We start from the raw sequence: 72,089 nt of genomic DNA, 5'->3' as shown, positions 1-72,089 counted from the left end.
TCATGGAAACAATCACCATGACTTTTAGAGTGCCAAAAAAATGCATTCTCCTCATGATTGGAGGGAGCTTGGAAGCATGTCTGCTCAGGTGAGCCACTTGGCTGATATGTGGATACCACAGCATCCTGACTCTCACGCACAGAAAGTGAATTGTGGGGATAAGATGAAGTGAGAGAAAGTATATTGTTGGCATGGGCTTAGCCGTGTCTAGGACCCCAAGCTCTCAGACACATGGAAATGGCGGTCTTCCTATGGTAGAAGAATGCATGATCATGAGTGAATGACAAATGTTAGCAAGCACACTTTTCTCCTCCTAGATGGCTGCATCTGAGACTGCTCCTGAAGACGTCCCACTAAGGCTAGCAAACACCTTCTTGTGCTATAAATCATGAACATGATGTATACACAGGCAGTCTAGTGGGTACCTCACTCAGAGGGAGCACAGCCCACCTGCTTGCAGATTTTATGTAAGTGTTTCTATCATTTCTTTATTCCCATGTTTCCCAGGTCAGGTTTCCAGGGCCATTCCACACAAAACAGGGTGGTGTAGAAATATCCATGTTAGAAGTGATTTTTTAAGCACCAATAGAAAAGGAGTGAAATAGCCAAGAAGTGTCTTGGCTATACTAGCCAACGTCTTCAACCAACATCAGCTCTGGACAATTTAGTAAAGGTTATGACACAGCACACAGAACCATTTTGGGATCTGGAAATCCAGGCTTGGGACCTGTGACAGCTATTGTTGATTGTCATTTTGAGGTGATCTAGAATGAGCTAGAACTCCAGCCTCCAGGCACACCTATGAGTAATTATCTTGATTAGGTTATTGGGGTGGAAGACACACCCTAAAAGTGGGTAGCAGATTCCCAGGGCTTGGATCTTAGACTGTATAACAAATAGAGTACAAACTTCCTACTTCCTGGCTGTGGTTATAATGTGACCAGCCTCCTCATGTTCCCAAACAGGATTTTCCTTCCAACATGGACAGGACCTCAAACTGTAAGCCAAAATAAACCTTTAGGCTTATTTATCTCTCTGAGGTTGCTTTTGTCAGAGTATTTTATCAAAGCAATAGGAAAAGTAAGTTAGAGATAGCATATTCAGCTAGAAAAATGACTCCACATAGCAGGACTGTGGTGGCACAAAACCAAGACAGAAACAAAAAATGAACTGACTCTTTGTCTTATGGTAACCCCATACTAAGGACACTCTTGCTGGTGAAAACTCAAGTAGCCACTGGCTGATGCTGACCACATGATAGTAGCAGTTGCAAGATCTGTGTTTTTCTATGAATACATTCCTACTTTTGTAACTGAGAAGAATCCAGCATATCAGCACTGCAGTGTCCAGGCTGCTACTGAGGGTTGAATCGACTCACCAGATGGAAAGATACTTGGTAAAACAAAGAGACAGAATTTCAAAATTGCATATTATATGGAAAGCTCTGTATTCCCCCAACAAAAGCAAGTTTTCAGAGGCATGGAAGCTGTAAGAATGTGAGGTTCACTCACCAAGTTTACTCCCCATGCCTGTCTACCTCCAGAAGTCCACCTAGGTTCTACTAATGCAAACTTCAAATTCATTTTAAGTAATTTAATAAGTTAGCTTTGGAAATTGTGCCACTCCAGGCTCCATTCTCAAAAGGTAGAATGCTAAGAAGATTCAAATGAATAAAGCCATTATAACTCAGGACAAGACCAATGCAGATCTCAGTAAAATCACTGTCTTGCTAGGTTTTCTTCAAGTGTTAAATCACTGCATAGGACCTGCAGTAGTTTTGATGGAACATGTTTTTTAATCTGGTAATGATGTTATTTGTTGTATGGAGCAGGGCTGCCAAGATTCTAGGCTGAAGATACTTGTCCCTGACTATCATACCATCACACATCATCGTTGATAAACATTGAAAATATTAATCAGCTTCCATCTGATCACAATTCTCCATTTAACCACAGCAACATCTCTGTTGTTTATGCCCTGGCTTCTTTCCTCCTGCATTCATTTTGCTCATTTAAAGTCTCCTTTCCCGGCCTCTTCATTCTAAACAGATCCTGACAAATGGTGAATGAATGGCAGGGATATATCCTATGATTCAAATGGCATGGATATTGAGTCATACATAATGGGAAAGAGTAGAAATATACCCAAAAGACAATGTTCTTTACCCTACTTCTGTGTTCAGTGTTCTCTCTCTCTCTCTCTCTCTCTCTCTCTCTCTCTCTCTCTCTCTCTCTCTCTCTCTCTCTGTGTGTGTGTGTGTGTATGTGTGTGTGTGTGTGTATGTGTGTGTGTGTGTGCATGCACATGCTCACATGCTCTCTGAATTCCACTGTGAGCCAGTGTCATCAGTGTGTGTGTGTGTGTGTGTGTGCATGCTCTGAATTTCACTGCAGAAAGAGGTCAAGGGGAATTGATGTAGATCCCATGGCACAGCTGAAGGGCAACAAGAGAAAAACCTTGATTAATGAGAAATTGCTACTTTATTAAGATGGTGCTGGGCAGATGACTTACCAGACTTATCAGATAGCATCACTTGCTGCACTTCCAGAGGACCTGGATTCAGATTTCAGATCCCAGCACTTACATCCAAGTTCCCAAAGGTCTGACATGCTCTTCTAGCTTCCTGGAGAAAAAAAAATGCAATACACACATGTGCACATGTGCTCGCATATGCGCACGTATACACACACACACAAACATTTCACACAGATAATGAAAATAAGAATAGCACTAGAGCAGGATAATTCCTAATTACATTATGAAAACTATCCTCACACACGCAGGTAAATGTCTCCTTATCTCTCCGCAAAGGAACTTCTCTTACTGCAAATGGACACTATGCTCTTTGGAACGAGATGTCCCCCTACGACTCATGCATTTTAACATTTGATCCATGGGTGGTGGCTACATGGGAAGGATTAGGTAGTGTGGACCTGCTAGAGGAAGTATGTCACTGGACACAGGCTTTGAGAATTTAAAAGACTTGTGCCATCCCCAGTGTACTCTCTCCTTCCTGTTTGTGATTTGATTTATCTGTTCTTGCCAAGCATGCCTTTAGCTTGTCATCATGGATTCTAACCCTCTGGAATTGTATGCCAAATTAAATGCTTTCTTTTGTAAGTTGCTTTAGTCATGATGTTTTATCACAGCAATAGAAAATTAATTAATATAGAGACCATTACAGAAAACTACAACTGGACACAATGCAGAGATCAATGGATAATGGACAGACAACTACCTAAGGCTCAGAGAACACCAAGGTAGTGAGAAGAGAAAGACCTTAAGACACAAATGACCAGACAGTCTGCTGTAAGATTGTGATTCCTAGAAACAGCTGCCTAACCAAGACATAAGCAATGACAATATCAATAGGCAGGTTAGCATGGAAAGGAAAAAAAAAAATCTCATAGGGCCCAACCCTAGACAAAGAACTACAAGCAACTAATGACTGCTGAGGCAGGGAGAATTAGCCTTTCCCATGGATGAACCCCCTAAATCGTTAGCCAAGACAAAGTGTTCAACACTGAAATCATATACACACTAATAGCAAAAACAGACTCAGAAGGTTGTATTTATATATTTGTACATATATGTGTGTATACATGCTTATATAATTATAATAAAATGACTTTTTTATCAATTTGAAAGGGAGTGGAGGAGAATGGGAGAGGTTGGAGGGAGGGAAGGGAAAGGCAGAATGGGTGTAACTACATTTTAATTAAAATATATTTAAAAATAAAATCTAAAAGGATGAAAATTAATTTAAAAATTTAACACATTTTACTAAATAAATTGATTCATGTGTAAATATTCTGCACGTTTATGCTTGGTGCCTAAGGAGGTCAGAAGAGGGCATGGATCACCTGGAACCAGAGTTAAAGTGGTTGTAAACTACTATGAGGATGATTAGAACTGAACCCGGATCCTCTGCAAGAGCAACCAGTTCTCCAAACAACTGAGTTACCTCTCTGGCCCCCTAAGACACTTTCCATGGACTGTGCCTGTCAGCAGAGGTAGGAAAAGATAAAGGTCTAGAGTGATGGAATGAGATGAGCAAGTGAAAGTAATAGGTAAGGACAGGAAGTGTGTTGAAGACTATACAGAAAAACTTTGCACTCAAGGAACTATGGAGACTAAAGTAATTATTAAGATATTTGAACTCTACATGTCAGCATCCGGTTATTCCAGAACCATCTGTTGAAGCTGCTTTCTTTTCTCCATTGTATAATTTTAGCTTCTTTGTCAAAAAATCAGGTGTTCATATGTGTGTGGATTAATATCAGGGTCTTCAATTAGACATGTAAAAGATTGCTGATAGATCTATATCTATTCTTATGCACAAAACTTAAGTCCAAATGGCTCAAAGGCCTCAATATAAATCAAGCCACAATGAAACTCTTAGAAGAAAAAGTGGGAAATACCCTTGAATAAATTGGTACAGGAGACTGCTTCCTGAGCATAACACCAGTAGTACAGACACTGAAATTGACAATTAATAAATGGGACTTCCTCAAACTGAGAAGTTTCTGTAAAGCAAAAGACACAGTCAACAAAACACAAGAAAAAATGGCAGCCCACAGAATGGAAAAAAAGATCTTCACCAACCCTACCTCTAATAGAGGGCTAATCTCCAAAATATACAGAGAACTAAGAAGCTAGTCTCTAAAACACCAAATAATTCAATTGAAAAGTGGGATACAGAACTAAATAGAGGATTCTCAATAGAGGAATCTAAAATGGCTGAAAGACACTTAAAGTGCTCAACATATTTGGCCATCAGGGAAATGCAAATCAAAACAACTCTGAGATACCACTTACACCATCAAAAGGGCTAAAATAAAAAACACCAATGACAGTTTACCTGGAGAGGATATAGAGAAAGAGGAATACTCCTCCCCTGCTGGGGGGAGTGCAAACTTGCACAGTCACTTTGGAAATCAATATGACTATTCCTCAGTAAAATGGGAATTCCACTCTTAGACATAACCCCAAAAGATGACCAAGGACATCTGTTCAACTATTTTCACAGCAGCATTATTTGTAGTAGCCAGAACCTGGAAACAACCTAGGTATACCTCAACTGAAGCATAGATAAAGAAAATGTGGTACATTTATACAATGGAGTGCTACTCTGCAGAAAAAATCAATGGAATCTTGAAATTCACAGGCAAATGGATGGAGCTACAAGAACCATCCTAAGTGAGGTAACCCAGTCACATAAAGACAAACATGGTATGTACTCACTCATATATGGATATTAGACATAGAGCCAAGGGTTACCAGCCTACAATACACACCTCCAGAGAAGATAGGAAATAAAGAGGCCCCTAAGAGAGACATACATAGTCCCCCCCCCAGAAAAGGGGAAAGGGACAAGACTTCTGATCAAATTGGTAGCATAGGGGAAGGGAAGAGTGAGTTAGGGGAAGTGGAGGGGAGAGATGGACCTGATGGAGCAGGAAGATTGAGTCAGGGAAAGAATAGAGGAGAGCAAGAAAAGAGATACCTTAACAGAGGGAACCATTATAGACTTAAAGAGACATCTGGCACTAGAGAAATATCCAGGGACCCTCAAGGATGACCTCAACTAAATATCTAAGCAATAGTGGAGAGACTACCTTAAATACCCTTCCCCAATAATGAGAGTACCTTAAATGTTATCCAGCAGCTGATGGAAGCAGAAGCAGAGATACACGATTAAACACTGAGTTGAACTCCTGGAATCCAGTTGTAGAGAGTGAGGATTGATGAGCAAAGGGGTCAAGACCAGGCTGGAGAAACCCACAGAAAGAGCTGACTTGAGCAAGTGAGAGCTCATGGACTCCAGTCTGACAACTGAAGAACCAACATAAAACTGAACCAGACTCCCTCAAAGTGGATGTCTGTTGGGAGGCCAGGGCACTCTGTGGGGCCTCTGGCAGTTGAACTGTTATTTATTTAGGATTTTGAGAGCCCATTCTCTATGGAGGCACATTCTGTCAGGCTAGATACATGGAGGAATGTCTAGCCCTTGCCTCAAATGATGTGACAGTCTTTAATGATCTCCCATGGAAGGCCTCACCCTCCCTGGGGAAGTGGATAGGGGTGGGATGGGAGTTTGATGGGAGGTGTGGGAGAAAGGGAGGGACAGGGAACTGGGTTTGGTATGGTAAAAAAGATTATTTTAATTTGAATTCTAAAAAATGAATAAAAATTATAAAAAGATATTTGACCTCTTTTTAGATGTAAAGGTAAGCCCATATAAAATATATATGAAATGTAATTTATTTTTGATCATTTCCAGACTCTTTATCATTCTCTCACTGTGTACCCTTATCAGAGGAACACTGTTGTGGACACAAGAACAAGACTCTGGGCCCATATGATCTCCATGTAACTAATTCTTTGTCACATTTTGGAAGTAGGGACATGTTCTCTATGAAGATAGGTGCATTGTATGTGTTTGATCTGGGGAAATCTTTTGGAAGGGCATACTGTTTCAAAATAGGTAATAGTGTTATCATTGAACAGTAAGACAGCAGCAGCAGCAGCAGCTGGGGTCATCTATGGACAGTTGCCAATGGCCACACTGTATGGGTATGACTGACAAGTGTTGTCTCCTTGGACTTTGACTGGTTGTCTTAACTTTTCAAGAGGAAAACACATTTTAGCATGATTTTGGAAGAGAACTACTGTTTTGTATTTCCAATTCCAAAATAATTAACGATTCCACTAACCTCATATTATAAATTGTAGATGGTGGATCAGGACATTGATTATGACTATTTTATTAATTGGTCTTGGGAAGCTCTCTCACCTCTGGGCTTCTATTTCATTCAAAATTTTATACAAAGAGGTATTTGGCTTAGATTTATCCAACAAAACTGAATGGAATATAAAATTCAGATCAGGGTATAATTCTGAGGACACTATGCCCTGTCCAACGCTTGGCAGTAAGTCTCCAGTGGCATCAAGACTGCCTCTGCTTTTATTTGCCAAATTTGATTTGGCTATATCAAATGGTCAGAGGGAACATTTTCAAGTCACTGGTGAAATGAAACACAAGAGAGGAGACAATGTAGTTATTTATTTCATTGATGAATTTGTTCACTTTAAAATATTACCAACTTTCTAAAATCTTCTTTCATCTTCTAGGGAATTAAAATATCTACTCCCATGAACTGATGACAAAATAGTTTTGTTGTTGCCATTTGTTAATTTTAAAACAATTTTCTGAGCAAAACAGAAGTGCTAGCAGGCTTACACCTTAAGATGTGGTACTTTGATTTGTTTTTATTGAAGTATCTGTACACAGAGAAGAGAACAGAGCTTAAGTTTTACAGCTCAAAGGTATTCTCTTTGCTTTTTAGGAGGAGTCACCAGTTTGCAATGCAGAAAACACTCTGTGTCCCTTCTCTTTCAAGTCACAGCCATTCCTTCACAGGTGGCCACTGCTCTTTGTGGCTTCTAAAAGGCCCTCAGCATAGGAGGTTTTATGTGTTACAGGACATTGTGTCAGTACCATGTTACAGTAGCCACACATTTACTTATTTTGAGCAGTCAAATGCACTGAGAGTCCTCACTGCTGAGGAGTTTCCAGGTGTTATTATGCAATAGTGTTTTTCTGCATAGATACACCCATCTTATTTACGGATTCTTCAGCTCCTGGCTATTTCAGTCTGTTACAAAAGAAAGCTGCTGTGAACATGTATATGTGTCTTTGTGTAGACCTGTTTTACTTTTTCTCTGTACACACAGAAGTGGGAGTGCTGGCTTGTAGGGTATGTGAGGGCTTAACTTGATAACAAACTGTCAGATATTTGCAGAGTAGCAGTATGTTTCCGCAGACTTGGCAGCATCCTGTGAAGTTCCTGTTCTCCAATATTCTTTCTAGCTGTTAATATTGCTAGTGTTTCCTTTTGAGCTATTCTCATTGGTATGATATAATATTTCATTATAGTTTAATTTATGTTTCCCTAATAACTAGTGATGCTACCATTTCTCATGTAATTGGCAATGAATATCCTTTATCAAGTATCTGTTTGAATGTGTATCTTCTGCTACTGATCTCTCTGAATTTCTTCAATGTCTATATTCTTGTTATTATATGGTCAGAATATTGTTAACATTTTACTTGATTTGATTCATGTGTTATTAAAATTTGTTTAGCCTAGCATGGGCATAGTGGGTTACATCTATAACCCTGCACTGGGAGGTTGAGGCAGGAGGACCTGGAATGTGTTCCAGGCTAGCCTGACCTATATACATGAGACCCTGTCTGAAAAACAAAAAGCAACTGTTTTATTTAATTTCCTGGTATTTGGAGAATTTTCAGCTTTGGTAACCATGGTATATAATTTTTATTTATTGCTTATTATTGGTAAATAATTTGTTTCTGGTTGTGTCAGTGAGGAGGCTCTGTGTTACTTTAGCCTATTGATATTCATTGAAACCCACTTTTTCATTTGTTTGTTTACTACCCAGAAGTAATTTGTATTAGTAAATAATCAGTGTCCATTTGAAGATTGTGTTTTCCTGTTAAGTGGAGTTTCTGTAAGCATCAAATGTTAGAGTTGATAAAGCTAAATCAATCTTTAGCTTTAGTGGATTTTTCCTACATGTTTCATAATTCTATATATTTATGCTATGTTACTAGATTGCTTCATTATGAATGTTTCTACTGTACTGAAATAAATTCAAGATCATTGATGTTTAGCTAATCTGTTTATATGTGAGGAAAATAAAATTTCTACTTCAGATAGTATGATTTTTATAAGTATAAGGTTTACTTCTTTGCTTTCCTATATCTTCTGTATTAATTACTTTTATATTCCTGAAATAAACAGCATGCTCGAGGCAACGTTAAAAGAAAGCATTTAATTGGGCTAGGAGTTCCTGCGGGTTAGAGTCCATAATGGCATGGCTGAGAGCTTACATTTCAAACTGCAAGCAGGAGGCACTGTTAGAAAAAAAATCTTATAATACCTCAAAGCCTACCCCTGTGACACATCCCTAACTCTTCCCAAATAGTTCCACCAACAGGCAGGCTATCAAGTGCTCAAGTTTATGAGGGCCATTTTCATTCAAACCATCACATTCCATCTCTGACCACCATGAGATTGTGGCTGTTTCATAATGTAAAACACATTTACTCTGACTTCAAAGGGCCCCAGAGTCTTTCACAGCCTTAACACTTTTAAAATCCAATGGAAGTCTTTTCTGAGACTCAAGGCAATCTCTTAATTCCAATATCCTGAAGATCAAAAAGCAAAGTAAATACTTCCAACATACAATGCAACAGAATATACATCGCCATTCCAAAAGAGAGGGATAGAGATATAGTGAGGAAATCCCGAACAAAAGAAAGATCAAAATCCAGCAAGGCAAACTCCATATCTTATAGGTCCATAGCCAGTGTCAAAGGGTTTTGATGGCTTTGCAGCTTGCAAAATACTTTTCTCTTTTGGACAGTTCCAGGGGGTTGAAGCCCGTGATCATGATATACAGGGTGACAGCGGAATAGCTGAGAGCTCACATCTGTCTGCAAGCAGGAAGCAGAGAGAGAACCCAAGAATCACATGCGTCCTTTGAAACATTAAAGCCCAGCCTGGGTGATACAGCTCCTCCGAGGCCACGCCTCTTAATCCTTCCCAAAACAGTTGTGCTACATAGAGACCAAGTGCTAAAACCTTTGAGACGATGGAACCAATCTTGTTCAAACCAATGTATCTTCCACTTATGTTTTCCATAAATCCTTCCCAAATCCCAACACTTTCAATTTTATCTTCTCAGAAACTTTGAGCTTTTTATAACAGCACATTTTCCCCTAAAAATGGATTCTAGTCCTTTTTTTTTTTTTTTTTTTTATCACATCTGGTAATTATTTCTTGCGTTGAGGTGTTAAGATACCTACAGTGCTATGAGTTTGTTTGCTTCCTTTGAAATGAAGTCTTGTTCTACCAGTCATTTACCTTCCTACAGCTCACTGTTCATTTTAAGTTTTAGCCTAATGCTATCGAATAGGTCTTAAAATTACCTTTTGCTAGACTGTGACCTTTCCAACATCCCAGAGGACACCTGAGTAATTTTCAAGGTGCTTAGTTCTTCACTCTGCCTTGATGAGAAATTCTAGCATTAACAAATACTAGACTGTCTGGCTTACATGTACCTTTAGTTGCTCTCCACTGGCTTGGGGTAGTTTATTCACAGGCACATACAGTTTAGTATTGAGCCAAAGATCTGAAAGTACCTTTCTGTCTCTTTCTAGGCTTCTCTCTGCACAGCTCCTTCCTCTCTGGAGCCCTGCCCAGCAAATTTCCTACTGCCTTCAATTATGATATCTGCTTCCAAAGCTGAGCACTTTGCTCGTGATCTGCCTCCCCGTACCTTGATTTGGAAAGTGCTTCCAGGCAGAAAGCTGGAATAATTACAGGGTTCACCTCATTTGTTTCCCTTTTCTCAGGGATCAAAGTACTGTGTTGCCTATTGCACTGAGTCTGCAAACATTTGCTTCAATTATTTTTTGCACTTTTATAACTTTTTAAGTCAAGGAGGAGGGTTCATGCTCAGCTGCTCTGCCACTGAGATAAACAGACCCCTCCCACCCCCATCTTTCTGAGGGTTTCAAGGGAAATGAGTATTTTTAAAGTCTGGAACAAGTGTTTTCATGGCTTCTTGTCGTATTGGCTGCTGTGGAACTTTAAGTATTGTAATATCTGTCAACCATACTAAGCATCTCTTGTGTGCCTAGTATTGTAAGGTAAAAAGGCAATAACAGAGCCATGAACTGAGGAAGCTCTTACAATACAGTGTGAAACACCTAACATAATTAGAATTATTGTTAAAAAGCATATTTGAAGGCATGATTAATTTTGGGATAAAGTATCAAGGAAACATGATTTTCTGCTTGCACAAATTTACTCAGCTGAGCACATATTTATGGGTTCATATTTGCTTCTCCCATTACCCTCTAATCTAATGAAAAGGAGTGAAAATTGTTTGCCTTTTCCTCGCTTGAGAGCAGGTAAGGAAGTTCCACCTTAATATAAAGGCCAGATATTTTTGTATTACTTTGACTTCATCATTCTGCATGCTTATATTTTCTCATGTTCTTTCCAGAGAGCTCATAGCTAAAAACACTTTGAGCATGACAGTCTCAGGACACAGAAGAAGGTCTTATGCTAGTATTATTGAAGGACAATTAAAATACTGTACCACTCATACTTCTGAAATCTACATTCCAGAAGGACTTTCTTATTTTGCATATTTACAGATTGTTTAACCACCATTACTATCTAATATTAAAACATGTTTGTGACTCTAAATACATCCTTTTATATGTAAGTAGTCACTCTCAATCTTACTATTCTACCATTTCCCAGAAATCACTAACCTTTCTGTATTGTATGTGTATGCCCCATCAGTACACATCATTAAGAGTGAAATCCATGTCTAGGTAGGGACATGCCCTTGTGATCTCTCTTAAGGTTTTATTCAGTGGAATAGTTCAGAAACACAGCTAGGGGACTATGCCTAAGGAGGCAGACTCACACATTTATTTCCCAGAATTCCCACCACCTATTACAGTCCCTGAAAGTGTCATGTTGTTTGGCTGGGTCTGACTTATGGTTTTGCTGTACCTATACCTATGTTTCACTACTGTCTTTTACTTTCAGTTTATGGCCAGACTCAGAGTATATTTTTCAGTTCCTAACGATCCTTGTTCTCTCTCTCTGAAGTTCCCCTCCCTCCATGTAGCTGACCAGCATGTGGACTTATGGTCTCCATTCTCCTGGGAAAATCTATGATATTTAGAGATTTTGTGCCAAACACCTTAAATTGTGTGTTTCAATTTATATAAACATGTACATCAATTTTTTGTTCATTATTCATAATAACCAGAGTGCTGTAGTAGACCCATAAATGATTTATTTTATCATAAAGTATTTTTCTTTGACTGTAGTTGCAATGTTTTCATTGGGTGCTTTTTTTGCATAACACGAGTTTACTTATTTTCCAATTTACTTCTGTCTTTGAATCTAGTCTTTTATTCACAACATGTACTTTTATTATGGTTTTGTAATCTATCGTACTACCTTTCCAATTTGATTGAAATATTTGAATCATTTACATGTAATATAACTACTAAGTAGGAGTGTTTATGACAAACATTTTTACTATTTTTCATTTGCCTTGTTTATCTTATTTATTACTTTTTAATTATTTTTAATTATTTTTAATTCTCCATGATTTGTATCCTCTGTGTTGAACAAATATGTAGTATTCCATTTTAATTTCTTTCTGTGTATTTTAAAATCTATTTCTTAATTGTTACTTTAAGGACTGCAATTAATGTCTCAACATTAACAAATATATATTAATATTAACTTAAAATGCTACATAAAAAATTGTGCATAGGCATTCTCTTCTTCTTTATCTCCTTGTGCAATTGTCATACAAATTATATCGTTTATATACCAACAGTTTTATAACATAGAATTAAAAACAAAAACTCCTCTATATATTTTCCTACACACACACACACACACACACACACACACACACACACACACACATTTACAATTACTACTTGTTAGAAGTTTTAATTGTCCAACTGTAATGTATCTAGATGAGTTTCTGCTTCCTGTTTTATATTCAGCTTCTTGGACATTTAAATTAAAGTGGTTTAAAATCAAATTTTGAAAAATTTAGTCATTATATCCTCATTTACTCTTTCCCTTTCTTTCCTGGATGCTTAATGTGTATATATTGCTATATTCAATGATGGACCATACTTCTCCAAGACTGGTTTTTTTTCCTTAATTATTTGTCTCTCTTTTAATGTGTAATCACAATAAACCTGTCTACAAATTTCCTGATTCTCTTTGTGCTGACTGAAATATTCTGTTGATCAACCTCAAAAACTTTTTATGTTTTTATTTTATTCATTGTGTTCTTTAAACTCCATGATTTTTATTTAGATCTTTTTATAATTTTCTTATTTATACAAATATTCTGTATTCAGTGAAGTGTTTTTTCATCCATTGAATTCCTTAAATATGATTTCCTAAGTATGTATGTAACAATTTCTTTAATTTTCTAAGTTCAACATCTCTGTTTTTCAAGGATAGAACCTACAGATTATTTTGCCTTTGATGCATGAGCCATAATTTCCAATTTTCTTTTATGTCTTATATTATTGTTTAAATCTATAAGTCAAATGTTTCTTTAAAATGTGCCATTTCTATACATCTGAACTCCTACTACCACTTATTTTTGGTATAACTTTTGAAAATTACAGTTCTTTATGATATGCGTCACCAGTGAAGTCAATGTTCAGTTAGTTGAGTGGTCAGCTTGTGACTGGACACAGTTTTCCTTAACTCATAAAAACTCAGTAGTATTCTAGGGGAGGAAAAATGTATTTCATTTTTCACCATTCATTTGTTTCTATATCTGCTTTAAATATCTAATCTGTGTGTAACCTCAAGTTCAACCAGAAATAATTGATCAGGCTCATCTGGGACTTCTGCTAAATATGTATATGGATCTATTCATGTCTATAGCCTATAATTGCTTTCAACAAACACATTGGGGGCTTTGCCAGTGAGCAAATCAGTTGGAAACAGGCCCTGTGTAGAATTTCTAGAAAGTCAAATAATGAGATTATTCTGAGGATATCTCTTTTGTGAAAGCACCAATTCTATGCTGCCCTCTCCATTGGCTATTAGCTTGTACATTATCACTGGTAACATGGCCAACAGTCTTCTGATTTCAGGTTATCACAGACATGGGAAGAGGGTGTGACTTTAGGACTTGCTAAGTCATCTCAAACCTTGCTATTCTTACTCAGATTTAGCTGGGTTTCTTTTTTTCTTGAATGCATACTGCTAGTTTTGCTGCAAGCTTTTCTGCATGAGTTCTGAAAAACAATGACTATTTTTTAACATTTTTCCCAAGAATCTGCACAGTGTTTTATGAAGGAATGTACCCTACCATTCAGGAAATGCTTTCTAATGTTTTGTGCAGAATTAATTTTAGCATACAAACTCAAGTGATTTTATTTTATTATTATTTATGTGTTTACATGTGCATATTGTGCATATGTGTAGGACATGCATGGAGTTCTCTAGTCAGAGATGCACAGACTGTTCAGTGGCCAGAGGTATTCAGAGATGCACTAGAATTCTCACAATTCAGCTCATACTGTTCCTAATGTAGTTCTGTGGCTATGCTGAAGCATTAAACATGTTCTACCTTACTTTTGATGCCTCAAGAAGTTCTGGCTATCCTCAAGTAATTTTGAGGCACAAGATCTCTATAAGATGCATTCACCAGCATGTAAGAAGAAGCATGTTTTCTCAGGTCCCTGTGATTCCACCCCAAATGTTCTTATTCCCCTCAAGGATTATAGCTCAGGGGAGTTGCCATAACTGATTCTCCTTGTGTTTATCCATTTTTTCATGTACCCCTGGAGTCCTCTTAATCTCCTTTAAAGCCTGAAATTTTAAAGCAAACTAGAAAACAAACAAAGGAACTAAAACAATGGAGACAGATTTCTTCTTCCTTGAGATAAACACTCTCTGCTTACACTCTTGAGCAGAGAGCTGACTAAGAAGAGAGTATATTTGAGAGGGAAAAAAACATGTTCAAATTTCCAACTTGTCAACTAGACAAGCTTCCTCTGGTTTCTGTCTTTACTTAAGTTAAAAGCATGTGTCACACCATGACCAAATTGATTTGATCTGGTCATGATGAAAAAAAGACTGATGATAGGAAATATGTTTCTCTTATTGGTTGATGAATAAAACTCTGTGGCCAATAGGGAAGCAAGATAGGTGGGTCTATGTGATGTGGAGGATTCTGGGAAATGTAGGCAGAGAGCAGTCATCATGTGATTTCCAGGAAGAGAGGATACAAGTGAGGTGTTCTCCAGGTAAGAAAAGACCATGTAGAAATTCTTAGGTTAGTAGCTATGGGTTAATAATTAAGACAGAGCTAGTCAATAAGCTAGCCAGAGGCCAACAGTTTCATAATTAAAAAAGTGTCTGTGTGATCATTTGGGGCTGACATGGCAGTGGGCCCAGACTGCTGAGAAAGAATGCTTGTAATTATCCCTAGTATACGAATGGACTTTGGGAGCCCATCCCACATAGAGGGATACTCTCTCAGCATAGACACATGGGGGGAGGGCCTAGGCTCTGCTTCAAATGATATGACAGACTTTGAAGACTTCCCATGGAAGGCATCACCCTCCCTGGGGAATAGAAATGGAATGGGATGGCAGTTTGTGGGGAGAACAGGGGAGGACAGAAGGGTACAAGAATTGGATTTGACAATTAAAACAAGCTTGTTTCAAATTTAAATTAAAAAAATTAAAAATTAAAAAAAGGAATGCTCTTAACAGACTTGTGTCCATGCAGATAGCAGGATGTTCCTGACTGTGGGAATGCAATCTGTTCTGAGTAAGGTGATGGCCTCTGTGGCTGTTTTTATCTGTGATGGTACTGGTATGACTATAGAAGGGACAATGAGTGCCTCACCAGCCCAAAATGACAACTTTTTAGTCTACAGTACTATAGAGCCCTTGTTAGAGTTTGGATCTCCAATGTCTCCCAAATGCTTGTGAATTGAAGGCTTTGTCACTTCCTTATGACATTGGTGGAAGGTGATGGAACCTTTGGATGTTATTGAGTGGTAGCTAGATCATTCTGTGATTCTGTCTCAGAACAGAGATGTGACAGTAGGAAATTTATGAGTGTTTTCTTGACTTTGAACTTCAAAATCCTTGAGGAAACAGAAATGACTGGATATAGACCATCAAACAAGTAGTAACTTAGGAAATAAGGAGCGAAACTCCCCCTTTCCTAAAAAGTCTGACTTCTGGGGACTAAGTTGAGTATTGGGGAAGCATATTTGATAAGTGCCAAATTAAGCAGAGTCACATACTATGTTCCCTGGTCAAACTCTGGGACCCCTAGATCTCTGTCATATGAAAACATAGGAACTTATTTTCTTTCCATTGAGAAGGGTTGCCAAAAGGAAGATAAAGCTACCAAGTAGGAATGCCTATATGCTAGAAAGCAAGAAGTTTCACTTCTGGAGTTTTCCACATCTGGTGGAAAACTGAAATACTGAAATATCAGAGCAGCCACCAGAGTAGAAGAGACTTCTAGACAGAAGGCTGAAACCTGTGTTGAATGACCACAAACACCAAATGAGGGAAGAGTGCCAATATTGGAAATTGTGCATGTATTTTATCTGTAACTAGGTAGCCCTAAACTCCTCCTCCACACAATCAGACCACAGCACTAATTATGTCTCAGAAATTCCAATAGCATGGAGTTTCCACCTGTACCATCCTGACAAATAAAACCTCAGAATAATAAATGCATATATAATCTTTTAAAGCTATTGTTGTAAAGTAACTACTCATCATGTGTTATCACCATCACATATTAATATATAAAATCATAGTATTCATTGTGATTTTTTTTTAGCACACATTGTGTATTAATCACGTCTCTACATTCTTCTATCCTCACTGTTACCCAGATACCCTTCCCATTCGCAAACAATTCCTCTTCTACTTAAGGTCAACTCAGTTTTAAGTTTCATTACATGAGAGAGAAAATGTGACACTTACCTATCTTTAGAAAAATATGATGCCCTCTAATCCCATCAGCTTTGCTGCAAATAACAGGATTTTATCTTCCTGTGGATGAATAATACTCTATTGTGTGTGTGTGTGTGTGTGTGTGTGTGTGTGTGTGTATTATAAATATATTTTTTGCTTTTATCTGTTGACAAACATCTAGTAAGTTTTTATATCTCAGGTAGTGTTAGTAATATTTTTATAGCCACGGGGCTGTGCATAGTTCTGTTTCACACTGACTTCGTTTCTTTTGGATTATAACCCATGGATGGATCATATGGCACTTCTATTTCAAGGAAGCTTGAAGCTTCATAATTTTTCCATAAAGGCTGTCCTAATTTACATTTCTACTTATAGTGCACAAACATTCCTTTTCCTGCAAATTTGGCTTTTTAATTTTTGGGTTTTCCTTTTACCGCATCTGTTAATTTTATAACACACACACACACACACACACACTTTATTTATCCTGAATAAGAATTCTATGTTGGATAAGTAGCTTGCTAATATTTTTCTCCCACTCTGTAGATTGCCTCTTCCTTTGTTAGTTTTAGTTGTCATAATAATATTTATCAAGTCTTTGTTTTGTTTCCTATCCAGGACATCATTGCCTATACCAATAATCTTAAAGGATTTTCCTCTAGAATAAAGCCTTTGGCCCTTTTGAACTCAATTTTATTTATAGTGAAAAATAGGAGTCAAATTTCAATCTTCTATATGTGGCTATCTAGTTTTCAAGTGTTTTTCCTAAAGAGACTAATTTCTGTGGTATATTTGGTATATTTTGGCTGCTATATTCAGAACCTAATGTGTGTGTGTGTGTGTGTGTGTGTGTGTGTGTGTGTGCATGTGTGTGTGTGTGTACCTTATACTGCTGTGTCAAACACTGTGCCAAAAAAGCAACTTCAGAGAAGAAAGAGTTTACTCTACTTATAACTCCCAAGTTACAAGGCATCACTGAAAGAGGTCGGGAACCATGGAGCAATGCTACTTGCTGGCTATTCTCTGACTCTTTCACTTATAGGCTAGAAGCTAACTAGTCTTCTTACATATCTCAGGACCACTTGCTTAGGGATGGTACCACCTACAGAAGTCTGGGAATCAAGATAATCTCTCACAGACATGCCCCTAGATTACTCTGATCTAGGAAGTTCCTTAATCTAGACTTTCTTCTCATATGACTCTAGGCTAAATTGACAAATAAAGCTAACTAGGACAACATGTGTCTTCTGGAGCCCTTAATCTGTCCCCCTGTTCAATGTGTCTATTCTTATGTTAATGCCATACTGATTGTTTGATTGTTTTGTTATGGTTCTATGCTGTGTAATAAAATCATATAATAAGACTATTCCTGTTTTGATGTGTTTTCTTTTTCTCAAGAATTGTTTTTTTTTTTTTTTTTTTTTTTTTAACTTTTGAAGCTTCTATGTGAATTTTAGGAACTTTTTTCTTCTTCTGGGAATTTGGTGGAGATTGCATTGGAGGTGCAAATGATACTGATAGCGTGGACACTTTAGACACATTAAATCTATCAATACATTCACATAGAGACCTTACAAACTTAGAGTCCCTGATTTCCTTCACCAGTACCTTCTAATTTTCACTGCAGGAAAGTTAAGCCCATTTTATATATTTTTGAGAACATTAATTATTATCTGTATATGAAGAATATGCTATCAGCCTAACTTTCCCATGGAGAACCACAAAGCCAAAAACTATTAAATAGAGTTATTTGGAAGCAATAAATGTGTCCAGGACTAAAGCATTGTCACTGTGGAAGGAGAAAGCCCAAAGGGGGCACACAGACACTGCTCTCCCTTTAGATTTCAAGTGACAGAAAGCATAGAGAATGTAACTAGAGACTTCAGTGCCCAAGGCACACAAGCAGTAAGACCCTACTTGCAGCTCAACCAAAGCAGCTGGCTCCATACAGGGAAAACCACATGCACAAGCGTCAAATGCTAGCATCTCACATTGTTCACTCCCTAAGTCTAGGCCAATTAACAAACTGAAAATGACAAGAGTTGGGGAAGTCAGATATTAGATATATGCTTCACAAAGCTACAGACAGTTGTATGGTCATTTCAGTAACCCAATGCTAAGATATTGGTCTTCCACTTCAGAGCCCTGAAGAGGGGCCAGAGCAACCCTTCTAAAGAACAAAAATTCCCTCAAGACAATCTGTGATTTCAAAGACATCTAGCCATACACCAACAAATGCCAAAGGAAACATGTGTTTGGAGGACAATTATATAAGGACCTCTGTGACTTTCTTTGAACCTTTATTAGTGAATAAAAATAACTAGGCATGAAATGATCAAATATTTAAAAACTAAAACAGTAAAGGTAAAAATTGAATAGAGACAGAAATGATTCAAATGTTACAATTTAAGCTTAAGGATTTTATCCAAAAAATTGAAGGATACATTTTTAAAACATATTGGGAGATGGATTTCTAAAATAATAAAGTATAAATCATACTGTTTAGAATTTTGATAATGAAATAAATAAGTAATTAACTATGGGCTGGATATAACAGCCGAAGAAAGGCAAATACTCAGATGAGGTAAGGCATGGGGGCTATAAAAATTATGCAGAACATTCCTGATATAAACAATAGAAAACATTCATCACATGTCAAAGTTACAGGTAAAAATCAAGCAACAGAAACAAATAAAAATATTACTTAAGTGTACTGCAAATTTATAGAAACATATACCTAGTACATCATAGTGAAACTCTTTACAATTAAGAAAAAGTAGATGGCTGTAAAGATGGCTCAGAGATTAAGAGCATTGGCTACTCTTTTAGAGGATCCAAGTTCAATTCTCAGCACCCACATGGTTGCTCACAACTATCTATAATGAGATCTGCCCTCTTCTGGTGAGGCAGACATACATGCAGGCAGAACACTGTATATATAATAAATAAATGGAAGGAAAGAAGAAAGGAAAGAAGAGAGGAAGGGAGGGTATCGTGGTTAAATAAGGATCAGGAGCGGTTAAATAAGGATCAGGATAAACAAATAGGCCGAATAGATGTTTATTCAGGGAGAAATAACTTACAACTTAGACAGATGAACACCAGGAAATTCCACCCGATGCTCTCCTGTCCGAGTCCTGGCAGCAAGAGAGCTTTTCTGGGCTCTTCCTCTGACCTCCTTCCACAGGTCACTTCCACCCATGGCTCCACCCCCCAATGGGCGTGGTCAGTGCCACAGAAGGACTATCTCACTACAGGAGGGAGGAAGGAAGAATAAAAGGAAGGAAGGAAGAAGGAAGGAAGGAAGGAAAGAAGAGTGGGAGTTTTTAAGAGACAGAGACCTACACTGTTGTTTATAGACAACTACCATCAAAGGAACAGTAAGAAAATTTACAGCAGGCTTCTGAAGAGACAAAGTAAATCAGAACAACGGGATGCAATCTGCAGGGGCTGAAAGGAAAGTGTAGCACATTTCTAAGTCTACTGTGTCAGTCCGGATTCTCCAGAGGATCCCTTCTCAGAATCCCAAAGAAGTAGGTTCCAGTGACAGTAAAGGAATGGACTTGCTAATGAGAGAGACAGAAAGCAGTCAAAGAGCAAACATTTCCTTCATCCATTTCCTTTATATAGACTGCTACCAAAAGGGGTGGCCCAAATTTGAGGTGAATCTTCCCACCTCAAAAGATCGGGATAAAAAGTGGGTCTTCCCACTTCAAATGATTTAATCAAGAAAAAGTCCTTCACAGGTGTGACCAGCTGCCTGAGTTTTAGTTAACCCTAGAAGTAGTCAAGTTGACCACAAAGAATAGTCACTGCATGTATCAAATGTTTCTTTTAAATATCAATAAACTGACATGTTTTTAGATAATCAGAAACAGGAAGAAGCCATTAATCATTGAGCTATAGCAAAAGGACTGCTAACACTTACAGGTTCTGGGAAGATAGTCGTGGGGAAATGTATGCAGACCTGAGAAAAAATGATGGGATACAAAATAGTAGAGGTGTGGATAAGCATACAGAAATAATAAACAAACAATACCTTAAGATACTCTTAAGGAGATTAGATTTAGTACACATGTGTTTTAGATGAATAGAAATAAGTTAACCCTTAAATTGTGAAGAAATTGGGACGATGCCATATTTTTTTCTTGCTTGTTGTTGTTTTATTCCAGAAAGATTCAAAGCTAACATCAACTCTTCTCATGTCAGCCTTACTAAGATTTTGGTTATGTGCTACCATTTCTGACTAAAAATATTAATTTCTAGTAAATAATTATCAAGCATTCGTATTATAATATCTAGAAATAATATTAAAGATAGATTAGAGAGTTAGTTGATGTTTCAGCACACATGCTGCTCTTTGAGAGATCTCTAATTCGACTCCTAGCTCCTATATGAGGTGGCTCACAAGAGATTGGTACTCCAGCCCCAAGTGATTGATTAATTGTCCAGTCTCCATAGGCACCCAACACAAAGCTTTCACTCTGCCTCCCACTCTCTCTCTCTCTCTCTCGAATTCATGCATAAGTGAACATACACATACATATATACTATACTCATACACACATTAATGTTTAAACTTTAAAATAGTAGTAACAGGGTATTTAAATTGAAATGTAATAAAAAATGGGTGAAATACTAAAGCAGGTTGTTGAGGAAAAAGGAAGTTGAGAAATATGAGAAAGTAATATGAATTACTTTTGATCTGGCAAGTTAATCCTCACTAGAAATATATGCAATGGAAAAACTACGCAGAAGAAGTTTTCTTAATTGTAAAAGAGAAACTTTTTCCATGTATCATTGTTCCACTGGTCCAATGTCTCTCCAGCCACTGTGTCCCACAACTATTATAAAACAAACATTTGAATACTTAAATATTATTTATAATTGTTTGGCCAATGACTTAGGCATCTTACTGGTTATCTCTCTCTTAATTATTAGCCCATTTCTATAAATCTCTGCATCAGCATGTGCCTTGTATTAGCAGTGATGACCTGGTCCCTTGACTCCCTGGCAGCTACATGGCCTTTCTCATTTTGTCTCCCTTATCCCTAGCTAAATTCTGCTTGTTTATTGGCCAAAACAGCTTTTATTCATCAACCAATAAAAGAAACTCATAGTCACATCATACAGAGGACATCTCCCATCATCTCCCTTTTTCTGTCTAAATAAAAAGGAAAGATTTAACTTTAACATAGTAAAATTATATGTAGCAAAATAGTTATAAAGAAAAATTATAACCTTAATATTTAGTCAATTTACATTTGGCAAAATTTTAAAAAGTACTCTCTCATTTATCCTATCTTTGTGAATTAAAGTTTTATATCTAATTCATTTTTATTATAACTAAGGAAACAACTATAACACTGTCAACTCCATCAAAGACAACAGAAGGATATAATATAAACTCTAGAATTGACAGAGACATCTCACTGTCTGGACAGTCACCCAAAGTTCCTTTGTAATGTTGTGGCATCCATCTTCAGCCCACACACCCACAGTATCCAGATGTTTTAATGAAGCAGGAAATCTGAAGATTTGTTTTGTCTTATACTGGTGAAGTTTGTTAGTTGTGTGTGTGTCCTATAGAATGTCTGACAGTTTCTTCTGTGAAGCAGGAACCCTAAAGGACTATCCCGTATCTTGGAAAGTTTAGTAGTTACTTCTTTGTGGATTCTGTACATCTGGTTTACACAGCATACAGTCAAGCAGTCCAGACAAGAGAAGATTTTTTTGTTTTGTTTTTGTTTGTCTATTTTGTCCAAATGGCTTATCCCTGCCATACTGAAGTCAAACTCCATAAGGAGTTTCTTTGATGTCCAATATCCTCATCTGATATATTTGGTGCTACCAAGAGCAGACATGTCTGATTGTCATGAAAACCCCTAACTTAACAAACCATTTTCATTGCCATATTCTGTAAGTCTTTGAAAGATTTTTAAGAATTCCTATTCATCTGAAATATATCTCTGTATATCTAGAAAATCTAACTAAAATAACTGTTCTGACTATTAGAGGTGACTATCTATAATCTGTATTTCTTAACTATACACTACATTTTTAAATGAGTTGTATAAACATAATACTTAAAAAAGAGTGGGAATATACACATAACAAAATTAACCTCAAATTTCTATCAATAAACCAAAATCCATACACCAAGGCAAAGTATTCATTTCTATATCATAATCCCCTTTTTCCTTTAGAGAGAGATTGACTGTGATCATCAACTATTTATAATCAACCCAATTTAAATGAAAACAAACATTTATAAACAATATTTGGGAATCTGGGTATAGATCTCTAGACTACTTCCTGCTGTTTGGGGGCACTGTGAATCCCTTGGGGATCCTGAGAAAACCCTGAACCATGGCCAAATCCTGGTTGTAGTGGTATGTGAGGCTGCATAGTCTCAGGGGATGTTGGATGTTGAATCATTTGGGCCATTGCTTCAGGGAACCTTGCTTGATCAAACCATGGGCTGGAAGGAATCCACAGGTTCCCATCCTCTGCTGAAGCAAAAGCAGAACCTCTTTTCCAAAAGAACATATCCTTAGACTCAAATTTTGAAGTCGGCATAACTTTAAAAATATATATATATTGGTTTAGTTTAACAGCCTTTAGAATCAAATGTCTCTCTGCAGTCAAAAAATTTAAAGAGCATTTTTAAAATGGTAAACAACCTGGTCACTGCAGCCCTGGATGTTGACACTGCCTCTTCAGCATGGAGGAGGTATGTTTCCCGCCAGCTCTGGGAAGCAGAGTGCAGCACTCTGCCCATATACCTTTTTTTTTTTGTATTCATAAAAGCTAAATCTCCCATGTAGTGCACATTCTGTGGCCTGAAAATGTGTGTGATGGTGGGAATCTGCTATGCTCTGCTCAAGCCTGAATGCCATGGTGTCAATCTACCATCTCCTACAGGGGCTGCACATCTTATCACCACCAGCAAATAGAGCCTATATGAAAATTTGTGGCTACTAAGAAGTTGTTTTTTAGGCTTTATGTAGAAATTCTTGCAAAATACCTAGTGTCAATTATAAAAGGGAGACTTTCCCCATTTATCTAGATACCACTGGACCAGTTTCTCTCCACCCACAGGGTCCCTGCAGCTGCTGTGAAATAACCACTCAGAGATTTACTATCTATTTATAATGGTTTAGCCAATTACTTAGACTTCTTATCTGCTATCTCTCTCTTAATTATTAACACATTGCCGTTCATCTGTGTATCATTGTGTAGCCTTGGCTTACTGCTGACATCTCTCCTTCTGTCTTCCTTCTTTCTCCCTGCCTCTTTGTTTGGAATTCCCACCTAGATAAATGGCTGAAACAGTTTTATTCATCAACCAATAAGAGAAACACATACAGCATACAGAGGACATCCCCATCACTTAATAATAAACAATAACTTAAAATGAAAATATTTAAACATTCCTCAGTAAAGATTGGGATGAAGAAACATCATACATATTCAACCAGTAAATGAATTCACCATCATTACATCATAAAAGATTATTTACTACAGGAAACTTAGCATGGCACTACTACCACAAAAGCCCAACATAGATGGTGTTTTATAGGAAAGAAAGTTATGGGGACAAGGTCAGGGAAGTTTCCCTGGTATTAATCTGAGAGAGAGGTGGTCTCATGTATATATCTCCTGGACATATCTCTTTGTCAAAAGATTTTCCATTGTACATTTAAGATTTACATATTTCTCTCTAGATCTGTTCCAAGGATAATACTTTAAAAGAACAGATTAAAGAACTTTCAATAAGTATTTCATAATTGAGCAAGAATTGGTGGATGAAATATAAGACTCATTCCTTGAGTACCTTACTACAAATCTAGGAAGATTCAACATATAAAATTCCCAAACAAATAAGAGATCTGGTAAGTTTAGTGAAGCAGTGAATTGTGTTGAATGGGCTATAATAATGCAACTTTATGAAAATAGAATAGTGAATATCAAAGAAATGAGGAACCACAGGGAGTTGGTGGGGATTCAAATGGAGAATGTCCCTGAATGTCTTTAACTTAACCTGTGGGATTTAAATCTGAGCATAGTCATCCCCTGGGTGAAATTACTTTGTTTAATTGTCTACAATGGAAAGTTCCTGAATGGCTTCATGTAAATTTCCTCTTAGTATACAAAGCAGAGTTGATAGGTTCAGGAAATCAAAATAGACCCTGAATTTATGCTGATTGTGTGAGTATTGACTGGGAAAATAGTCCTTGACATCCTAGTCACAGTAACATAGCTCTGTCCTCCTTGGATATCACAAATTGTACTTACTTCATGTTGAGGCAGTAAAGGCTGGGAAGACATGTTGCAAATGGCTCATTAAAGCAGATTTGAAGGCTCCTTTCTACTTATTTGTTTTCGAACTGCATTGGCTGAAGGAGTTAATTTCGCCTAACCCTTTGCACACCAGATGGGCCTGTACCTTCCAAGGACTCCACTTCTTTAAAAGCACAATTGTTGTTCAGTTCCTCTCAGGTGCAGATTCATTAGCTCTTCACTGGCTTCCCTTGTTTGCTGACTACTTGTGGAAAAAGCCATTTACCCTGGTGAATGTCAAGGTTAGTGCAAACTGTCCTTGTCATCAGTCTCTCTGGCAGAAGGTCAGGGATAAGCTTTCCTTAAATGGGCAGCATCAAACAAAGCAGAGATGGACTTAACTCACCAAAAGGAAGAAAGGAGGCCTGTGTAGAAGTTGATAAACATCCCTGTGGGCTTTGAGCACAGATTAACTCCTTCCTTGCCACTCTGAGAAAGTGCTTGTTCTGAAAGATGCTTTTCAATGTCTGGATTTTCTGGGTGTAAGAGACTTGTGTATAAAGCAGTGAGCCATGTCAACATCTATGCCTGTTGCTACATCACCATGTTCTTGTATGTCTCTCTCCTGTCATCGTAGCTGTTTAAGCAAGTACTATATCTTTCTAAGGGTCCACTTTAGAAACCAACTCCTTTATCCTAGATCTATCCTAGTCTACTCCAACCCCCAGTTTATACCTAAAGAGAAGTCTTGAACCAACTAGGATCTGAAGTAGTCATACTTGATTTTCATGAAATAATCAATCTAGCACAGTGGCAGTTTGGGCAGCCTCACCCAGTCCCAACTTGATCCAGCTAGAGTGCTGTTTACACATGTCAAGCACTAGCCAAACACTAATGTTTATGGAAATTTCACTTTTGTTTCAAGTTCTACTGTCCATTGTGATAATGAGGGAGACCAGTCTTGAGACACTTGAGAGATCAATCATCCTTCATGTCCTATGTGAAGTAGTCAAAAAAAAGGTGTTTGTCAAACAAGATGGTTTTCCTTTTGAATTCCTTAGAATGAACAATTGTTTCCAGGTGACCTTAAAATGTGAGGCACAGAAATATAAAGTATACTTCAGATGTTGTTAAACTGAACTCAATGTATATTTATAAATCTATATATCATGTATTTGTATTTGTTATATAGCACATATTTTCTATTCCAATACATCAGTTCTCAAATTGAATTATGGAAACATTGGTTTCCATGCCAAAAACTTTGCATAAGTCATAGCCAGGCAGCCAGCAGAGCAGTTCAACTTGGTCATGTAAATTTCAATCACATAACTCAGATATGAAGCATGTATTTCTAAACTATTGTATTAACTTTAAATAATTTTTATTAATGCATGTGTGCCTACGTGCCTGTGCCTACATGATTGTATGTCTCTACCCTCTCTCTCTTTCTCTCTCTCTCTCTCTCTCTCTCTCTCTCTCTCTCTGTGTGTGTGTGTGTGTGTGTGTGTGTGTGTGTGTTGTATGAGGTAAGATGAGTTAAAAGACAACTTTCAGGACCCTCTTACTGTTGAATCCAAGAATCCAACTGGGTGGCAGGCAAATGCTTTAAGCTGCTGAACCACACCAGCTCAGTGTAAACATTCTAATTCAGTTTTTTACTACCCATGATCCACCTGTCATTTTAACATGTGAAAGCCCGTATTATTCTTTGACAAAGTTCCAGAGAGCTCACTGTGATCTATTTCTTTCAATACACCCTTTTCTGTGTTCCCTCTAAGTAGATGCCCTCAGGGGTTTCTGGGAAGTTTTGTTTATTTCATTCAGAGGTATCTTCAGGGCTGGTGATCAAATCACTGAAATGTCACTTCTGATGTAATTTTAGTGATGTAAATCCTTTTCCAGCATAATAAGTCCCGTTTTGTACCCTTAAATTCAAAAATCACAAGAAATATTTCCTGCTACATTTGTCCTGGATGGCTCATTGATGGGCCTTGCTCAGGTACTTATTATGCCATTTGCATTTTGTCTCCTGTATATAATTGTATTTGTTTTCCTGTGGCTCTTCCAAACCTTTTTCTAGAACTAATCCCATGTATTTTCCTTCTAGTACCTCTAGAATTTGTTCACCATCAGAAACATTCTTCCTTATCTCTTTCCCTTTTCCCTCCCTCTGGCAAAGAGACAAATATATATATAATTACACAACAGTTGACTCTTGAAAGGATAAAATTAACCTGGAAGAAAAAAGGATTTAGAATGATTGCAGTAGTGTCTACACTGAGTATCTATAAGAATGGAGTTTCAGTCACCCAGTGACATGAGAAACTGCAGAAATAAAAATGCCATGATTTCTTCCAGGAGGGGTCATCAAAATCTGTCAAGTCATTTGGAGTAGGGATAAGGCCTTCCCTCCTGCCTCTAGGTTAAGGGACTATCCATCCATGGGGAACCATGGGGAATGTGCTCCCAAAGTCCTTTTATGCACCAGTGGGGAAGATGGGAGGGGGTGGGAGGGAGGGAGGGAGAGGGAACTGGGATCAAAATGTAAAATAAGAAAAATAAGTACATTTTTAAAATGCTGTGATTTTAAGTAATTTTAGTAGAATATTTTGTTGTAATTATTGTGTTTTATAATTAACTATCATTAATTTCTTATTGTCCTGAATTTATAAATCAAATTAACAAATGAATCTATCTATAGGAAAATGCACTTACTATCTATAGAGGTTGGTACTATTCACTGCCTCTGACACCTGTTAAGGCCTTGGTTCATATCCCTTGTGGATAAATAGGAACAGCTAAATTCTCTTGTATGACATGTTCTAGAAATGGCCTTTGATGTTTTTATTGAAAACAGACTACCTGTCTTATGTAATCAATAAGGAAAGACTTGGTTTGGGTTTTAGTTTTCATCATTTTCATTGTTTGTTCTGTTTTTAGGTCAGCCCCTTGACCCCAGCCTCTGACATGAGCTTCACATTCCACCTCCCAAAGTCTCAGTAGTTGCTCGAGTTAATACAAGGTATCCATCTTACTTTCTTAAATAATCCTAAATATTTGGAAACACAAACCAACATCTCTATACCCTTCCTCCGTGTCCCCTTATCTTCTAGAATACCATGTTTTCCTGTCTCTGTCCCCACAACCACCAGTCACTCATGGGGACAGCATGAGACTCAGAAACAGACATCTGCTCTCAGTTGCTAAGTGGCCTCCACACACCAAACTCCTTTACATTCATGCCACAGACTTTACTTTCATACTCTGTCCAGACCCAAGCTCTCTGAACTTTATTGTGTGTAATGACTAAAGCTTCCTCCTGGCTGCTGAACAGATCTAACTACCTTAAGACTTCCTTTGAAGTTTTAACAAATGTAAGTGACATTATAATAAACTCAAACTATCACTGTAATCTTGGGCTGCTGAGCTTTTCTTAAGGAATCTGCTACTCCTCCTCCTTTACCAAGAATACTCTATTTAAAACCACACAGAACACAGAAGCCTTGCCATGGAAATCTCTTGGTTTTGGTAATCCTAGAAAATACATGCTGAACTTAGCTTGCCCAACACACACCAAGGACAAGATGATTCCTTCACTGAGTGCATTGTACCTTTTTCTCTAGTGTAGCCTTAATATGGAAAAGCTTCAAGGGGGAGGCAGCTCTGACATCCTTGGCTGAGTGTCAGGGCTGTTCCTCCCTGGCCCTCTCCATTATCCAAAATACCTTATATGCAGGTCAGGAGAGGAGAGGCTAGTGTGGAACCTGCACCTGCAAAAAGGAAGAGATCAATGCTCATCATCCAAAACTACAGAGTTACTAGTGCACAACCCTAGCTCAAGCTTCCTGGGGTCCAGAGGGGAGTCCATGACAAAAGACAGACACTTGGAACAAAAAGTCAATACTTTATCCAAGTAGCCAGAGAATAAGGAAAGTGGTGAATGAGGAGGATGAGCACTGCTACGTTGGTCCCCAATTCTACAAAAATTATTAGTTTCCCACCTTGCTATTAGCAGATGATATTTCTGAGCGTGAACTACATAATCTTTGATGTTCCAACCATTCTAAAATACCACATTCATCTTGAAGGAGTACCTAGCCACAAATGGGATTCTGTTAGGCAACTGTTTACTCTTCAGTACTGGTCATTATTATTGTTTTTTTTTTCCATTCAACGCCTTTTAGTGCTGATACTTCTGGTGGGATTTTCATAATTTAACAAAGCTGTAGAATTGAATGAATTCTTACTTGAAAAAAGACTCTTCAGGAGGTTCTAGTAAGAAATACATATGCATGCCCTGTTACATGTGTCTGTGGTTAAAATATTACCACCAGAAATGTACAAGCAAACAATGTACAAATGTAACTTGGTTTTGTAGGGTGAAGTGATATGTGCTAGAAACACTGGTGTTTGCTCACACCCTTCTTCATAGGCCTAAGCACTATAATTGAATAAGTTAAGTGCCCTCTTGCCTTCATTCTACACATTTACATGAGATACATGTTCCCATGAATACTTAACATATTAAAGGTTATTTACTTTATCATAAATAATGTTTAATATTGTGTCATATTTTTCATTTAACTCTTCTGAAGTATTTCCTAATGCTTGGAAATTTCCTCCATGTCTACCTATTTTGACTTTATGTAGTTTCCAATGACAAAGATTAACTTAATTCACATAAATATTTGACTGTTGAAAGATGTTATCATATTTAGCATTGTTGTTTTCAATTATGCCACAGTGAGTATATTCTTACCTGTTTCTTGAACTGCTCTGTCAAGATTTCTCAATGATAAATGCTGAAAATTAGAAATTTAGTCACTCATCAATGGAAATTTTGATATTTATAGTAACAAGCAAATTTTCCTTTGAAATTCCTTTGTGCTCACTAACAGCGTTTCTGAGTCTCACCTTCCTCGCCCTATACTGACTGTTGTTTTAGTATCAGTCTCGGGCCTTCTTGTTTGCCTGTGTACTATCTTCATCCGATTTGGGAATCAAGGTGAAGAATTGAACTCTTCCTTAAAAAAGACTCTCCAGGGGGTGCTGGTAAGGGACACACATGCATGCTCTGCTACAGATGTCTGTGGTTGGAATATGATCACCGGAAATGTACACACAAACAATGCACAAACGAAGCTTGGTTTTGTAGTGAAGTGGTATGTACTAGAAACACTGAATCAGAAGTGTCACTTTGCATGTATAAGATGTGGAGAACACAAACTTGAAAATGTTTCCTTTAATAATTTTATAGACTCTGGAATACATTTATGGTGTAGTGTTTCCTTGAATATTAGAAAATTAATTGATTAACTCTGGAGGCATTTTATACACTGAGATTTTAGAAGCATACAAAGTAGACAGAACAGTTTATAGCTGAATGACCATCAAGATGAAGCTCTGTATGACCCAATCCATATTTAGAGCAGACATAAGGAGATCCTCAAAATGGCCAACTTTCAGGTCTCCATCTGAAGACGACCCCCTTTCTCCTCTACAAGTACATTGGTGTCCTTATTTGGATACTAACTGTTCCTGTTTTTAAAACATAATGTTAACTCATAGAGCACAAATTTCCATTCGTTGCCACTTATTTTGCTTAGCATTATGTTTGTGAATCCATCCATGTTTCAGCAGATAGCAATAATATACATTTCAGTTGTATAATGTCTCGTTACACAGATTTATTGCTTAGGAATTTGGGTATCACTTATTAATTGACATAATCTGATTTTAGCTGCTATGAAGCATACTTCCTTTGAAATTCATTGATTTGACTGCATTGTTTAGAGTTCAATATACTAGCAATAGAGTAGGACAGCAGTGATCCATTCTCATGCACTGTTTTTAGTACTGAGTGTTGAACACAGAACCTTATGCGTAGTAGAGAACGACTATATCTCTAGTCTCAGCTTTTTCCTGCCAGTCTTTGTCATTTTAACTAAATTGAAGACTTCATTCTGTTATCTCACAGTAATTTCAATTTGCCTTTTTCTTTCAGTGCCCTTCATGTGTTCATTAGTCACTCGGTATCCTGTCTTTGAAGAACCTTTTGTTGTAAGTGTAGGATAGAGGTCAACAAGCCCCCATGGATATGTCCAGGTGACAAAGAAATTTTCATAAAAAGATGAGTTATTACTGCTTCCCAAAGAAAACTGTCACAAAATGGCCTCCATGAACTTGTGTCAGTTTCTTAAAATGCTGTATGTACTAATGTGTTTTTCAGAAATGCACCTTAGTTCCTATAACTTCCATCTGTCTAGTACCTAATCAAACAAATTTCTGTAACTCTCCCTTGCGGTTCTGGCCCAGTTATTTTCCATACCACTTTAAAAAGTCCTTGCCAATATCCAGGACCATTATTTGGGGAATTTGTTTGAGAGTGTGCTGACTAGAAGTATCATGAAATTGTAAACATTCACATTCTTGAGTCTTTCAATACATGAACATATTCCTTCCTTTATTTAAAAGTTTTATTTTTTCTTAATATTATGGATTTCTGTGTAGATACCATATACATCAAGTTATTTTATTCTATTGTAATATTTTATTCTGCTGCATTTATTTACCCCCTAAATTGTGAAGGCTAATAGAAAAATAATCTATTATGCATCACTGTTATTCAACCAGTTGCATACAAAGTATTGTTGTTGTTGCTTCCTAATGATTTATTGGGGGGGGATCAACCAAAATTGATCAGGGACCTTACTGTAAACTTTGAAACTATGGCACTACAGAGGAAAATATAAGAGAAAGATTTAAACTATAGACATAGCCAAGGATTTCTGTATATGACTCCATCATTTCTGGATATGAGAAGAAAGTTGAGTCATGGGATACACAAAATTCAAAAGTTTTTACAAGGCAAAGGAAACAACAGGATGGAGCCAGACTATATAAACTGAGAGAAAACTCTTTCTTAGCTATTCATCTGACAGAGGATAAATACTAAACTATGTAGTGAATTAAAGTTTAAACAATAAAAGAACAAATAATCCAATCAATGGCCGAATGAATTCAGAATATGGAAGAAGATAGTGAAGCAGTAATTTTTTTCAACATCTTTAGCCATTAGATATAACTACATAGAAATTCCCTCTGGCCACAGTCAGATTGGCTATCATCAAGAAAACGAAAGAACAAATATTGGGGAGGGAAGGATGAGGGGTGAGAGAGTTCTTCTATACTGTTGGTGGGGATGTACATTGGTCCAGACTATAGAAATCAATACAGAATGTCCTTACAGCTCTAAAAGTAACACTACATGAACTAGCTCTACCATTCTTAGATTCCTGAAAGAATTTTAGGCAGAGTACAGTAGAGACCCTACCATGTCACCTGTACTGTAACACTGCTCACAATGGTCAATTTGCAGAGACATCCTTGATGCCCATTAGTGGATGAAAATAAAGAAAACTGACACATATACAAGATGAAGAATTATTAGTCATTAGGAAGAATGAAGCCATGTATCTTACAGAAAGAGGTGCAGGAAATGAATCATCCAGTTTAGAGAAACAAAACAGAACCACGTATCTCATGTTATCCCTCCTAAGAGAACTCTAAAAATTGTGTAAGCAGGGTTATCACTGGGAAATCAAAAAGGAACTGACAAGGAACTGTGGTGATATCTTGCTTATACAAATAAAGCCTGTCTGAGGGTCAGAGAATTAAGCTTGCCACTAGCTAGCTGTAGAGGTCTGGAAGTCTGTACAGACAGACAGGAAGTGAGGTAGCTCCTGTTATAAGCAGGGAAAAACTGGAAATTGCTTTCATCTGCTGAGACGCTAAGGAAGTAAGGTGTGCTGTGGCTTGCTCCTTCTCTTTGATCTCTCAGCATTTTCCTCTATATCTGACATGGAATTATTTTTTATTACTTAGACCAAATAAGAATTCCATTTATCAGAAAGGGATGGGAACCAAGTGTAGTGCTGTGGGTAAATATAACCACTGTACCTTACATATATGTATAACAATGTCACAAGGAAAACCATGTTTTCATACAATTCTTCAATTCAAAACAGAAATTATTTTAGATTTTATTATACAATCCAATCTTTGTTAATGAGACTCTTCCCTTTTTCATTTATTTCTGTGTTTGTTTCTTTAAAAGTCTTACTTTGCTGTTAACAAACAGTTCCAGCATGATGGAAGGCAGCATTGCCAGAACGTAGCATCCTCAGATTATTCCCAGTGCTGGGTACCACTCAGCATCTCACCATTGAGCTTGATAATGGCTTCAGGTTCGTGTGTGTGTGTGTGTGTGTGTGTGTGTGTGTGTGTGTGTGTGTGTGCGTGTGTGTGTGTGTATGTATACTTATATTTTATCTTATTCCTAGCTTTTTAAGATGTTTTATTCAGTGCTTATTCTAAGTATACTTACCAAGTGTTTCCAAGATTCCTTTTTCTTCATTTAGTGAAAATTAAATTTTTGTTTTCTTATCTCTGTTGATGTGGTGATTGTATTCATTTTCAACATTAAGTAAGTTTCAAATTATTGGAATGAGACCAAATTTGTCACAAAAGTTAACATTTTTACCAAACACTCTGTTTATTGTATTTTTATTTGCTCAGAAGGTTTGAATGTGTGTTATGAAGGATACTTACCCAAATATTTCCTATTTGTGCTTCACTGTGATCTTTGGTACACAGATTGAATTTGGGAGTATCTCCCATTTTTATTTTGTATTCTATAGAATATGTAAGACAGTCATTTTCTCTCAGAAGAGGATTAGACCTCATTTAAGATGCTGACCATGGGGGTATTTTTGTAAGAAAGTCCTTTCCTCTGCCCTTTGTTTTTTTTTTTGTTGTTGTTGTTTTGTTTTTGTTTTTTTTTTTGTTTGTTTTGTTTTGTTTTTGTTTTTTTGATTTTTTTGTTTGTTTTGTTTTGTTTTCAATTTTCAATTCTTAATTTCTGTTTGGTTCAGGGAGGTCTTCTTAAGAATCGTTTCACCACAAGGTGTATATTTTCAAACGTCTGGTTTAGTTAATCTGAATACAACACTATTTCTGGTAAGACCTTTAGCAGTATTTGTATTCATTCTTGGCTTCGGCTGCTTGTTCTCTCTTCTCATCAGTTGTGTTGGTGAAAATTTCATTTGTTGATTTCACTAAACATTCCCAGTAAACATTAACAGTGAATTATGTTGCAAATCTGTTTTCTACTGTTTCATTTGTGCTGTATTTATATTTATTCTTCCCTCTGCTTTCCATGGGTTTCCCTGGGTTCTTCTACTTTTGATTTCTTTAGATTGATGCCCACATCATTTCCATCTTTATCTTATATATTCAACTAACTCTGTAATTATCCCTCTTGATGTCTTCAGCTGCAATCTGCATGTCCTGGTATTTTTGCTATCATTCATTTCAAAGAAATTTCTAATTTCCTCTATAATTTTTTTTGCTTCAAAAATCTATTTAGAATATACTTCTTCATATCCAAACATATGGGAATTTCCTAGTTATCTTTTGTTTTTGTTTTCTAGCTTAATTTGCTCTGTGGTCAGAGAACATACTCAGCATGACTACAGCCCTTTAAAATGTGTTTAGACTTTCTATATGAATCAGCACATGATCTATTTTGGTGACTGTTTCATGTGTGCTTCATACAAATTCATACTCTGCAGATGTTGGACACATATTCTAGATCAATCATGTCTTGCTTGTTAATTGTGTTTTCAAATGGTCCACACTCTGCTGTTTCATTCTCTACTTTGCTTTATTAGTTAATGCAGGACATACGTTAAAGTATACTACTATGTTTATAGATATTGTCTCAATTTCTTTAGTTATTTTTGCTTTATATATTTGAGGTTGTATTTGGATGACTATAGAAATTTAAATTATGTTTCTCCTGCCTAGTGAGTAGAACCTTTTGCAATTGTGAAATCCACTCTTTAACCACTTTGAGTGTTTTTTTTTTTTTTGCCTGCAGGTTTTTGTCTGATAATGATATAGTTATACAACTTAGCCTGCTTTGGTTTTGTATTTTCTATTCCTTTGCTTTATATCTTACTCTCCTATTTAAAATCTGTTTTAGCCTGACAGTTTCATCTGGGGACATTTATTATAGTTACATATTAATGTGATAATTAATTCAATTTAATTTTAAATACAAAATCATCATTTTCTATAACATTGCTTTACTTCTTTTCAAATTTGTCTGTTTTGTTCTGATTTTTTTTTTTTTTTTTGATCAACTGAAGTATTTGTTTTTGTTTTTTAGCTATTTTGTTTCTTCATTTTATTCCCTTGGCTGTTACATTTTATAATTTTATTTTACTAGTTATTCTTTATATTAGAATATACATTTTGACTCAAATAAAACTAACAAAAGATGATATTTTTCACCTTTCCCCAACATTTCAAGGACTTGAAAACTCTTTAAGTCCACTTATCATTCCCACATCTGGCAAGCTTCTGTTGTATTTTAATTGTGTGAGTCTTGTCTGCTTATGGGTAAAACCGCAAAATATGTTATTCATTTTATTTATTTTTACAGTCAATATTTATTTAGATTCACCCATATGTTTAACTTTCAAAACTCAATTAGTTTCTTTCTACAAACAATAGTCCATTTCATATTTCCTAAAGAATATCCTTCAAGTTTTCCTTTAATGATCTACTCTTATAAATGCAGACTTTTGCTTTCTTCTGAGCATGTTTTCATTTCAGAAGGGCATTTCCACAATGATAAGCATAGAGTTAACTTTCTTATCCTTTATCTCTTTGATAATAACACCCCTTGCCCTTGCTTCTATGGGGAATCTACAGATGGTTTGTGACTCCTTTGAAAGCTATTGGTCTTGCTCACTGAATGCATACAGTATCTTCTTTGTCATTGGCTCTTGGGAGTCTCAACATAATAGACATCAGTTTCTGTTTATGACTTTGTTTGTGACTCAGAGGATTCATTTGTCATTTACATTTGTAATTTTGTGCCTCCACTCTTCACCTTTGTGTTGGTTGTGATCTGTGTGGCAGGCCTTCTCATTTGGCTAGGTCTTTTGTTATTTCTTTCCATGTGTTCTACTGTGATACACTTATGACTTCTTGGACTTAGTGGCTAACATACTAATTCCAGCTCTACTTTAGGGCAGGTTTACCAGTGGCAACTCTTGGAATTCTTGTGTAATTGAGAATATCCAAATCTCGCTTTTGTCTTGAAATAACATTGGCTTTTAAGAATAACATCAGTGGAAGTAGCAGAATAAAAACTTCCACAAAAACAAAACAAAACAAAATAAACAAAAACAAAAACAAAACAGGACACAAAAAACAAACAAAAATATTCCTACAAACAAATAAAACCCAGCTAAATAATGGTAATAACTCTGTGGTCTCTTATCTTAAATCTTATTTTCCATTGCTACATTTTCTCTATATAGTTTTAAAACAAAAGGCTCACTATCAAGGAAGATTAAAAACAAATGTAGCAAGCCTATAGCCAAGGGTGAAAATGGGGAAGATTCTTGTCCCATGACCACAGAGTAGTCATTGCAGAATGGTCTGGAAGATCCCTGGAGACCTCTTCTTGCATGGCACTTGCTCACGAGCTGAGGCTCAGAGTGCACCCTCTAAAAGCAACCTTTCCTTTGTGGCAGTTGCTAACAACTATGTAACATTGGAGCTGACAACCCGCAGCCCACGGTTGAGGTAACACATTCTTGTGTTCTACCATCTGCCCAGAATCCACTGGAACTATGTCTCAGAGCCTTTGAAAGGGGTACCTGTTATTTCTAAAGTATACTCATATCACATGCCACTATAAACACTTCTAATCTATGCTTCCTTTAGTGACAAGGTTTGTATGAGTGTCCGGAATTCAGGAAGTATTGAGTCTCGCAGGGTCAGGGAAAGAGTCAGTGTTAATGTTGTATTGGAAGGATAAACCCATTCAGCAAAGGCTGAAATAAGAAAAGTGAACCCAGGACATCTCAGATGCTTCCTTATTTGACATGACTTCCTTACTCTGGCATTTCTTGAAGGGAGGAGGTTTAGTGGTGAGGCTTATGCTGTGGGGGGATGCAGACAAAGGCCTGAAAGTGAGGTTGGGTCTCTGGATTTGCAACAAAGCTAATCACCGCATCAAATATTACAGTGACTGTGTTTACAAGGGGAAATGAGGGGGAATGGAAACCAGGAATCTTCCTCTAATTCTCTGGCACTTCTGTATTGCCAAGAGCCCTTGCAAAGACACATGCAACCTTTCACAGACCAGGGTCAGTTGGAACTCACGTGAAGACTGGTGACCACTAGGGTTTCTCTCTTCAATCTTAGCCAAGTGGTGTTCATTTTAATAACAAGTTAAATGCATTATGAGAACTGTGCAATTCTATTAGGATATTGTTATCCCATGTAAATGCTATTAGTTCCACAAATGAACTACTCTATGTGAAACTGCTTAGAAAACTATAAAGCCATTTACAAATGGAAGAAAAATTATAATGTGCAAGAGAGAATAGCATTGCACTAAACTGGAGCTATAAAATGCTAAAACACCCACGGATGCAGCTACAGTCTGCACTGCATCTTTTTGTGTGTGAAAATGTGAAGGAAAACAAAATGTTTTTTTCATTTCTATGACTAATATTCTTCTACAACTAAATGTGTAATTTTCTGTTTCTGCTGTGTGTTCTCATCTAACTGGACATATTTTATATCCCTTCTGTCTCCTTAGAAGTGCCACTTTGTGGAGGGAGGAGGTGGGGTTTTGCAAGAAGTTTTAAAATATGCTGTTAATGAATGAATGGACAATTAATTACTTGCTAAATACATTAACACAAGTCAGGGTCTGAATTTGACTTAGAATTAATTTAGGACATATGTGCACATCCTTGCTGATATTTGCAATGTGCAGGGTGTGCAGAATTGCATTTTGTGTGTGTGTGTGTGTGAGAAAGTTTTATTCCTGGGCATAGGGGAGAAAACCCATCCAACTTTCCAAACCACATTACTCCAAAAAGCTATCATAGCAAGGATATGTCTTCTCATATACTGATGGCATTCTTTCTCCTATGTCCTCTCCATGCTCTTGCACCCTGCTTTCACACAATGTAGTCTCTGTGTATAGTTGGGATGGACAATAAACAAAATACCCAGTGAAAAACAGCAGCAAAAAATCAGCTATCATTCAATTGATCACAATAGAGATTATTCCCCAGACTCCATTGTGTCTCCAAATATGCTCTTATTTTTAATTAATTACTTTTGTTTATTTACTGATACTCATTTTATCCTTGACTCCTTTTCTTCCTACTAGAAAATAAAGCCTACCAGGATTCTGTTCTCTTGCTGTAAAAGCAGGGTTTCCATTTTAGTTCATAGGAGAGCACTGTTGTAAACCGCCTATTCAGGGTTTTTGTTTCCCCAGGCTCTACCTACAGATGTTTTGAATATGTATCCATCTTCTCCAGTGGTAAATAGCCAGCTTTTTCTCATTAGAATTCACAGTTGTGGATAAGAATAACATTTTTCTAGACTTTTTTTTTTTCAAACTTAGGTCTTTAATGATGGCATTGCTGAAACAATATGGCTGACTTCTATACCCAAGGGGAGGAGAGACAGGCTATCCTTTTACATGGTAGGCAACTGAGCTCTTTCAAAGCCTAAAGCTCCCTCTTAGAATGTTTAATCAGACTTATAGGCAAAACATAAAAACACCAGGGCATTTTCTATACCCAACAACTCATAGTTCTTCAGCTCAAATTTGGGAACACCAACAGGTTTTCTCTTGGTGCCCTTCTTCATATTCTTCAACCCAGATGATTTATTGACCTTGGGAAACAGCTCATTTCTTTTGCCTTGTCCTTTATTCTTCCAATCTCCACTATCCACGCAGCAACAAAGGCTCCATATGGCTATCCTACTGGTCTCTGATGCCTTACATTCACAAAATCTCTTCCCATCCTTCCTCTTTAAGTAATATGAAAACAAATATGCTTAAATTTTATACTTTTATATCATTCATACCATCTTCTAATTACAAAGGGTCACTTGCATCCTGTTTTCTTGGGGGGCCTGCTCAGTGACCAAAATACTGAGATGTCACTAGCTGATAATGACTTAATATTTCACCTGCCAGAGAACATTTACATTTTTATGGAGGCCGTATATCCAGAATCTGGGGTATTTTAGCTCCCTTTTCTCATACCATGTACACACACACACACACACACACACACACGATGGATCCTACCTTTGGGATAATTGTGTGTCTATCACCAACGGGCTGTCTCTCCTGTGGTGACTATGTGCTTTTTTTCTTTCATAAGTGACCTTCTCTTTTTTTTTTTGTCCTACTGTTGCTCATTTTCCTTGCTCTGTCATTGCCTTTACTAGGACCTATAATTGTATTAACCCAGTAATTTTAGATTCTCCTAAAGAATACATAAAATGTTCAATCCCTACCACATAGCCCCAGAAATAGTTCTTGAAACAGAAAAGATATTTCCAAAGTTATTCCAGAGAAGGTCTATCAAATGTCACCTTAGTGCTACTGGTCATTTTGTGGGCTTCAATTGAATGAGATACCCATAATTTATGCTTTTACTGGACCAAAGACAAGACAGGATGTGAAATGACAAGAATGGGGCTTATGAAAAATGTAATCCAAGTAATTATGTTTACACATATTGATGAACAAAATAAGCAGAGCCTGGAAAACTAAAATGGTGCCTGTATGAAATGCTGAAAGGTTTAACAGACTTCAGAAATATTAAAGGAAATTCAGCACAGGCAGACATGGAGACTCAGGTACTGCTGTTGAGTTGGAGAAACTCATCAGCCAAGAGCAGGAGTTACTCAGGATCCCAAGACAATATAGAATTAATGGATCCAAATTACAAGTGTATTTCATTTGAAGGCAGACTTTTTAACAAGCAGTTCTATACAGCAATGAATGAGCAGCTTTCCAAAGTCATTACTAGTCATGAAAGGAGTCTAAGTGGCCATTCAATTACTAGGGCCTTCTGGGGGTCAGGGGGTTCCTGTACTTCCAGGCTAGAAAGTCACTATCTCCTCAAACACTTCAACTCTGCCATTCTGGAACCATCTGTGCTAGATTAACTAAGTGTCCTACACAAGCAACATCAGGGTTTCTCGTAAGATCTAGGAGCATGAACTAGAGGCAAATAACAGCAGAAAAGAGCCCAGAAAATAGCCCTTGCACCTGCTACCTGTGGGCAGTATTAGTCTTCTGATCACCTTCAGCCTGTTGGCTACTCACCTGCCCATCCATTCTCTAAATGAAGTGCCCATGCCTGGCAATTGAGTTCAAGTCAACAAGCACAGACGCTGTGCCACCATCAATCATAAGCCCCTTCCTCCCCGAGCTCTTCAATGGGAGGAGTAATTGGTTAATTGCCAGGGTTGTTAACAAGAATTGAGAATTCTAGGGAATTGGCTAGCAATGCTGATCAGCTGCAATATGGTTAGAACAAATGTCCTACTAAAGGGACAAAAATTTAGAATTATATACACCTAGTCAAAACAAATGGTCCCACAGTCCTTCAATACCATTACAATACAATACACGGTACATACTGGGTCAATGTTCACCATTCAAAAGGCCTAGAACACACACACACACACACACACACACACACACACAAAGAGAGAGAGAGAGAGAGAGAGAGAGAGAGACAGAGAGAGACAGAGAGAGAAAGAAGAAGAAATAAAGAAGGAAGGGAAGGAGGGAAAGAGAGGGAAGGGAGGAAGGATGTTAGGGAGGATGGAAGTATGAAAGAGAGAGAGGAAAGAAAGCAAGCAGGAGGCAAGGGAGGAAGGAAGGGATAAGTCTTCCTTAACCCCTTTTACTGAATCTTCAGTTAGCAGGGTCCGAAAAACTTTCTACATTCTACCTCTTACAGAGGATTCCTCTCCATGTATAACCTATTCTGAACACCCAATTTTCTTTTCTTTTTACTTTTTATAAAACAGCCATTTCTCTCCTTGTCTTGATTTGTTCTGTCAAATGGCGAAGCAAACTTCTCATAAAGAGTGAGGTAAATTACAATATACCACTATCTATAAAAGCTTCACCCCAAAAATACTTCCTCCTGGGAGTTTGGGAATCTCTTTACAAATGCAGATGTGGCACCCAACCCAAGCTGGATTAACTCCTGAGCCTTGCTGAGCATCCTTTAGCTGATACAGATGTTTCAACTAACTGTTAACCAGATACAGCCTCCTGTGTGTGCACAGTTAGTTTACATTTTTTTCAGAGCTTTTCTTCATTCTCATATTATTATGAAATGTGTAGAAAGAGAGTTATGGTGATTTATAAATTGCAAGATGAAAAAGTTGTGACAAGTGACTGGTTCTCTGATCCAGGAATATGAAGTTTTCAATGCTATATAATCATGAAATTCTTCCGATTTGTTCTTAGAACTTGCAAATGAGTAATTAGACTGAACTCTATGTGTTCAAAGAGGTGTGTTGGCACATGTACATGTATGTATCCATTTATGTGTTTGTACTTTAGAGGAATTTGGGAGCATGAGGCTTGAAGCAATTTGGAGCCACTCTGTTGTATTTCTGTAGAGTTGAATAGCAACACGTCCAGAGGAAATCAAACTCATTTCGTTAGTAGGTTTGCCATATTGGTAGATTTTGTTCTTTAGGTGGTCAGAGGTTGAAGGTGTATCATACTGACTTAACTATATGAAGTTATCGCCTGACTTATTAATGAAGATCAGTAAGGTATCATTGAAGAGAACTGTAAAGAGATTGAAACTTATATGGACTGGCTTTGTCACTTTCCCATGGATTACCTGGGCCACTTGAGGCTTATCTTGCCTCCAGCGCCTCATCTGCTTACTGAGGAGAAAATCAGAAAATACAGTGGATGCCTAAGAGTCAGCAGTACATGCAGGCAATGGTGCCTTTCCTCACAAAAAGAAATGTCTTGATGGGGACTTGGTGAGGAAGTGTTTAATGGAAGGCAGAGTTCCTGGGACTGGAGCCAGAGCAACAATAATGCTAGGCAATACCTCATGAGAAAGCACTTGCAGGCTCAGTGAAAATGTAAGTCTTAAGTTATCTGATGATATGTTGAACTTGATGTAAATTTGTCCAGAAAGATCTTGGCAAAATGGACTCATGACTGGAGAATTGTTTCTGGCATTGGATTTGGGCTGTTAGAAATGGACATAAATAAAGGATCATCAGAGAAGGAAACACTAACTTCAGGATGAAGTTTAGCTTTACAGTGGTTTCAGTAAACCTATGATTAAGCACTTTGCAGGCATGCATGGGTATAGAAGCCAGAACTCTACCTGTGGTGTCCACCTCAAAAGCCATCCATTTGGGGTTTTGACAGAATGTCTCTGATCAGCTTGCTAAGTAGGATAGGCTAGCTGTCCAGTGAGAGCCAGCAATCTACTTGTCTCTGCCTCCAAAGTGTTGCTTAGTAGCACAAGTGTGTGCTACTAAAACAAGTTTTCCTCTCACAGCGGAAGGGGTTCAAGCCCAGGGGCTTAATCGGCAAACAGGCTACCAACTGAGCCATTTCCAGACTCAATCTTTACATTTCCCATCCCAAATGTGACTATTTGTATTGGCAACATGTTCCTTTCCCAACCCTAATGTGGCAAGCTGGAGTGGCAACGCTTGGGAAGGGGATGCCTGGAAGACGCTGCCAACCAAGCTGTAGCTCAGGCACTTTGCTATGACCTGGCTTTCACAGTTGAAAGTTGCAAAAGCACCTTGAAACTCTGACTAAGCCAGCACCACTGTGGGAACTGCTCTTAGAGAGACACCTGTAGTCTCGCTGGGTAAGGGCCAGGACCCAGAAGCAGCAGACAGAATCTTGTGTTGACTTCGCAGCGTTTCAATCACACTTTGTTGAGTTTTGGTTCTCAGTTCTCGCCCTGTAAGTAAAGAACAGAGTTTGTTCCCAGTGCTCAGCGACTTGGCCTCCCACATGGAAACAGAATCACAAAGACATGTGTGTGCATGCATATAGACGTGTGCTTTTATTTCAGACTCAAGAGAAAGAAAAAACTTCCCCAGATTTTTCAATTCCTATAAGGATTGTAGTTTACTATTTCTGGATTTGGATCATTGCGTTCCCTGGATTATTAAACATAGCAAAAAGCCATCTGCAATGAATCGGGCTTGCTCCTCTAATTGAGTCATGCTGTGAAGTCCCTTTACTGTTTCTCTCACTCCATTGCTGCATATTTTCTCAAGAATGATAGAAAATACATTTTTACTACTAATGCCACCTGCAGGTTGAAGGGAAACAGTTGCAAAATTCTTGGGACCTTGAATTCTTACAGCACAATGTTAGAGCACTCTCCAAAATATGCCCAAGCCTTGCCAATCAGCTGAAAAGGAGTCTCATGGCCTTAACAGTGTTCTTTATAAAACTATGCCTTTCCTATTTCTACTGCAGCCAGTCTGCTCCCCACTCGATGCTCAAGCCAACAGATACTTGCAGTTAAGAACATGTAAGAAGTTGTTTCTTAGGAAGTAATTGCTTTAGACTACTCCATACAACAGCATCCAGCTCCCATTGTCACAGGTAAAAGTGGGCTGAGTGTTATCCTCAATCAATTACTTTCCACATGAATTATTTCCTAGGTCAATCAATCACTCCTTGCAAGTGCTGCTACTTGGGTTCACTGTGCTAAATGAATTAGTACACGTTGTGCCAACTCCATGTCTTTATTTTCTCTGCTAGGTAAGGTTTCTTAAGGAGACATATTGTTTTCCACTCTAATTAGCTTCTTATTATGACTGACATCATCGTTACTGCATTATGATTATTAGTCATAGTAGATAAACTTTGCTATCAGTTCATTATAAATTATGCTCCAGCTTCTAGTCACACAGATGTTATATTCCCAATTATCTGAGCAGCACAAATCTAAGAAGTGAAGGACATGTCCATCAACAGTTTTTGAGTATTCTCACTGGCTGATACTATCAAACAGGACAGCAGCTTCTATCCTGCCACCACCAGATGACACAAACTCCCAGTGTGTACAGCATTTCTGACACAATGACACATAGAGCACAATGATACAGTGCTTTGGGACTGGGAAATAGTGAGAAAATTTTGAGCAACCTCTAGCAACTGCATTACCCATTTTGATTCTTAATGAAATTACATCCAAGAAGCAAGATGAAGGAATAGAAAAAGCTGCCTAGTACACCTGGCAGGCTACCTTAAAATAGATCATCTGATTCTCAATAAGGAACCACACTTTTCCCTAGGAACAATCATGAAGGGACATAGAAGAAAGGAGAAATGGCTAAGACCATTTCATCCCTCTTTGGAGGGCTTGAATGATGTTTAGAAGACCCTCCTCCTCAGTGCTAAGGGGTGCAGGACACATGTGTATAATGATGTCTGTTTTTCCTTTTCCTTGGCTGAACTTACAAAAGGATCATTGTCCTTAACCTCAGGCAGACAACAATGTAAAAAGGCGTTCCTGAAAGTTAAAGCATTGTACCTGGCTACAAAATGTTTATAAATGCATGTTATTTTATATTTTGCTTCATATCCCCAAATTTAAGCAAAATGCCACAATAGTCTCATTTAATCCCTGGGTCTTATCGGAAAAAAAAGGTGTGCTGCTGATATCACCAGGCACAAGACAGGACTCAACAGAGTTCAAAGCTCACCAGTGCCTTCATATTGTGTGTCCTTAGTGAACAATCACCCTTCCAGATGGCAACAGGACTGACATTTGGAACTAGACTGTTCTTTGCTGAGAACACAGGGAATTGTCCCTTTGTAAGATGGTGACAATGTCCTTGTTTAGATGCCAGTAGCATTCTCAGAGTGAGACCAACCAAATAGTATCATAAAGATCTTTTGTGGGTAGGGGTAGTGTTCAAACTGTTCCAAGTACAGAATCTTTGGGCAAAGTGGCAGCTCTTAAGTATAGAGCACACACAATTAATCTTTATAGCGCAGTCCAGCATACGGAAGGAAAGGGTGAATGGTCAACAAAGTTTGGCTGCAATTATGCACTAGAGAAAATGTGACTAACCCTAGGTTAAAAAGAATTTTTTTCTACATCTGAAAGGGGCAAATGATACTATTCAGCCATTCTAACCATTTTTTATAGAAAGATCAATATAAAAAAAAAAGAACTAGTCCTGTTTATATCTAAATTATAAGACCACTGTGCTGAATGCTTAGAAACAGTCACCTCTATGAAGACAGAGCCATCGGTGCTAGATAGAAGGGGGAAAAGCTCACGAATGACCCAATTGTGGGGGAAAATAAGAAAAATATCTTCGCCAGGTGCAAAATTATTAGTTGCAGTTCCCATCCATTCTTTGGATGGTCATGTGAGTAGACAGACAGGCTGTTCAGGATTTATGGAAAGAATACACATTTTTAAAGTAAGAAGCTGTTACAAATGAACCACATGAGGGGGTCTGCAGATGCAGGCACCCCTGGAACTTCTCGGGGGCAGCGTGGTAGCAGCAGTACCTATGGGCCGGATGTAGCTTGTGGATCAAAGGGCATCACATTCACCGAGGTCATTGTCCCCTGAGAAACCAAACTCTCATTATGTGCCTAGTGCAATCTCTTCTCCTGAAGGCAGTCTGCAGATTTCTCTTTCAAAATATAGGCAGCTACTTCCTTCTCTCCACAAAAGCTCTTATCAGTTTTGAATGACAGAGATCTATTTTGAGATGAACACATTGAACAAAACCTTCATCCGTGTGTGCGTGTGTCTGTGTGTGTGTTTTTTATTTCCCAACATGGCGGTTTCAGCTTATGCCCGCTATCTGCATAAGTCTTTTGTGTATTGCTAATGGAGTGCTGGAATTGTAGCAGCCCTGAGCAGCGAATACATGTGAGCAACAATATGCTGAGAGACCCCTCGGTGGAATCTAATCTGTTCCAGCTCATGCACTCCTCAGAAACTATTTAACTTTCATTAAACTGTGTTTGATATCAGCTAAATAGGATGCATACGGCTCCAATATAGCTCATATGGTCGCATTCATTGGATCACAGCAGTGCTTTTTTCTTATATTTCCCCCAACTTGTGTCAGTACCCAGTACCCAGTATAGCTGGGTAAATAGGAGACCTTTGAAGATGTAGTTAGTACTCAGATTTCTTTATTCTTTTGTGCTGGTTTCTTAGTGGTGAAACAGTGATTCATGTATGTCTCAGACAGCCTCCATTAATTTCATGTAATGTAGCTTTTATCTCGTAGCTGGGACAACTATCTCCAGCATCCTGTCGCTCTGCCATTCCCTGCTCTGTCCTCGGTCCCCTTTACATTTCCCCCACGCTCTCCATTGCTCTTCATTTTTAGTCTCTGCCTTTCTTTTTTTTTTTTTTTTCTCTTTCATTTTTCCCTTTGTAATTTTATAGCAATACAAGAAATAAATAAACAGGTTCAAATGAGTGGAGAGGCAGGGGAAACAAAAACAGTGGTGAAAGATTTCTAATCTGGTTAAGCCTTTATTCCAGAAAGGAGGAGACAAGCTACAGGGATGAAAACATTTGTCCAGACAGGGGAAGAGTTTTGTGCCCCCCTTACACACACACACACACACACACACACACACACACACACACACACAGTCTATTCAAAAGACGCTAATTTGGTTATGAATGCATCACAGTAGGAGAATGCAGTTTCTCAGTTTCTGGGGAGGAAAGGGCCAGGGGATTTGGGCTGTCAAAAAGTTTAATGCTAAACACACACAAACACACACACACACACACACACACACACACACACACACACACAGGCACACATGGTGAGAAAGACTGGGCATGTTACCAAGATGTTATCAACAAAGTAAACAATATTGTTTACTGCCAAAACTCCTGTTCTTCTTACTATTAAAAGAGTGCAAACAATTTCACCTTTAGAAATATTAATGGGGATATGGATGAGATTGCACTGTGTCCTTCTCACTGAATTTTTTTTCAATTATGCTTTATTAAATCCCAAGGAATAATCGCCATTTTTTAGAACACTTAAGAGGAACGACATGGGGTCCTTTGGAGCAGAGAACCCAATTATTTAGGATATTATTTTGTGAACCTTTTTCATTTTATTAGTATACCAGAGGGTTTTCACATCTCAAGGAGAATCCAGCTATTATTGCTTTTTCAGAAGAAATGTCTCACTGGGGCAATTAATTCTATACATTAACACCAGTCACCATTGTGCTGTATATTATTAAAATTATAAAGGGGAAAAGCCACATTTTATCATTCAGCTCAGAAAGAGGTCATTTATATATGTGTGGATTAGAGAATAAACCTTGCTACGAATAGCCCTCACTAGGTGGAACGTTGCAAAATCCTGAGCCAAGATAGCTGTGGTAACTCCATAAACGCTAATATTGACAGACAAGGAAAACTGCGCTAAGAAAGGTGAGCCCACAGACAAGCTAGGTGTTTGCCTCCCTGTCTCTGCCACTCTTGAGGGATGTGAGCCATTTAACTTTGTTGATGAGCACATGTAATTAAGACTGTGTGCCTTAATGTTTGATGCTGCAACCCGAAAGGGTGACTTTAAAAAAATTATTTAGACAGGCATATTGACATTTTAGTATATATTATTAATCTTATTAATAGTATTAACAAAGGCTAATTGAAAATGCATCATCTATAATTATATTAGTCTTCATTTTAGTACATTTTTGTCAAAGTAAACTAGAAAGGAGTAATTAATGTGCCACTGTTATTTACCCCTGTTTGTATTAAAGCTGCTGTTACACAATGTTCAAGATGAATATAGCCTGATTTCTCTGAATGCCGTGGAGCAAGCTTTCAGAAGCAGGAAAATAAGCAGCTGTGTTTTCTTGTACCAGGAACCTAAAAATAAAAACCCACTCCAGGTCTGCACGCTAGGTGTGTGATTGACAAAGAGGTTCCCAGCTCCTGTCCCCTCTGCATGCTACACTGCTGGCTGCAGCAGCTTCTCTGGTGGTGGTGGCCCCGAGAGCTAGGACAGACAGTATCTGTTTAACAGGTGAATACAGAAAGATGCAGCCCTGCCCATTGGATTTAGGGGTGAATGTGACTGACTCCATGGGAATGTGACAGAGGAAATTTATATTTACAAGGGATAAATTCCAGGCTGGATATGAACGTTTACAATCCATGGCTCTGTATGTTCTTCGAAAGATAAAACTATCACAATGACCCAAGGAGCATTGCCCTTAGGAAACTACAATATTGTAATCCCTTTCCCCAACTACCCTTGTGTCCCTAACAAGAAAAAGAGAGAGGCAGACAGACAGATAGACACACACCCACACACATACAGATACAAATACATATGCATGCACACACACACACACAGACAGAGAGAGAGAGAGAGAGGGAGAGAGAGAGAGAGAGAGAGAGAGAGAGAGAGAGAGTCAAAACACATACGAAGATTCATTATGGGAGGGTGGGGGAAATCCAGAAAGCAAGCAAGCAACAGAGACTTAAGTTAATGTGGAATTAATCACTTTAAAGTTTCTCCCCTGGCTTTTATGACTCTGTCTTTCTGAGGTCAGCCATTTCCTGAGGCAGGCAGGGAGAGCACAGCACAGGGGTGTGAAATGGAGGCATGCAGGGATGGCGATGAATGGCACATCTTTTAATCAGGTGGAGCCAAGACAGCAATGGCTGGGATTCCAAAGCCTGGCTCTGGGTGTTCTCCTGAGCTCTAATAAAAATTGTGGCATATTGGTTGCATTGGCTGCCAAGAGCTATGTCCGTGCCCTCTCTGCAGTGGGCAGCCACAAACATGGAGCTAGGAGCTCTCAGGGGGGGCCGTGTGTGCTGTTCCTACATGGCTAACATATGTATCGACACCTGAAAGCTACAGCCTGCCACGTCTCCAGGACCCGGCTCGCCTACCTTTGCTCCTTGGTCACCAAGGGTTAATTTTCTAATGGCTGCCTTGCTGCTGAAGCTGGCCAAGTTTTTCATCGCCTGCAGAGCACCACAAGCTGTGATTTGGAGCCAGAAAACACCATTAATTTTCTAAATAGGAAGGATCACATATGTAAACTGTCTGGTTCTGTAACGAGTCGGGCAGGTAGAAGATGGAGGAGGAGGAAGGGAATTTTTTCCAGACACATAGGCCAAATAGCCCAAGCCAATGGGCATGGTACTGCACAAGACTTTGGGATGGGGGGGGGGGGAAGAGAATGAGGGAAGAAATTCCCTCTCTCATCTTTAATTCTGTTTCAGCATTTCTACAAAAGTTCAGACTGGTAATTTGTTGGGTAGTATTAGAAGTTTCCACATTAGATTTCACAAGAAACTTATTTATAAATGGAAGAATGGATTAAGCAAAGGACCCCAGCTCAGAAGTCACATAGGCTAAGTACAAAACAGCTCTGGTTAGCAATTTTAGATCCACTGATGGAAATGACTTAGACAGCTAATAACTTAGATGTTATAGACACCCCCCATGAAAGGCATATCTGAAGGGTTTGCAAATAGAATGTTTAAAATACACAAAATATAAATCTACTGCCAAAACAGGTGAAATCCTCCATTTAGGATGTATTAAGTATTCATGTCTACAATCATGCATGTACATATGCTTCTTGTCAAATAGAAGCAGGGTTAGAAGGGGCATACCAGAGAGGGTGTTAAGATGCCTTCCTGGGTTTTGCGGAATGTTTTATCTCATATAAATATCTCTTTCTAGAGCAACCATTTCTGTCATCTGAAATTCTAGAACACTCTCTTAATCTCCCAGAGTATGCATAGAGGAGGCAATTTCCCAGCCTGAATTCAGTCTAGGAACTTCTTTAATGTTCTTGATTCTGTTTCCATTTTACAACTAGAAGGAGGCTTCTCACTTCAGACCCTAGAAAAAATACCACCAAGATAGCGGTGTTTCCGTGCGCCAGCCTATCCCCTACGGAAAACTAAAGCAAAGCAAACAAAGAGTAAAGTGGGCTTCTGGACTCCAAAAGTATGCATGAAGTTCCTGCTGGAAAAGTGACTTAGGCAATCTTTATGTGCCCAAAAATAATGGCCTGAAGTCTACATGTTGGCATGTAACTGTATTCTAAGGGGAGGTCAGATATTTACAATTTTCAAAGCAAAAACAACCCAAAGAAGTAGACATTCAGTTTCAGCATGCATTAGTTCCTAGTGCTGCTTTGGCACAACTGAGGCAGAAACAGCAGGAGCAGCTGACTAGTGGCCCTGCAACTCCTGAGGCTAAAGGTCTAAGACAAGGGGAAAACAGGCTGCTCCTTGATGAGTGCCTGTGAGAGAAGACTCTGTTCTGGCCTTCTTCCTTTGCTTAGCCATGTGTCACTTCTCCTGCCCTTTGGTATTGAGACCTTGTGCACCTCTGCTTCGGTGTCCACATTTGCCTTTTCTTTTTAAATTCTTAAATCATATTGGATGAAGGCCCCTAATGACTTCACACTAGCTATTCACATCTGGAAGGACTCTCTATTTCCAAATAAGGACTCACTCTGAGATTTTGAGGCTGGGGGACAGGGGAGGGTATCAAAATGTCACTGGTAGCAAAGTGAGGGAAAGAGCTTGCTCCAAGGTTGGAAGCTGGTATGTGTTCATACAGTTGCTAAGGCATAGCTGAAGGAAGACGGGGTGCACTCTAACTATGGTACAAACTGCTGAACAGTTTTGCTTTCAGGAATAGTTCCACATAATTTGATGATAATTCTCTCAGACCTGTATTGTACTCACTATTATGATGGGGAAATTGAAAGCCCATGAATTTAAATAAATTGCTAAATGTCACATTGTCGGAGAGAGGAAAGGTAAATTCAAGGCTTCCATTTCCTGCCCAATGTTTGACCCATTAGTATACAAACCCCACTTTGAACTAACCAACCACTGGCATATTTTATTATCAGTCATGTTGCCTGGGTCCCATTATTAAACCACCCCAAAAATGTCATTACTGTCATTTTATAACTGCTCTCCTTTATTTGCTCCCAAGTTTTAGGTGAGACTTATTTCCTGACCTAACTTGGTTTTTGTTCCAATGTATCTTAATAGTGGTTTGTTCTGAATGAAATGTAAAAGTTGTTCTGAATCTACCCCAGTCTGTTTCATCACTCTGCACACGTAGACCAGTCCCGCGTACCACTTTGAAAGCTAGCAGCCACTAGTACCAAGCAAATGATTCCAGAATTGTCCCAGCATCGGCACAAGCTGTTGACAGCATCCAAGCTGGGTGTGCAGCGGCCATCATTTCTCAGCTCATTTTCTCCTTTTGCCTAGCCCCTTGCTCCAGGTAGAACACTGTTCATTAAGGCGCTGCGGAGCTCAGTAGAACTTATTCTTGCTGAGATCGCCTCTCTGGTCTTCTGAAGCCTTTAAAAGGGAATGAGCCTTGGCCTCCTTTTTATGGGCTACATTATGACCTGGCTTCAAAGTGTGAAAAGAGGTTCCAAGATTCCCTTTGTGCAGTGGAGTCTCTTAATTGCACTTTTAAACACAGTGTAATTTTTGTAATTAACATTATAGTTTCAGAGGGCAGAGAAGCCCGCACCGTGCTAATTACAAACCGGCGTCTTCAGAGTGGTGGAATTTCCAAGGCCTCTCTGATATTGGGGTGGAATACAGTTTTATGAAGGATTTCAAAGACCCTCTGCGGGCTGCGTTCTGAGTCATCGTTAACGTTTGATAACATAAAGAAATTTTACAACATGTGACAGATTTCCTATGTGAAAGTTTTACCTGATAACTGGAGAATTTGCATAAAGAGCTTCATTAGGTCACTTGCATTATGGAAAGAGTAAGAAGTATAGGGCACTCTTGCCTAAGATTGTTCTTAGGAGCCCAGGAATTGGTGCTTTATAATAAAATTTACAGTATATTATGAAGTGAAGTTGTAATAATCTTCAATGATGTTGAAAATCAGAGCCTACATACCTTTTAAAGGAAGGCAAGGCTATGTATCAGAATTACCATGTAACTGCAAACCTTGCAGGAAATGTATATTGTGCTGTTCTTTGCGGTGCTAGGCTGCCGAGCTAAGGAGAGAACTTCATATATATGTAACACCAAGTGGCAATAATATGTAATTTTTTCATTGTGTAAACTGTCAGCTCCTGAGAAAAAAATATTTTCCCCTTGCTCTAGAGGCAAGTTTATCTTCCCTTTATTTTTCACACCCAAGCCATCAACTGAGTGGTGGTGGTCTCTGTGTGTGTGTGTGTGTGTGTGTGTGTGTGTGTTTGTATGTGTGTAGATTCTCATACATGCTCATACAAGGGTACACAGACTTGCAAAGAGATGCAATGTGACTTCTACGAAGGCAAATATCTGCCTCTGCAGAGTCAATGGCCTTTCTTAGGCTGATCCTGTCAGAAGCAGTTCTGTGTTTGGATTGGACACGAAAGCAATCCATTTGCTGAAATCTTTCACTGCTCATAGATCAATTAAGCCAGAAATAGTGATAATTTGGGGAAAGCTTTCTGTAGTGATGGGAACAGGAATACATCATTATTCCATGCTCTTATTATTTCAGCACCATGCATATGCCTCTGGATGTATAGCAGCAGCTTACGGCATTATCTCAGTGGGATGCATTTCCCTTCATGAGAGTCTTTTCCTTGGCGATTATGTAGATAATACATAGCTTTGTAATGACATCATAAATAGAAACCAAAGTCCTAAGAAACAATTAGGGAAGTATATCAATACTCCCTTGTAATCATAACATCATCTGACTTGCAGTAGGATGCCTGGCCAGCTCCTCTGGTTCCATAATCATGGATAAACACTAATGCCTGCTTCACGATCTATCTTTGGAGTCTCAAGAATCCTGGCACTGGAAACAAATTAATATGCATTTTAGCTCTTTGTCAATAAGAGAAATCACACTGGGATTTTGATCACAGGAGCAGACAAATTAACCCAAGCTGATACAAACTGGAGCCTCTTTCTATTGACCTCAGGCAAAACTAAGAATGAACTAAAATATAAAAAAAGCAATATCTCTGAAAGTGAAATATCATAGACTGCTATAGTCAAACTGTTACACTTTCTTTTACTAAAGTAATTCTATGGGTTGAGTGTTTTAAATTTATTTTCTTCCCTTGAACTTCTTTTCCCATCCAATATTTCTTTTTGGATTAGTTTGATTCACCTGGAAAGTGTGTGTGTGTGTGTGTGTGTGTGTGTGTGTGTGTACGCATGTGTGCTTTCATGAGGGAAAGGGCCACTTTCTCTAATTAGTCTGAGGTCAACCCCTTGGCATGGGAAACCACATTCTATGTGGGTCCTTCAACCTCTACTGTGGATTTCATGAGTCCTCTCTTCTGTTGAGAAGTGCTGGGTGGGGGGGTGGAGTGAAAGAAGGGCTCATTTGTATCTGGACTCCTTTATCAATTGTAAGAACAGGACAGTGCTCTTGTCTCTGAACTCCTATAGTGTCCTGCACACAGGAAAAGAACTTTTAGATAAATGATTGAACTTACATAGTATATAGCTTTTATTTTTACAAAATATTTGCTTCCAGCAGAGTGTTTCTTAATTCACAAATGCAGAGATCTGTCATTAAGATCTGACCCAGCTGCATGGCATTGTCAAATGCAATAACGTATCTTTTAATAGTTTTATATCAAGTAAGGATATAACATATCATTAGTTTAAATGTATTTGCAAGCAATTACCCCCACCAGGATATTTGAGAATGCTCATGCAAAATTGATGAAATTCTGACATGCTTAAACATTGTTCATTTAGCTCAATTCCTTATGTATAGAAAAAATAGAATAAATAATCCCACTGCCACTTTCAAAGCACCGTTAGGCATTTTTATTCCACTCAGGGCTTAGGATCTCTCTTTAAACTACAGCCTTTGGTGATAATTTGGACAAAACAGTTTCACATATGTTTAATTTTAAATAATGGACTAGATTTTTCATTCTTGTTATTGTTCAATGCAGTAATTTAAATATGGAGTAGATTTACTGCATGTCAGTTGCCTTTCTTCTACAAAATGGGATAAATTATTAAATGAGTGGAGGTTGTTTGACAACCAGTTTTGCAGTACTATACAAAAGAAAGACCTCTGACACTCTGCTGCCTTTTGAAAAGAATAAAGAATAAATCAATTAAGCTACTATGTTGTGGCTCAGAGATGCAATGTTATGGCACGATTGTGCTTTGCCCCTCAGGTGAACTGGAGATAGCTGTACCACCACACTCGCTCAAGGGATGGAAAGAAAGCCATGGATGGGCCCTCCTGTGCCTAGCCCGAGTTTTCAAACCTTCAGCTGGAGTGGCCTCTCACAACATGAAAGACACGCTGTAGCCAACAGGTGTCTTTCTGCCTTTCCTTGATTGCTCTACTGACTATTCTGTACTAATTATTGATCAAGACCTTTTCTTGCTTTGAATTTTGTCTTCAATTTTCTGTATGTCCAGTGATATGTACACCAGAGGAGAGAAATGTTGAAGTGAACCATTTTATGCAATGGTTATGCATCACCATTTTATGCAAGCCAGGTGAGAAATTGCATTTCCATGCCTTTCCATGCTATTCCCCGATACCGTATTAACATCTGTGTAATTAATAACACTTTAAGCTCTGTCAAAAAGGAATCACTTTTATTCTTCCTCCAAAGAGAATCATTTATTAACTATGTATGATTTCCAAATACATTTTTCTTTACTAATGTCACCAATAACTATACCTTCTGAAATATTAATATATCTATTCAAATCCATAAAGACTAATCAAATTATTTTTTAAAAATCTTAGTGAAACATTGTCAGTCTGGTTTTGGAGGGTCATGGGAATGGAACTTTGTGAGTACTATTTCTGGGTGCACCAGTGCTGTGGAGCAGACTGATACAGATGGGAAGAAAGTGAAAAAATAAAAAATAAAAGAAGGCCAAAAGAGGTAGCTGTCTTTCCAGAAGGAAAATCAACCCATCAGAAGAAAGAGTACCAACTGGTTCACACAGAACAGCTATCAAGGTACACACACTATATACTTGGGCTAAGAGAAAAAAATGTAATTGTGGGGTCGTTAGATTAAAAGAGACACCACTAAAGGTGGCAATCTAGTAAAAAGCTTCATGGATGATTGAGGCCACATAAAATTAGGTAGATAGAAAGAGAGAAGTAGATCCTGGATAGGTAGGAAAAGTGTTTTGAATGTGTAAAAAATATTTAAATTGTCTTTGAAAATTGAAATGATTACTGGAAAATGAAAGAAAACTAGAATAAACACGGTCAGAAGGGTGACACTACACCCTGGCCACTGATTCTCAAGTAATAGATTGCCTTAAGAAAAGGTAAGCCTAGGGCAACATGGTAGGGGATGACTACCTGGTCATCTATTAAACTGTTAAGAGCAATCCAAGAGTTGGTGATGTTCTTCAAGACTTTTGCTAGCCAACAGAATATGGGATTCAGAGGAAAGAGGGATATAAAATATTCTGGGGTGTATGATTCGAAGTAAATGAGAGATTAATTAAAGATGTTCTCCATAGATGGGTCAATAAAGAGACTCTGCTCCCTCATTGGGGAAAGAATAATTTTTGCAGTTATTTAAAATTTTAACTTTTGGACATCCTGCTTAGGCAGTCTATAACTTGTCAATAGCACCACCACACTTTCTCCTGTTCACAATCAGTGCTGGGAAACATTCACTCCAGCCTTCTGATTTTCCACTTGCTGCCCATACAACCCCAGAATCTGTTTGAGCCCTGAATTCGGAGAACCTATTGCTAATTATCAAAGTTAATATGTGGACCCTCTACACAGACACACAGAATGATGCTCCATCCCTAATTTAGTGAGTCCATCTAAAACAATACTGCAAGTATGTCATGGGGTAATATTTTTAAAGACTAGACTATAAATTCTTTGGAGAAACAATTATCACAAGCATATCCACACATGACACACAGAAAGAACTTTCTTTGTAATATCTCTGTGGACCTGAAATACTTAAAGACAGAGGAGGTTTTGAGTAATTCAAGACAATGAGTGACACCCTGGAACAGGGACTAAGCACTCCAGAACAAATTCATGCTAAGAGAGAACAAAATCCCAACCATTATTTTGCAGTAATACACTCACCCTACCAAAACAAGAGAACACCTGTACATATAGATTTCCAAGTGACTTCAGAAAGCCAGCAGTTGGAAATGAACCCAAGGCAAGGAGAAAAGGTAAGTGGGGGAGCAGGCAGAAGAAAGCCACAGTATTGTTCTGGAGGAGGGAAAATTATGAGGGAATTAATAATAGTTTGTAAGTGTCTCAGTAGTTAGTCTACAGGGACTGCTGAGCACCTGATCTCCATCTTTATTCAGGACAGAATAAAAAGAGATACACCGAACTCCAGGATGAAGGATTCCATTTAGTCAGAGGAAGGGTAGCTAGATAATAGGCATCGTTAGATACTGGAGGCAGTATTGGAAATAGTCTTGTTCTCCTGAGGGATTGTCCAAGGCCCCAGCGGATGTGGGCACTAGTGAGTGCCTGTTCTCTTCCAGCCCACGTTTGAGATTCCAGCTGCTCTGCCCAACTCTACCAGGACCATTAGAACCATTCCCAAGAACAAAGAGAAAGTAGGCTGTGCCCCAGCATGCAAACTTTCAACCATGTTTAACAAGGTGCCAGAAAAAGCAAGCAGCCTCACCATGGATTCCCAAGCCCCTGGTCTTGTTAAATACAGTTTATGGTTTGCACAAAAGAGGTCTGTCTTAATTTGCTTCTTTCCTATAAATAAAATAGGGTACATTTAGTATTCCTAAGAGGCTGGTACATTGGCCAAATTCATGCTGCCTATGGATTTAACAAAAATGGGTTCATTTTGTTTGCCAAATGAGGGCACCCAACCTGAAACTCTAAAGGCATGGAGAATGAGCAGCCACGCACCCTGTTAAATGGAATATGCTATAATTATTGGCATATAATCCATTGTCTGCTTTCTCCTCTTCCTGTTTTTCTTTTTGACCCTTTTAATAAAACTAGAACTGCAAAGATAGTCCTATATTAATTTAATGTGAAATTTATAAATTCACATAATGTTTTATGTTGTCTTTTTGGCAAAATATAAACCATTACATTTTACATTATTTAAAAGTGAGACCCTATACAATTTGATCACTTCTTAAGCTCACATCTTTCCCATACTGTCCCTTAACACATGCATTCTAGTTGGGTGGCCAGGAGTTCAATTTATTCCCTCCCACACAAGTCATCTGAAATTTCTGCTAGTGGATGCACACTTAGGCAACCACTCTGCTCTCCTTGTGAAATGACTTGGTGATCCTGCTAACAGCTGAGCTCTTTCCCTCTCCACAGTAAAGAGTTGGAGGTCCTGTTAATGGTAGGTAAGAACCTCACTTGTATGTAGGGCAGAATGAATGCGTGCTCTGCTTTCCTTGAGAGATGATGCACTTTGTAGAAAGGAACTAGATGCATGTCCCATATTCCCAAATTTAGTTTATATAGTTCTTTGTGAATAGGGGACTCTTAAAGCATTTTCAAGGCAAAACTCTAAGTATACAGAGCATACAGAATAAGGCATAGTGGTTAAAGCAGGAACTGCCAAACTAGGTGACCTCAATTCAAGTCCCATCAATGATACACACACAGTTTATGAACCCCAGGCAAAATGGTATAACCTCTTTGTGCTTCAATTTCCTCATCAATTAAATAGAGATTACTAAAATTCTTACATCAGGGAATAATTACATGGGTTAACTATAAATAGCACCTGATCGGCATAAGGCTCAAACCATATACATATAATACCATGGTTTAAGTACACTTTCCTTACCCTAGTCATCATCTACAAGGTGGCCAAAGTGTTTTTTCTTTTTTCAGTTCTGCCTGATGATACCCATTAGTCTATCCCCATACCATCAGGAAAATAAAGCACATAGTAACAGCAACAACCCCGCCCCCAGTCATAATAGATAGAAAAGCATGTAAAGCTCATTTAGGAAATACAGACAGAGGAAAACAATAGATTGTTGAGTACAATGGAAGAGGTGAACTGGACTAATTGGTCTTGCCTCTTCTGAGCAACTGCAGAGCCATTTGAAATCAGAGTCAGTATCTTCAGTGTCCTCAACAAGAGAGACAAGCTGGCCCAGCTGATGGATGCTGGTTTCTGTGGAACACACAGGGCAAGCTAAAAGTCTCATAGCCAGCATCCAGAGCAGCAGCTTTCCCAGTAGAGACGGCATGTGCACTTCTACATACATTCCAGTGCAGCCATGGCACTCCTTCTTATTGAGCCTAACACATTTCTTGTCACTTTAGTCATTTGAGGAGTCCCTTTACCTCAGCTGAAACTGACAAGTAGAGGAAATTAAATGACAACCCCAAGTTTCACATGTCTGTGAAGCAACAAGGCAGATGTCACCAGATATAGTCCCAGTTGAGCCATATAGACTTTCTGAACCTGTAAGACCAGGAAGTCTGATCCTTCCTGAATTACTGCGTAAGTATTAAGGAATATACTTATTTTTTTTCAAGGTGTTATGGTCAAAATGATCTCCATCGATCTATGCAGGCTTCTTACATGCATCAAGCATGTAGTTAAGTTTGAATGGAATTCAAGACTATAACATACATTTCCAGACTTAGGCAAGCAAGTAGGGAAAGAAGTTTGTGTACAAATAAAAATCTAAAATAGCTTATGATAACAAAATATTAAGTTTTATATTGTAGCTTATATGCAAAGCCTTATAAAGAATGGAGTTTCACATGAGATAGAAGAACTCTCAGGTATAAAGCAATGAGCAAATAGGACAAGGGGACAGAGCAGTGCTCAGTGGTGAAGATACGACACTGTGCACAAGGAACAGATTGATTCTGAGGCCTCCCATTCTACTGATCCAAAGGCCTCCAAGACTCAGAGACCCAAAGGGTCAATTGTATCTTCAATATATCACCAAACACTGACTGACCACAAGCATCAATGCTAAAGGATTTTCTAAAAAGGAATCAGCCAGCCTTGATTGTGCAAACCCCCACACTCTGTTTTAAAGGATTGCTTCAAGAGAAAAGGTTAAATGAGGTTTGAGAGTAGTGTAATAAACCTTCACTGTTCATAAAGCACAGAGTGATAAATGTATGTATGGTTACTGTATAAAAATATTGGGGTCAAATGCCAAAGATCCCCAAGGTTAAGGGTTTTTTTCTTGTTTGTTTGTTGTATTTTGTAGGGGATGGATATGTGAAGGACCCAAATAGTCAAACCTCAAGAAAATGGCAGCCTGTCAGTCAAAGGTACAGCCAGTCCCAGCTTGCTAGAGAAGCCCATTCCGAAACTCCACTCAGCCTGGAGTTATAAACACTCTGGCTGTGACATACAGCACACAGTGGCATGTAATTTGTTTGGTTCCAAGAGACTAAGACAAGGGTTTGGAAGGTTCACTGCATTGTAGAAGAGATGTGCCTGAATGCAGGTTTTCACATTTGTAAATAAAAAATACCCTATTCCTCAATGTAAGGCATCCCTTAGTGCATCTGATCTGGTAGCTAGGCAATAGCTAATAAAGATTCCAGCAGTAAGAACACATGAGGACAAGCAATTTCTAACACAGATGTCTAGGAAAGTAGGGCTGTACCTGTGAGTGAGCCTGGCTTTAGGGATAATTTGTGACATAGGTTTTTAAAAGTAAAATTTGAAGCTGGGCATTGGTGGCACATGTCTTTAATCCCAGCACTGTAAAAGCAGAGGCAGGTGGATCTCTGTGAGTTCAAGGCCAGCCTGGTCTACAAAGCTGGTTCCAGGACAGGCTCCAAAGCAATACAGAGAAACCCTGTATGGAAAACAACAACAACACAAAATGAAACTTGACCTCCTACTGTAATAAGATAGTTGTAGGATAGTATTGTGGGTTGCATTGTTTCAGCACAATGGAATTTCTGCTTTTCGCTTAAGTTCAGTCTAGAACATGCACTTCTTGTAAAACAAACAAATTTTGAGTCTCATAAACTGTCTTTCCTTTGCTCTGTGGAGCTGAACAGAGAAGACAAGGTAAGATGTACATGGGGGTAAGGGAAGGAGGTACCTTGAAGTAATTAAACTGCTTGAATTTGTAGTGTGCTTCATAAAAGCAAATTTTCTATAGAAAACATAGGAGTATGGAGCTATTTAAAATATGAAATTTGAGACATTGTTGTTTCAGAGATTGAGAATTCCTTGTAGTTAGCAATAAGGGCCTTAAGAAATAAAGACAAAAAAATATCTTCCATTATTTTCTTCTTTAAAATTGATTTACTTTTATTTAATTTTTGAGAATTTCATATGTAAGTGATTACTATGTTTTAAATACTTTTCATCTTCCCTCTGCCCCTTCAACTCTTATAGTGCCTTCCTTCACACCTTCTCAAGTTCATGACTTCTTTTTCTTCTTTGTTTATAGACATGTACTCTCTCTCTCTCTCTCTCTCTCTCTCTCTCTCTCTCTCTCTCTCTCTCTCTCACACACACACACACACACACACACACACACCTGTGGTGGCTTAAATAAAAACACCACCCATAGGCTAAGTGATCTGAGCACTTAATCCCTGGTTGGAAGCGCTGTTTGGGAAGGTTACAGGACAGTGCAGCCTTGCAGGAGGAAATGTATCACTAGGGCAATGTCTCCCCTTACTATTATGGACTTCCCTTTGGAACTTTAATCTAAAGTCCTATAAGTTACCTTGGTCATGGTAGTTTATTATAGCCAAAGAAGAGTAATTAACACTATGACCACTTATTTAGTGTTGTTCATGTGTACATATGTTCAGTGCTGACCACCTGGGATCAGATAGCCAGTAAGAGTCCTTCTCTCTTGAAAAAGATGATTCCTTTTCTCTCACAAACCACTGCTTGCTTGTAATTCTTCATCTGTGTGTATGGCTTATGAAATTTCCCCAATCTATACCACAAGTCAACTAGTGTTGTCATTATCTAATTTTAGGAAGCCATATTGTTGAGTTGGGTTCAAGGTTTCTATGTCATGACTAGAAGGCACTATCTAGCAACAATTGTTCTGGTCTCCTGGCTCTTACAATCTTTCTGATTCCCATATGTGACTCTTAGTGAAAAGCATTATCATCCCATGTAAATGGAATAAGATGTGTGTGTGTGTGTGTGTGTGTGTGTGTGTGTGTGTGTGTGTGTGTTTCTCAAGAGCCCCTGCAATTTGTCCTCACAATGGCCATAAGTATCTTTCTTTATCCCTGAACTGGGGAACCCAGCTTTTCAAAATTTAATATCGTCCTAAATTTAGAGAGTTTATAAACATACATGTTGGGATTCCAGATTGCTGACCCTGAGACTGTATTCCTCCTCAAAGCCTATCACTGTATCATAGTGATTCTGTTGCTCACTTCCAGTCCTCCCCTCCAACTTGACATAGATTATGATGCATACGGAGTGGCTAAAGTGACACAAGAAAAGAAAGCTGAGCCATAAATAGGGGTGTTCTTTGGCTTTCAAATAGAAATGGCTTTCATTCGCTCCTCAGAGGTAAATAAACATCATAACCTTGTATGTCATTAACAGTTCCTGTATGGCTGTATTCTCACCCTTGCTATCATAGTAAACCAACAGTACTTCATAATTTCTCAATGCACTCTCAATCATGGCCTTTATTGACTATAAACCCCTCAAACATCTTAGATAGTCTATTCTGGATGTACCTCCATAGAATACATAGAGAATATTACATTTAAAAATCAAGCTGTAGGAGCCAAAATAATGAAATAGTCAGATAAATAGGGTACAATCTAATTTGCTTCACACTAAAGGTTGTTTCTGAATGGTGAGCTGAATTTTAAATAAAATGCATTTGTTTTCCTTGTGATTCCAAAGCCATAAGGAAGTTTCGTGAAGTTATATTTTGTATGTTTTATTTTTCAGTTTGTATCCATGTTACACCTGGAATTAACTCAGGTTATGGGGATCCAGATTAAAATTTACCTTATTGATAACCGAGTAATTTAGAAGCACTTATTCAAAAGACAGTTACATGCTGATGAGGTGCCTTTGTTCCATAAAAATTACAGCAACAACTCTAGTGGCTTTGATATCTGATTGTATAAACATTCCACCTTTCTCTTGCTTTGTTTGGCTACTCTTTCTATGTACATTCTGTATCAATTGTAGAATCATGTTGCCAGTTTCCCTTTAAAAACATGTTGGGATTCTTATTGGAATGGCACCGAGTCCAGAGATAATTTCAAAAGAATTAATATATTTACATTGAGTCTGCTGATCTAAAAATACTATAATTTTAAAAATCTCAGTAATATTTTAGAATGGTCTTCACAGAAGACGTATAAATTTTTCACCAAGTTTATTTTGAAGTAATTGATTATATAATGCTATATTAAATGGTAACACTCTGTTCATTGTATTTTTTAATAGTTTGATTCTGGGTTCCTGGGACTTGACAGTCTAGGGTCCATCACTAGTACATGTGAGCAAAACTTTATCTTGTGGATCTTTGACATCTGAACCCAGTGTCTTTTACAGTAACTGCACACACATTTATCACTCACTGTTTTATGAACTGTGAAGGCTTATTACATTGCATGTAAAACTCAATTGATTTTTACTACATTCACTTATTAATTTTGATAAGTTGTCTTCAGTTCTTTTGGGTTTCCTACATACAAAACCATGTTACATGTGAAGAATAACAGTTTTACCTTTTCCTTCTGCCTTTTATTGCTTTCCTTCCTTGTGCTCCCCAGGTCGTTGAATATGATGTTGAGGGGACAAAGAGGTAAGGCCTTGTTTCCCCAACCTGAGAAAAACCTCTCATGGTGTTTCATGAAGTCACACATATGAAATAACAGAGTACCATGGTGGTTTATTAGCATGGAAGACTTCTGTCCATCTGATACTTCCCAGGAGCAAGGAGATCAGCTGAGCTCCTTGAATGTAGTGACATGCTTTCCTCTCCACCTTTTGAAACCAATACTATTTCCTTGAGATAAAGGTTCACTTTGATTGGCTACTGTTATATTTGAAAATCGAGGCATTGTTTAGTTACAAATTTATCATAAATTTGGAAAATGTCCCACTAGTTATTCTACTTCAAAAAAATGATGTAATTGGTTTTATTTCTCCTTTAATCACCTGAAAGTCTTTACCCAGAGCCCATTAAACCTGGATTTATCTTCATAGTAGATATCTGTAGATTTTTAAGTTTCATCTTACATCAGTTTTTGTAGATTGGAAATTATTTTGAATTTGTTTGTTTAACTAAATTTTAAATCTTTACACATAAAACTTTTCTTTGAGGCACATGGAATTTAGGGTACTCCTCATGGCTTTGTGGACATATAGGGCCCAGGTCATTAGGCACCACACAAATCCACAGTCTGAAATAAATAACTCCCAGGAACCATAAGCAAAAGCAGAGCTCTAGGGTGAGACACCATTGTCGTAATCAGAAGTTACTGAGATAAGCTGCAGACTGCAGACTAATGGACAAAGTGAACATCTAACATGTCCCTGTGCTTGCTTTTTGCCCAACAAATGATGCATAGCCTCCTACCTATTTAGCCATTCTCTATGTTAATGTAGTTAATCATCATATAAAGTTGACTCAAGTCTATAAGTTTATAAATTGTATTTGTTAGGTCTTAGATTTTTAATTTGGATTGCATATCCATTTATATATACATATCCATTCATATATAAATATATACATATATATTAATACACACATGTATATATACTCACATATACATACATACATACAACACTACTAAGCTCATTTTCTCTTGCCTATATGTGCATGTGTTTAGGACCATCTATGTGGGATTGGTCAATAAATCAATTTAAACTAAGGTCATAAAAATTTCCATATCTTTTCTAGGTTGCATATTTTCAGGGTTTAGATTATCCCTTTAAAGTAATATTTGTATGGCATACAGATCCAGGTTCTTGTTACCAGCGCAGACACTAGTGCACTATTTGATGACCTTTGCCCACAGGCTTGTCTGCACCCCTCTGTCAAAAAGTAAGTCTTGATGGATATGTGGGTATATTACTGGACTCTTCTCCTTTTAAAATCTTTTAGTCCATCTCTACAGCACTATTTGGTAAATGATAATCAGTAGGTCAAGTCTGGTCCCTGTCTTTTATGTATAGTCCATGAGCCAAGAATGCTTTCCACATTTTAAAATTTTAAATCAAAAGAATACTTTGGATTACACATAAAACTTATATAAATTCAAGTTTCCATGTGTTTAAACAAAGTCTTATTGAAATGGAGACACAGCTACACTCATCCCTATGTATTGGGCACGGCTGTTAGCGTATGGCTGTTTTCATAGCAGAGTTGAGGAGTTGTGACAGAGACAGTATGGCCCACACAGCCTAAAATATTTACTATCTGATTCTTTATATAAAAACTTTTGCGTATTCCTGTTTTACATCAATAGCATACTGCTTTAATTACTGTACTTTGTATTGTCTTGAAATCAGATATCTCTGGTTCTCGAACTCCATTCTTTCTTTTCAAAGTTGTTTTGGCTATTCTAGAACCTTTTAATCCCCATGTCAAATTTATAGTCAACATCTTAATGTCAATAAACCCATGGTGATTTCAGTTGTGATTGAATTAGATATAGGGCTAAGTTAGGGAGAGCAGACATGGCCACGGCCCTGGGACTTCTGACTCATGTGCAAGGCAAGGCTTCCTCCAATGGGCTTTCTTACCTTTGCTCAGCAGTGTGTATTTAATGTACAGGTGATGTGGTGATTTCAAAATCCCCCCCCCAATGTTCTCCCTTTCCTGGAGTTCATGAGAACCAGCAGCAAATTCTCCCAGATCTATTCTCTTACAGGTCTCCATTTATTTCTATGAGATTAAAAAAAAAAACATCTTAAAGAAAGAAAAAATAGGTTAATCCACATACGCTTTTTATTAAAGTTTTAGTTTTTCCTTTGAATCTAAAAACAAAACCCAAACTACATGGCTATAAATTTTCTAGTACTAGATATAAAACCTCAAGGAATACAAACACTCTGTTTAAAATCCAGTCCTTCTTCCCTAACGTGGCAAATTATGGACCCCATTCAATGTGTTTCCTAATATTTTTTGGAACAGTCATTTCATGGTTAATGAAGACATTTCTGTTAGCCAGCTAGCCACTGTTTAGAGTAAAAATGTTACATCATATATAAATAAATCATGATGATAAGAGCAATCATTTCCTTAGAATAGGTTGTTGTCATGATAAAGGGCTGTTTTCTGGAGGCGCTCTCTTCAGCTGCATTTGGCTTCACTTCACTGTCCCATAGCAACAGAAGGATGCAAGGTGCCTTGAAGTTTCTGGGTATCCTGCAATAGCCTCTGAATCTGTTCTGAATTTACTTCTGCACAGGCAGCCTTGGGAGGGAAGGCTCTTTTGCTGTGTCACTCACAGCCTGGCCAGTCTGGGCACAGGCTCTACTGCAGACTGACTATAATGACACACTGGTTTGAGAAACACAGGCTTATTCTTTTCCAAGCAAAGTGACCCTAAGGGAAGGAAATTCCTTCCAGTGCTAAGCTCAGGTTTTTCCCTCCTTGGGTTTACTCTGTCACTTACAATATTATTTCCTCAAGCATTTACTCTTCTGTTTGGGGCATTTTCAACTTTAAGCCTCCTTAAAGTTTATCGATTTCTCCTGGCTATAGCTGGATTGGGTTATACATATTTGCTTTCTAATTAGCAATAAAAGGGTTGATACCTATTTTACAGTCATCAAAGAAATTCCTTTTGAAAGCATTCCCCAGTGGCTTAGATTTGCAACATTCGCATCAGATTTTTGTGGATTCTGGGCTCATCGTTCTTAAGGAGATAAGTGCCAATTGAAACAGAGAGCCTGGCAAATTGACCTGGGTGCCTGATGCAATTTGACAAATAGGGAAAGCCTGGGAAGGAATAGAAATAATATGTTGTTAACTTGCCTTGTTTAGACACAGTAGTTAAAATACACCTATCATCTATGAACAAGGTTATGAAACCCTTACTGGAATTAAGAGTGGAATACTGTATGCTCAGTCTAGTTCTCAGTATCTTAGGTGATACTCAATGATCTGGTTCAAATAACCTGTTCTACTTTATAGACATCAAGAACAGCAATAAAGCTTTAAGAAGACATTACATACCATACTATTGAAACATTTAAAAAAAAACATAGTGGTGTACACCATAATCAATCTCAGCATTGGAAAGGCTGGAGGATTTCAAGTTGGAGACATTTGGGCTACCTATTTAATCACTGTTTTTAAAAAGACCACACACAAGGGTGGGGCCTGGCAATGGCCAGAAGCAAAAAGTAAGTTGGTTTTCCAAAGAACAGAAAGGTGACTATGTGATAGGAGTACAAGGCATAAAGGCAGAGAGGGGTGACATCAGGTCAGAGAAAGGTAAGAGGATTCCTCTGCATAGACTAAGTGGATTGTTGATGCCTTTATTATAATGAGACTCATCATTTAGGAGTTCTAGAGTTAGTGTTCACTGAACATCTGAAAATTCCCAAGATGTAAAACCTAATTGTGAAGTTTATGTTTTCTTTCCATCTTCCTTCTGAAGGCTGGTATGTTCAACTTTCCAAAGGCTTATTCTTTCCTTGGCTTGTGCACATGAGGTCTCTCTAGATACTGGAGTTGTTTACTTCTATAACATTGCTTGGAAATATTTGGAGGTGATGCCCTTTTCAAGCCAGCTCCATTGTTGAAAAGTATAAGATCTGACTTTGGATGGTCCCAAGGTGTTTCTGGGGAAGCATGGCTTGAGAATTGGTACTAGAGGGAAGCAAGTAAAACTGGGATTGATAGAGTCATGGCCCCGTGTCCCTACATCTCTCTTCTGTCCATGTTCACATGAAGGACACACAAGGGAAATTCTTCAGAGAAACTCTGGTTCATCATAAGTTCCAAATAAGTTTTTTCCTTCATTTCCTATTTTTGTGATCCTATTTTTTTAATGACTTGAGCGTTTATAATACACCAGGGAGTGACAGTTACAGCACAGAGCTAGTTTTTTGTTTTGTTTAGTTTTGTTTTGTTTTTCTCCTTGATGAAGCTTATAGCTTCCAATCAAGGTGGGAATTAAAGCAGTAAGGATGTGGTTTAATTTAATTAAAAGAATGCATGAACACACTAACAGCAAGGAAATCATATTATACACAGAGACACTGGAAAATATCGTGATGGCAATGATTGTAGAGGGCCAAAACTTTTCTGCTTCTTGCAAAACTGGGCTTCAGTTTGTAATGCTACCTCTGACTAGATTGCCTTGGCAGCCCTGATTAATTTCTTAGCCTTGAGGTAATTGTACTGCAACCATTCACACTAGTTGGGTTATACAAATGACTCAGGTGAAGTTCCATGAGGGAGTTAGTCTCCTGCCTCACTGGTTGTTATTTCATATAAGAGCATGTAAATCCCAGGTGATAATGAATGTTTCCCCAAATAATTTCCTGAGTGTACTACCAATGGCCAAATTCCCATCTATAGTCCTATTGCCATTTCCGTTTTGATGAGTGAACAAAAAAGACTGGATAGTTTGATTCAGCTCATGGAGTTAAGGGCTACAAAGTCTTAGGATTATAGGGTCCAAGTCAGGTGAATTCCTTCTAGTTGATATGGGTTCTGGGAGTTCCAGGGCAGTTAAAAAGATCATGTGACAAGAAAGATATATACAAGAGAACCAACCTGGCCTTCATAACAGGCCCGTTTTAGAGGTAACAATTTTTTTTTTATTTTATTTATTTTATATAACCAAGTCCATTTAAATGAAAACAAACATTTATAGACAATATTTGGGAATTTGGGCATTGTTCTTTCCAAACTACTTCCTGCTGGGAAGGGGCACTGTCATGGGGGATTTGAAGAAGATTCAGAAATCCTGGCTATAGTCTGTTTCTCCAGCTGTTTTGAATGTAGGATCACCTGGTACTCTGCTTCAGGCGGTCTGGCTTGATCAAACCACATAAGTCTGGAAGGAATCCACATCATTTCATTTTCTGTGGAAACAAAAATAGAAATCCTTTTACCCAGTAACTTGTCCTTGAACTTAAATTTTGGAGTCAAAGCATTTTTTTTAATTTAATTTATTATTTTACATGTTGATCCCAGTTCCCTCTCCCTCCCTCCCTCCCTCTTTTACTCCCTTCCTTCCTCCCTTCTTAAGTCCCTTTTACCTTCTCTGCCCTCTCACATGCACTCTAACCACCCTCCCCTCCCATCCCCCACCCGAATTTCATATGTAGGGGAATGCCATCCAGTTGGGATCATGTAGATCTGACAGGTCATGTGAAATAGGGACTACTGCTTCTCTCCTGTCTCTAGATTAAGGCAGTTATCCCTCCATGGAGGATGTGTCCGCAAAGTCCTTTTGTGCACCAGGGATACATCCTGGCTCCACTGTCTGAGGTCCCTTAGACTGCTCAGTCCTTCTGGCTGAGACCCATATTCAGGAGGGCCTGAGTCAGTCCCATGCTGGGTTACCAGCTATCAGTCTGGTGGCCCATTAGCTCCTCCTTGTTCAGGTAAGCTGTCTCTATGCGTTTCTGCCGCCTGGTCTTGTCCTCTCCATCTGTATCTGAGTTCTACTTCAACTCAGTGTTTATGTATGGGTGTTTGCTCCTGTTTCCAATAGTCATTAGTTGAGGGCTCCATGGATAAGTTAGTTATTGGTCTCACTCTCCAGGAAGGGCATGTTTAGTAGCCTTTCCACGGAAGCTCAAATTGTTATTTGGCAGCAGTCTTGTAGTTCTCTAGACCTTTCTTTGTGTTCAATTTTATCTTCAAACCAATATTGGATCCCTCTTTTATGTTTTTTCTCTCTTTCTCTCTCTGTCTCTCTCTTTCCTGTCTTCTATTCCTAACCAGGCTCAATCTTCCTGGTCGCACATGTTTTCTTTCCTCCCCCTCGTTTTCTCCTACTTCTTTCTCCATTGGCTGCCCCCCCCACTTCCCCTGAGCTCTGGGGGATTTGTCCCTTCCCAGTTCTGTGAGGGACTTTATATGAATCTCTTAGAATACACCTTGAATCCTAGTTCCTCTGGCGGTGTGAATTATAGGCTGGTGATCCTTTGATCTAGGTCTAAAATCCATATATGAGTGAGTACATACTGTATTCCTCTTTTTGTGACTGGGTTACCTCATTCAGGATGGTTTCTTCAAGTGCCATCCACTTGCCTGCGAATTTCAAGATACCATTATTTTTTTTCTGCAGAGTAGTATTCCATTGTGTAGATGTGCCACATCTTCATTAACCATTCTTCAATTGAGGGGCATCTAGGTTGCTTCCAGGTTCTTGCTATTACAAATAGTGCTGCTATGAACATAGTTGAACAGAGATGTCTTTGTTGCATGGATGTGAATCCTTTGGGTATATGCCTAAGAGGGAGATTGCCAGGTCCTGTGGTAAACTAATTCCCATTTTTCTGAGGAACCGCCATACTGATCTCCAAAATGGCTGTATGAGCTTGCACTCCCACCAGCAGTGGAGAAGTGTTCCCTTTTCTCCACATCCTCTCCAACATGAGTCATCATTTGTGTTTCTAATTTTAGCCATTCTGGCAGGAGTAAGATGGTATCTCAAAGTTGTTTTGATTTGCATTTTTCTGATAGCTAGGGATGTGGAACATTTTCTTAAGTGTCTTTCAGCCTTTTTTATTTCCTCTATAGAGAATTCTTTCTTTAGTTCTGTACCCCATTTTTTAATAGGGTTATTTGGTGTTGTGTTGACTAGTTTCTTGAGTTCTTTGTATATTTTGCAGTTCAGCCCTTTGTCACATATAGGATTGGTGAAAATCTTTTCCCAGTCTGTGGGCTGCCATTTGGTCTTTAACCTTTGCCTTACAGAAGCTTCTAAGTTTGAAGAGGTCCCATTTATTAATTGTTTCCCTCAGTGTCTGTGCCCCTGAGTTATGTTCAGGAAGCAGTCTCCTATACCAATTTGTTCAAGGGTACCTCTTACTTTCTCTTCTAAGAGATTCAATGTGGTTGGATTGATGTTGATGTCTTTGATACATTTAGACTTGAGTTTTGTGCATGGCGACAGACATGGGTCTATCTGCAGTCTACACACCCTCAACCAATTGTGCCAGCACCATTTGTTGAAGATGCTGTCCTTGCCCCATTGTATAATTTTAGCTGTTTTGTTGAAAATCAGGTGTTCATAGGTGTGTGGGTTAATATCAGGATTTTCAATTCGATTCCATTGGTTTACCTGTCTGTTTATATGCCAATACCAGGCTGTTTTCAGGACTACAGCTCTGTAGTAGAGCTTAAAGTCAGGAATGGTGATGCCTCCTGAAGTTCTTTTATTGTATACGGTTGTTTTGCTATCCTGGATCTTTTGTTTTTCCATATAAACTTGATTATTATCCTTTCAAGGTCAGTGAAGAATTGTGGTGGGATTTTAATGGGGATTGCATTGAATCTGTAGATTGCTTTTGGCAAGTTTGCCATTTTTACTATGTTTATCCTACCTATCCAAGAGCATGGGAGATCTTTCCATTTTCTGGTATCTTCTTTAATTTCTTTCTTTAGAGCCACAAAGTTCTTACTATATAGGTCTTTTACTTGTTTGGTAAGTGTTACACCAAGATACTTTATGTTGCTTGTGGCTAATATAAAGGGTGATGCTTCTCTGATTTCTTTCTCTATCCCTTTGTCATCTGAAAAAAGTAGGGCTACTGATTTTTTTTAGTTTATGTTGTATCCTGCTAGTTTGCTGAAGGTGTTTATCAGCTGTAGGAGTTCCCTGGTAGAGTTTATTGGGTCGCTTATGTAAACTATCATATCATCTGCAAATAGAGACAGTTTGACTTCTTCCTTTCCAATTTGGATCCCCTTGATCTCCTTATGTTGTCTTATAGCATTAGCTAGAACTTTAAGTACAATATTGAAGAGATATGGAGAGAGAGGGCAGCTTTGTCTTGTTGCTGATTTTAGAAGAATTGGTTTAAGTTTCTTTCCATTCAGTTTGATGTTGGCAGTTGGTTTGCTGTATATTCCTCTTATTATGTTTAGGTATGTTCCTGTTATCCCTGACCTCTCCAAGACCTTTATCATGAAAGGGTGTTGAATTTTGTCAAAGGCTTTTTCCGCATCTATGGAGATAATCATATGTTTTTTTCTTTTTCTGTTTGTTTATATGGTGGATCACGTTGATAGATTTTCCTATGTTAAACCATCCCTGCATTCCAGGGATAAAGCCTATTTGGTCATGGTGGATGATTTCTCTGATGTATTCTTGAATTCGGTTTGCCAGTATTTTATTGAGTATTTTTGCATCGATGTTCATCAGGGATATTGGTCTGTAGTTTTCTTTCTTAGTTGTGTCTTTGTGAGGCTTGGTTACTAAGGTTATTGTGGCCTCATAAAAAGAGTTTGGCAATGAACCTTCTGTTTCTGTCTTGTGGAACAGCTTGAGGAGTAGTATTACTTCTTCCTTGAATGTCTGGTAGAACTCTGCATTGAATCCATCTGGCCCTGGACTTTTTTTGCTGGGAAGGCTTTCGATGACTGCTTCTATTTCATTGCGGGTTATAGGTCTATTCAAGTTATTTGTCTGTTCTTGATTTAATTTTGGTAAGTGATAGTTATCCAGAAACTTGTCCATTTCCTTTGAATTTTCAATTTTTGTGGAATACAGATTTTCAAAGTATGACCTGAAAATTGTCTGGATTTCCTCTCAGTCTGTTGTTATGTTCCCCTTTTTGTTTGTGAATTTGTTAATTTGCATGTTCTCTCTCTGCTTTTTCGTTAATTTGGATAAAGGTCTGTCTATCTTGTTGATTTTTTTCAAAAAACCAACTCTTCATTGCATTGATTTTTTTGTATTGTTTTCCTGGTTTCTATTTTGTTGATTTCAGCCCTCAAGTTGATTAGTTCCTGGAATCTATTCATACGGGGTGAATTTGCATCTCTGTTCTAAGGCTTTCAGTTGCACTCTTAAATCTCTTATGTGACTATCCTCTGTTTTCTTCATATGTGCACCTAGTGCAATGAACTTCTTTTGTAGCACTGCTTTCAAGGTGGCCCATAAGTTCTGGTATGTTGTGTCGTCATTCTCCTTGAATATTAGAAAGTCCTTAATTTCTTTCTTTATTTCTTCTTTGACCCAGGAGTGGTACAATTGCACATTGTTCAGTTTCCATGAGTTTGCAGGTTTTCTGCTCTTTGTGTTGTTGTTGAATTCCAATTTTAAAGCATGGTGGTCTGATAAGATACAGGAGACTATTCCTATTCTC

The sequence above is a fragment of the Phodopus roborovskii genome, unplaced genomic scaffold, assembly GCF_943737965.1.
Source record: "Phodopus roborovskii unplaced genomic scaffold, PHOROB, whole genome shotgun sequence".
In the NCBI taxonomy this organism is placed as follows: Eukaryota; Metazoa; Chordata; class Mammalia; order Rodentia; family Cricetidae; genus Phodopus; species Phodopus roborovskii.
Note: the sequence above shows the minus strand (reverse complement) of the source record.